At 47.2% G+C, this 72,089-nt stretch overlaps 2 protein-coding genes across 2 annotated transcripts; both read right to left on the bottom strand.

Annotated features, from left to right (window-relative positions):
• Positions 1 to 28,293: 28,293 nt before the first annotated feature.
• On the bottom strand, positions 28,294 to 53,153 carry LOC119178302 (survival motor neuron protein). Its single transcript, XM_037429495.2, has 8 exons — positions 52,950 to 53,153; positions 52,773 to 52,847; positions 52,578 to 52,694; positions 51,535 to 51,741; positions 46,347 to 46,439; positions 37,376 to 37,456; positions 35,331 to 35,450; positions 28,294 to 28,549 (listed from the first exon to the last, which is right to left on the bottom strand). The coding sequence occupies exons 1-8, from the start codon at positions 52,989 to 52,991 to the stop codon at positions 28,484 to 28,486; spliced, it is 801 nt and encodes a 266-aa protein (XP_037285392.2). The 5' UTR covers positions 52,992 to 53,153; the 3' UTR covers positions 28,294 to 28,483.
• A 10,194-nt stretch (positions 53,154 to 63,347) lies between these two features.
• Positions 63,348 to 65,516, bottom strand: LOC119178552 (neprilysin-1). The gene has a single exon (XM_037429759.2). The coding sequence runs from the start codon at positions 65,514 to 65,516 to the stop codon at positions 63,348 to 63,350; it is 2,169 nt and encodes a 722-aa protein (XP_037285656.2).
• Between the last annotated feature and the right edge of the window lie 6,573 nt (positions 65,517 to 72,089).

Genomic DNA, 72,089 nt, shown 5'->3' with positions numbered 1-72,089 from the left:
TGGCTGTTAAAGGGGATTGCAACGTGCGTGTCAACTAAAAGCCGAATGCTCCTGTCTCAATATCCTTAGCAGCCATTGGCATGTACATTGAGCATTATCTTTTATTGTTCAAAACGCACACAGAAATATTTCACCGGCACCATCTTGGAGGTCAAAATGTTATACTTGTTACACACTACAACGGCTACGAGAGACGAACGGGTGCCACTATAAGGAGCTGTCGAGATAAGCAGTCAGCATCGCTGTGAAGCTTGCCAGACTTGTACACCACAGAGAACGTGTAGTCCTGCAATCGCAATGCCCACCGCCCGAGTCTTCCTGAAGGATCCTTAAGGGTTGACAGCCAGCAGAGCGCATGATGGTCTGTGATGACTGCTAACGTGCGTCCATATAGGTACGGACGAAATTTTGCGATAGCCCAGATGCGAGCCAGGCACTCTCGCTCAGTAATTGAATAGTTCCTTTCCGACTGAGAAAGTAGGCGGCTATCGTACGCTATGACACGGTTTGTGCCGTTCTGCATTTGTGCGAGTATTGCCCCTATGCCATGGCCACTTGCGTCGGTGCAAAGCTCCGTTCGGGCAGCTGGGTCAAAATGGGCCAACACAGGTGGTGATGTGAGCGCAGAAATCAACGACGCAAAAGAATGTTCTTGGTCTTCACGCCAGGAAAAAGCCACGTTCTTTTTGAGGAGATTCGTGAGGGGCCGAGCAATTTCCGCGAAGTTGCTGACAAAACGGCAGAAATATGAACAGAGTCCCAAAAGGCTGTGGACTTCTTGCGTGGAACGTGGGACCAGAAACTCGTGCACCACGCGGACTTTATCAGGGTCGGGTCGTACACCAGTAGCGTCAACAAAGTGGCCAAGTAGCATTATCTGATGGCGCCCAAAGGTGCACTTAGACGCGTTAAGCTGGAGGCCAGCAGAGCGTAAAACGTCAAGAATGGCCGACAGACATGGAATATGGCTTTCAAAGGTTGGCGAGAAAACGATGACATCGTCTAGATATCAGAGGCACGTCGACCATTTCAAACCGCGAAGGAGGGAGTCCATCGTGCGTTCAAAAGTTGCTGGCGCATTGCACAACCCAAAAGACATGAATTTAAATTGATAAAGCCCGTCGGGTGTTATGAATGCCGTCTTCTCGTGGTCGCTATCATCGACTGAAATTTGCCAATATCCAGATCGTAGGTCCAGGGAAGAGAAATACTTGGCACCATGAAGGCAGTCAAGCACATCATCAATTCGAGGTAGAGGATAGACATCCTTCTTAGTTATTCGATTGAGATGGCGATAATCGACGCAGAACCACCAGGTGCTGTCCTTGTTTTTAACAAGCACAACTGGTGGTGCCCAAGGACTAGTTGAAGGCTCTATGACGTCTTTGTCGAGCATTTTCTCTACCTCCTTCTGGATTATTTGGTGCTCTAAATGAGACACACGGTAAGGACGCTTATGAATGGGACTGGCGTCGCCAGTGTCGATACGGTGGGCTACGACGCTCGTGCGGCCCAAGGAATGGTCGTCGATATCAAGAATGTCGAGGTAAAAAAAATATAAGACCACGGAGCGCTTCAACTTGGGACGGCGACACGTCATTTGATATCATTTTGCCTAGGAAAGCTCTATTCTGTGCGGCTGCGACAGGTTCGGCTACGGTCTTGATGTCAGGAGTGAGAGGTGAAATTGTACATTGCTCCAGAGCGGAGAGTTCTGCTAAGGCAATACCTTGAGGAATGACCTGGATTGACACGGAGAAGTTGGGGAAAGGGAGAAAGCGTCTTGTTATCGCTGATCCTCACTATAGTAAGAGGAAGTATGATGTTCCGGGAAAGGGTCAGGTCAATGAGTGGAGCTGCCAAGTAGTCACCATCAGGAACAGGTGGGAACGGCGACATAGAAAGGTACACAGCGGCCTGAGGCGGTAATCGTAGACACTCCACGGACCACAACCGTGTGCGAGCTGCAGAGGGACATCAGAGTACAAATGCAACTCTAGCTGTAAAGTGCCGGTTTAACAATCGATGAGGGCTGAATGCGCGGTTAAGAACTCAATGCCGAGAATCACGTCGTGTGGGCAAGCGTCTAGAACAGCGAAGAGAACTAAAGTGTGAAGGCCGGCAACAGTGACGCGGGCAGTGCACATACTAAGCACTGATGTTCCGCTGCCGTCGGCTACTCACACAGTCGAAGACATGGCAGGGATAAGAACTTTTTTCAGGTGGAATCGAAGACGTGAACTCATAACGGATATGTGGGCACCAGTGTCTATTAGAGCTGTAACGGTCAGGCCTTCGATAAGAACACCAAGTAAATTTCGTTTGGAATTAGTGGTCGGTAGAGGTTTTTCGGTCCAAGTTGTCAATTCAGTGCCACCTCCAGGAGCTGCATCTGTTAATTACCCGAGAACTGCCCAGCATACTGCCCAAAATACTGCCCACGATCCTGTCGGTGGTCGTCTAGAAAACGTTGTCGGAAAGGCCATCTGTTGCGGAAGTGGCGGGAAATATGGCCAACGCGATGGCACGAGAAGCATATCGGTCGATCATCTTCTGTGCGCCACTCGGGTGGATTTCGGTAGCGCGATGAGAACCACGGGACCGACTCGGCAGCAGCAACAAGTGCGGCGGCGTGGTAGTGAGCATTAGGATTTATGGGCTGCGGTGTGTGGCTGGAGTTTCGGGGAACTAAGACGCCCATGTTGGCAAACTCTTGTCGCACAACAGCCAGAATAAGAAATATTGTGGACAAGTTGTCAGGCACAGGTGGTTGTTAAGCGGAAAGAGCCATGGCTTCCAGCTCCTGGCGGAGTTTTCTTGTGATGTTTGGAGGATTCACGAATGGACGTAGAGCCACAGGATCCTCGCAGGAAGAAGTCGCAGCGGTGTTCGGGAGTCGGGAAAAACGTTGAGGGATTGATTCTCCTGCTTTTGGCTTGTTCGAACCACCAACATTCACTGACAATTGAGTCAATGGTGGTACAGTTCTTGCACATCAGAATGATGAAGGCATCGTCGGCTATACCCTTCAACACATTGCTGACCTTGTCTAGTTCGGTCATCACACAAGGCGAGCACGTCTTGGATATAGGTGACGTACGACTAGGTGGAAGATTGAACTCGTGATGCGAGTTCCTGCCTGGCTGCCATTTGTTGAGCAACTGACCGGCCGAACAAGTCATGGAGCTTCTGCTTGCACACGTCCCTACTCGTCAGGTCTTCCTCGTGCGTCTCGTACCAGGCGCGTGCAGTACCTCACAGGTAAAAGATAATGTTGGCCAGCATAAGCGTCTCATCCCGCCTGTATTGCTTGCTGACGCACTCGTATATGGCGAGCCACTCGTCAACGTCAGCTGTGTTGGTGCCGCAAAAATGTACCTGGATCGAGAAGATGGGAAGGGATCACAGGTGACGGAGCAGGCGTAGACTGAACGGACGGCGCACTGCCTTCAGACATCATGGCTAGACAAAGCTGACGTCCGCTACGGAGATCCAGAGTCGGAATGTTACCCAGCACCTCCACCAAAAATATGTAACTGAGAGTATTTAATAAGTTAACGCTGGTTGGGCAAACACTGCACACAGTGGGCAAGGATGCAGGACAACAGGGCAGTCCATAGACGGCCTCACAACAACATCGTCGTCTTCATCCCTTCTGCGCCATTTCTGCATCTGTGCCTGGGGTACCTTTCTATACCCGTGACAACATACTCAAGAGCAAGGTATATAACAGTTGCATCTTGCCGGTAATTAGCTAAGGAGCAGAAACCTGGAGACTTACAAAGAGGGTTCAGCTGAAATCGAGGACGACGCAGCAAGCAATGGAAAGAAAAATGGTAGGTGTAACCTTAAGAGACAAGAAGAGAATAGAGTGGATCAGGGAACAAACAGGGGTTAAGGATATCATAGTTGAAATCAAGAAGAAGAAATGGACATGGGCCGGGCATGTAGCGCGTAGGCAGGATGGATAACCGCTGGTCATTAGGGGTACCTAACTGGATTCCCAGGGAAGGCAGGCGGGTTAGGGGGAGGCAAAAGGTTAGGTGGGCAAATGAGATTAAGAAGTTTGCGGGTGTAAAATGGCAGCAGCAAGCACAGGACCGAGTTGACTGGAGGAACATGGGAGAGCCCTTGTCCTGCAGTGGACGTAGTCAGGTTGATGATGGTGATACATTTGGCTGATCTCCAAAGTTCAATCATTCTGATTGTGACGATACCGAGGTCATTCTACACTCGCGCGAGAGAAGACGTGGCCAAACTGAACGGGCAACCGCTTTCCAGAGAAATCGTAGGCCTGACGAACGTACACAACACCGCGTATTCTGCTGCAAACCAAATGAGGCGCGTAGTGTCGCCGAGGAATCATTGGTGCATGAAGCCACGGCTGACATCACAACAAACGCTGCTGTAGTCACATGATAACATCACAAATTTATTTCCAACAATTTATTACCGTATTGGGGGAGGGAGTTCGCAAAGCGAAAAGCTGTCAGAAGCAGCTTGGATGTACCTGACAGCCTTTTGTGGCATCGCAGCAGTCAGCGTATAGGGAAAAAAAGAATCGTACTGACACGTGCGGTTCTTTTGGTTTACGAAGGAAGACGCTATCACTTTCTGTTAAGCGCAACGCAGGCCGCGTTTATCTTGTATGCCACTCTGGAACGCGTTACGACGCGTGTATAAAAAACTGACACGTGCGGTTCTTTTCGTTTGCGAAGGAAGACGCTATCACTTTCTGTTAAGCGCAACGCAGGCCGCGTTTATCTTGTATGCCACTTTGGAACGCGTTACGACGCGTGTATAAAAAGCCGGCGCAGTGCGCCACTGGGGGTCTTTTTTTTTTCCGTCGGCCGACGACTGTTCACGCCGCTGTTGCTGTGAGTTGTGTTTGGCCCTGTTTTGCTGGGCACAAGTTCGCGCAATAAACAGTTCGCCTGACACCGCCCTGACTCCTGCGTGCTTCCTCTCAAGTGCTGCGTGTATCACAACCTCGTGACATCTGGTGGAGGTGCTTCTCGGTCCATGTATCGTACGCCCCCGTCCAGCCGTGAGCCAAGCCCAAGCCGCCAAGAGGACGACGCCGACCCGGTCGTTCGAGTGAGCCGAAGACAACAAGGACTACCGCCCGAATACCTGCCGCTCCCCGACAAGGACAAGAAAACAAAGGCTGCTACGAAGCCGGCATCCACGATGACGGAAGCAAGGTCTTCGGCAACCGTGGTCGTCAACCAGCCCAAAGAGCCGCCTACCTTCCGCGGATCGACCTACGAAGACCCGGAAAGCTGGCTTGACATTTACGACCGCGTCGCAGCCCTCAATAAGTGGGACCCGGACGACAAGCTGTGTCATGTGTATTTTTACCTGGAAGACGCCGCAAGGACTTGGTTCGAGAACCGCGAGTCAACGCTTCGAACCTGGGATGACTTCCGCGTTGCTTTCCTGCGCACCTTTGCAAGCGTCGTGCGGAAGGAAAGAGCCGCATCACTGCTTGAAACTCGGGTGCAGCTCCCCAACGAAAACGTAACGATCTTCACGGAGGAGATGACGCGACTTTTCCGCCACGCCGACGCCGACATGTCTGAGGACAAGAAGGTTCGCCTGCTTATGCGAGGAGTGAAGCAGGAGCTCTTCGCCGGACTGATCAGAACCCCGCCAAAGACGGTACAAGAGTTTTTCTCCGAGGCTACCACCATCGAGAAGACTCTTGAAATGCGGACCAGCCAATACGATTGGCGCATGTCGCCAGACGTCGCAGAAGTCCGAGGACTCTGCCCCGACGACCTGCGCGAGACCATACGCGCTATTGTTCGTGAAGAACTGCGCCGCATGTTGCCATCGTCTAAGCCCCAAGTCGCCTCTCTCGAAGACGTAGTCCGCGAGGAACTACAGCGCTCACTGAGCGTTCCTGAACGGCCACAGCCCCAACCGGAGGCAATGACCTACGCCGCTACTGCACGACGACCTGTCGCCGCTCCTCGCCAACACCAGGACCCAACGTCTCCGCAGTTTCGTCGCCAGCCACCGCCGCCACCCCCGACGCCTTCCCGCTCGCCAGTAATCCAGCGCTCGCCGAGGAAAACTGACGTTTGGCGCACCCCGAACCACCGCCCACTATGCTACCACTGCGGCGAAGCCGGGCACACCTACCGCTACTGCCAGTACCGTGAGATGGGACTGCGTGGCTTCGACGTGAACGCGCCGCGTCCGCGCCCAGGTGAGCGACCTCGCGACATCGCCGACTACATCGCCGGATCGCAGTGGCAACAACGACGACCATCCCGTTCACCTTCGCCTGGCCGCTACGTCTCCCCGGATCGCCGCCAGTACACCGGCCCTAACCGGGGCCGATCCCCAAGCCCCTACCCGGGAAACTAAAGGCAGCAACCGATGGAGGTGCGGTTGCTGCACGACGCAATGCCGAAGATCCTCCTCCGCCGCCGCCGCCGCTGCCGATGACGACGACCACGACGCACGAACTTTCCCGACGTAGTCGCAGTACGCCGCCTGAGCAGAGTCTTTACGACAAAGCCTCGCCGCCGACGCGACATAGCAGCACCGGACCAAGCCGACGCAGCCGTGATCCAACGCCCCGACCTAACCGGAACGCCAGACGACGAACCACCGACCTCGACGTGATCATCGACGGCCACAGCGTCACCGCCCTAGTCGATACCGGCGCCGACTACTCTATCATCAGTGGTCTCTTCGCCGCTAAGCTCAAGAAGGTAAAGACTGCATGGGAAGGACCGGATATCCGAACAGCAGGGGGCCACCTTATAACACCGACTGGAACCTGCACGGCAAGAGTCACGATTCACAGCCAGACGTATTCTGTGAATTTTGTGGTCCTGCAGCAATGCTCGCGAGACGTCATTTTAGGCATGGATTTCCTGGACCAGCAAGGCGCAGTAATCGACCTAAGATCCAGGTCAATCACGCTGTCCACGGATAATGCAACGGCGTCAGACTGCAACGTCGCTCACAATGCCTTGAATGTGACAGAAGAGCAGGTAACCATCCCGCCACTGTCGAGCGTCATCATTTCCGTCGGCACCAAAGCGTCTACCAACTTACAAGGTGTCATCGAAGGCGACCAGCACCTGCTCCTAAACCGTCAGATGTGCGTCGCAAGAGGCATAGCCAAGCTTCATAACGGCGAAGCCAAGGTAATGGTGACGAACTTCAGCAACGAATATAGGCACTTAAATAGGGGCACGACGGTAGCACATCTAAGCGAATTTGTGGAAGCGAGCAATGCCTTCGCCCTCACTGATTCTCAGGGAGCCGCAACGTCGACAGCAGTGTCCGCGCCCGCCTTCGACGTCAATCAAAGCCTTTCCAGGCAGCAACAAAAGGAGCTCAAAGCCTTACTCCACCAATACAAGGACTGCTTCTCGTCGTCGTCGAGGCTTCGTCAGACCCCTCTCGCGAAACATCGCGTCATAACCGACGAATATGCCCGTCCGCTCCGTCAGAGCCCCTACCGAGTTTCTGCACGGGAACGCGAGGCCATCAAGCAACAAGTCGACGAAATGCTGCGTGACGACATCATTCAGTTGTCTACGAGTCCGTGGGCATCACCCGTGGTGTTGGTGAAGAAGAAGGACGGAACCCTACGTTTTTGCGTCGATTATCGTCGCCTGAACAACATCACGAAGAAAGACGTGTATCCCCTCCCCCGGATAGACGATGCTCTGGACAGACTCTACAACGCCAAGTATTTTTCGTCGATGGATCTCAAAACCGGCTACTGGCAAATCGAAGTAGACGAGAGAGACCGAGAGAAGACTGCCTTCATAACACCAGACGGCCTATTCGAGTTTAAGGTCATGCCCTTTGGTCTTTGCTCGGCGCCTGCGACGTTCCAACGGGTTATGGACACAGTACTCGCAGGCTTGAAGTGGCAGACTTGCCTCGTCTACTTGGACGACGTAGTCGTATTTTCTTCCAACTTCGACGAGCACCTCCGGCGCCTTGAAGCTGTTCTTCGGGCAATCAAAGCCTCGGGACTTACCCTGAAGCCAGAAAAGTGCCGCTTCGCCTACGAGGAACTATTGTTCCTTGGCCACGTTATCAGCAAGTCGGAAGTGCTCCCTGATCCACAGAAAACAGCTGCGATCGCCGACTTTCCTGCACCCACCGACAAGAAAGCAGTACGCCGATTTCTTGGCGTCTGCGCTTATTACAGGCGCTTCGTGAAGAACTTTTCGCGGATCGCCGAGCCACTGACGTACCTCACGAAGGCCGACGTCGACTTCAAATGGGAAACGCCGCAAGTCGAGGCATTTCAAGAATTAAAGCGACGCCTGCAAACGCCGCCAATACTGGCGCACTTCGATGAAGAAGCTGACACCGAAATTCACACGGACGCAAGCAGCACAGGGCTCGGCGCCGTGATCGTGCAGAGGACCGACGGACTTGAAAGGGTCATCAGTTACGCTAGCCGGTCACTTTCGAAGGCAGAAGCCAATTATTCCACGACAGAAAAGGAATGCCTTGCCATCATCTGGGCTACATCAAAGTTCCGCCCCTACCTGTACGGCAAGCCTTTCAAAGTCGTGAGTGACCACCACGCCTTGTGTTGGCTAGCTAACTTGAAGGATCCATCAGGGCGCCTCGCACGGTGGAGTCTCAGACTACAAGAATTTGACATCACCGTCGTCTACAAGAGCGGACGAAAGCACTCCGACGCCGACTGCTTGTCTCGCGCCCCTGTCGATCCGCCGCCCCAGGATGACCAGGACGACGACTCATTCCTGGGACCCATAAGTACCGACGACTACGCGGAACGCCAACGAGCTGACCCGGAGCTCAAGATCCTCATGGACTACCTGCAAGGCAAGACCGCCGACGTGCCGAAAGTATTCCGCCGAGGACTGGCTTCGTTTTTCCTGCGAAACAACGTCCTCCTGAAGAAAAACTTCTCGCCGCTCCGCGCCGACCACCTCCTCGTGGTACCTTCAGCGTTACGTCCAGAGGTTCTGGAAGCATTACACGACGACCCGACAGCCGGACATCTTGGTGTTTCCCGCACACTGTCACGAATACAAGAGAAGTACTATTGGCCTCGCCTCGCTGCCGACGTCGCCCACTACGTAAAAACATGCAGAGACTGTCAGCGACGCAAGACGCCGACAACTAGGCCAGCCGGACTTCTGCAACCCGTCGAACCACCTCAACGGCCATTCCAACAAATCGGCATGGACTTACTGGGGCCGTTCCCGACGTCAACTTCTGGCAACAAATGGATTGTCGTAGCGACTGACTACCTCACCCGCTATGCCGAAACAAGGGCCTTGCCCAAGGGCACTGCCGCCGAGGTCGCCATGTTCTTCATTGAGAACATCGTCCTCCGCCACGGAGCCCCCGAGGTCCTCATCACCGACAGAGGTACGGCCTTTACGGCTGACCTAACGCAAGCGATCTTGAGGTACAGTCAGACAAGCCACCGCCGAACCACCGCGTACCACCCACAGACGAATGGCCTCACCGAGCGTCTAAATAAAACCATCGCCGACATGCTGGCCATGTACGTGGACGTCGAGCACAAGACGTGGGACGCCATACTCCCGTATGTAACCTTCGCGTACAACACGGCCGTGCAGGAAACGACGCAGTTTGCTCCATACAAGCTCGTCTACGGACGGAGCCCAACAACGACGCTTGACGCCATGCTACCGGTCGGCACCGACGAAGAAGACCTCGACGTCGCCAGCTACCTGGATCGCACTGAAGAAGCTCGACAGCTAGCCCGCCTGCGTATCAAGAGCCAACAGACGGTCGACAGGCGCCACTACAACCTTCGACGACACCACACCGAATACCAACCAGGTGACCTTGTCTGGGTCTGGACGCCGATACGACGACGGGGATTGTCTGAGAAGCTCCTGCGACGCTACTTTGGACCCTACAAGGTAGTCCGACGTCGTGGTGAACTGGACTATGAGGTCGTGCCCGATGGCTTAACGTCATCCCAACGACGCCATGCACGACCCGAAGTCGTACACGTGGTGCGACTTAAACCTTATTACGCGCGCTGATTAGCTGTGACGCATTGTTAATGTAATTTATTGCATGTACTCTCTCTTATGTTCTGTCTTTAGCATCGGGACGATGCTTTTTCAGAGGGGGGTAGTTACACGTGCGGTTCTTTTGGTTTACGAAGGAAGACGCTATCACTTTCTGTTAAGCGCAACGCAGGCCGCGTTTATCTTGTATGCCACTCTGGAACGCGTTACGACGCGTGTATAAAAAACTGACACGTGCGGTTCTTTTCGTTTGCGAAGGAAGACGCTATCACTTTCTGTTAAGCGCAACGCAGGCCGCGTTTATCTTGTATGCCACTTTGGAACGCGTTACGACGCGTGTATAAAAAGCCGGCGCAGTGCGCCACTGGGGGTCTTTTTTTTTTCCGTCGGCCGACGACTGTTCACGCCGCTGTTGCTGTGAGTTGTGTTTGGCCCTGTTTTGCTGGGCACAAGTTCGCCCAATAAACAGTTCACCTGACACCGCCCTGACTCCTGCGTGCTTCCTCTCAAGTGCTGCGTGTATCACAACCTCGTGACATCTCTTGTGCATTCACCTAGACACGCGCTGCCAAAGGTCACAGATCTCTGGAGCACTGGAAATCGCCCAGCTGTGCGTAACATCACCCTGTCTCCGGGAGTGGTCCACCTTGCTATGACCTCTATGCTATGCTAGCGACTATGCTAGCGACTATGCTAGCGACTATGCTAGCGACTGTGCTATGACCATAGGTCAGCAACTCACTCAGACTCAAATCGATGCGTGGGTCTGAGCCCAGCAGAGTAATATTTCAGTGAGTTTATGTCTCAGTGAGTGCCAAGCGCAACATGTATTTTTCTTCTGTGAGTCCGAGAAAGTTCCACTTTTTATTGCCGGCATATAGCTCTATCCACGTTACTATCAGCCTTATGATGGCTTACGTTAGTGCTGAATTCTATTCACAAATATCTCAACGCACCGGATTTCTTACATCACATATGTTTATTGATCAGAGGCGTGAGTCGGTGGGGAAGGGGGAGGGGGGGTTACAAGACTTGTATTCAGAAACTCTTACATAGTACGTTCTTAATAGACATATCCCGGATGAGTCGCATATTTCATACATACGGCATTACTGAATTTCCACCAATTGATAACTTGCATTTGAAGCTACAAGATAAGAAGGCGTATCGTAGGGCACCGACTATGTGAGATATTGTCGTTAAAGATCACTAGCACCATGATCGGAAAACTTTTCGGAAAAGTTAATTTTACGCCAGCGAGCTCATGAGTCACCTCACTCTGCAAGTTCTGTCAGACTCCGGTGGAACCGTGCGTTTTAATCTGAGTCCAACTGAGCAATATCTTGTTGAGTTTGAGTACGAGTGAGTGTGGCTGCGAAAAAGTTTTGTAAGTCTCAGTCCGAGTGAGCGCTGTTGAGAAAAATTTCGGTGAGTGTGAGGGAGATCTCCGAAGGCTACCGACCTATGACTACGACACTGTCTGCAAGAACAGCTCGCCGCACGTGAAGGCACACTCTAAATAGCGAGAACACATCAATTCACGCTGTCCGAACATTATTGAATCAGAATATGAACAACGCTACCGCATTTCAGATTTATATATTGTGTAAATTTTACAAATGCCATGAACGTGCGTTTGCTCTGCTTTTTATACACGTGATGCCTTTTCAGCAGCAGCTGCGAAGTCCCACTCGAAAGGTGCGTAAACTGTCGCAAGCAATATGGTTCATTGTCAAGATAAGTATACGACAATGAACGTCATTGGCACGCGTGATAACGTAGCCACGAGCGAATCGGGGCGAAAACGGGATGCCAAGTGAGGGCATTCGACCCACCGGTCAGGCAGACAGGAAACAGAAACTTACTAGTGAAACCATTGCGTACTCCATTTATCGTTAACAGCAGCAAGCATAAAATTTCCAACGCTTGGCGGCACTAATTTCAATCCAAGCGAGCCAAAGCCACACGTCAGAGAGTTCAATTTAAAGGTGCTGACGGCTGTACGGGCGACAATAGCTATTTCAAGATATCCTGCAACGCCTACTGCAACTCAAGTATGTTGCGAGGTGCCAAATGCGCTTTGATTCTTTCGTTTGCGAAACAGCGATGGAGCCACGCTTCCGTAAGGCAACCCGCGAATATACAAAGCCACTCACTTTTCTTGACATTTTTGCTGATGACTATTGATTACGGATCTCTGAGCGCTTTGTAATTAGTAAGCCTTTAAACACCCCTTCCCCCCCCCCTCGCTGTGCGATTCACATTTACTTCAGCACGCCGTGATTCCGCGATAGTTCTGCAACGCAACGTAACTATGCGTAAAGGAGGCTCCTCGCAATATTCCATTCTTTGTTTTTTTGCTGTATTTTTTCGCAAGCAGTTCCAAGAAATGACGTAGCCCTGTGGTAGCACACCCGCATGCTACGCAAAATACCTGGGTTCGATGCCGATTCGAAGCGAAATTTTCAACGGCGGATCTGTTTCACCCGGACGTAATATGTTTAACGTGAACAGAAAAACTCTGCGCTGCGATGACCTCTCGGCGCGTTGCCTAGCAACCGGTTGCAGATCTGCGTACCTGCGTCGATGGCACTAACACTGCCGCGCCACCAGCTCGCCTGCCTCGACACTGCGCGCTACCGCTGTGTCACGCCAGACGTGACTTCAAGGCCGACTGCGCATACGCTCCTACGTTCTTTATAAAGCTGGAAGACAGCGACAGCGCCAAAAGGACACGTGGAAAGACCGAAGAACGTTGGCACTGCTGATGAGGAAGCCGCTCACCGGAAATCGCGGTGCGCTGCCGAGCGTTACTTTTAGACTAAACTCGCAGAGCAGTCCACGGCGTAGTACGGCCGAAGCGGCTTGAGGCGACTGTGCTGTACTCTACTGAAACTTCGCATTAATTTGTATCTTTCGTTAGGCAAAATATTAATGACAGTAAGCAGACAATGATGTCAAGGAAAGTATATGGGATGTTATGACTAGTAATTCTAATGCAAATGTGAACAAAGAAAAGTAGACGAAAGGATAACTGTTCTTTTTGATCTTGTTATCGTTTCATCCACTTTTCTTTATTCACATTCACAGTATACAATTACTTCAAATAACACTCCATGCACTTTCCTTGACATCATTTTCTGTGAATTAGTTCTCATTATTGTCGTCTTTAACAAAGGAAAAATTCGGCATGTTCCACGTACCTTGGGAATCGATGTTATGCGAAGCATGCGCATGGAAGTTGACTGTGTTGCAATTTTTCATTAAATCAAGCATCACTAAGTGGCGCTAAAGGTATGTACAAGTGCACGCACAGGCATACGTTAAACAGCCGCATATGTTTTATATAATCAGTTGTTTACAGTTGAGTGGTGATGCCAACAAGACGATGAATATTATTAACACCAGAAGCGGTAAACTGTATGAAGCATTTGTATACTTGCGGGAATGGTAGCCGTGGACACTACTACACAAGTAAACTGCAGCGGATGACACCTAACTACTATTGACGTTAACAAGACGTGAAGGCTGTGTCATATGAGTGCATATGTAATTTTCATAAAATTAGATAGCCAGATTTGACGTTTCACGAACATTAGGGTGTACTTGAAAAGTAGTTCTAAGACCTGGCGTGGCCCTGTGGTATAATGTTTGATTGCCACGCAGAATGCTCGGATTCGATACCTGCTGGGACCCTAACATTTATTCTTTGCATTCATCGGGTCAACGGTGGCGATGTCAGCTTTTTCTTAACGCTCACGCGTTGAAATTACCCACGTGTATTCTCACCGTTTCCAATATGAATTGTCAATCACTCGTGGCACGTACCCACATACTTGTGGCACTGGCACATACCTGCGGACGGGTATGTGCCTCTATTTAGCGGAAAGTGTTTGATGACGCACGCGATGGGAATGTGACATTATTCATGTCATGAGAAGTGAAGATAGATAGATAGATAGATAGATAGATAGATAGATAGATAGATAGATAGATAGATAGATAGATAGATAGATAGATAGATAGATAGATAGATAGATAGATAGATAGATAGATAGATAGATAGATAGATAGATAGATAGATAGATAGATAGATAGATAGATAGATAGATAGATAGATAGATAGATAGATAGATAGATAGATAGATAGATAGATAGATAGATAGATAGATAGATAGATAGATAGATAGATAGATAGATAGATAGATAGATAGATAGATTGCGCTGCTTGGAGGATATCGACGCACTTCACTTAGTGCGTCGATATCCTCCAAGCGGCGGGCGAGGAGAGGACATCAAGCCAGCTTACCCCCGTATTCACAAACGCTACTCGACTCGACTTTCATCCTTCACTTGAAAGAGTTGAGCACTGCGCCGCTGAGAATAACGCTGCGCCACTCAAGAATCACAGCAGATTATCGCTGATATGCAGTGACTTGCAGTACCTACAGGCGGCGCTCCCATCGGCTTTCTAAAGTGAGGGTGAAGCGTTGAGTGAAGTGACGTTCTTGAATACGGGGGTCAGCCTCGATGTAGGGATTTCATAGTCTCGACTAAGGACGCAGTTACTGAACTGTCACTCCGCCACAAGAGCTGAAATGACAGTCCCATACACCATACACGTGTCAATATAGTTATCATATGTGCCTCGCCATATACGGCAACTCTAGGCAAGGCTGTTTAGGAGCCATTTACAGTTTAGGAATGAAGCTTTTGAGACGCCGGAGCACCTACCTCGCAAAACGCACTGCACATGTTGGCCCCTGGTGCAAATATCCAAGGTAACTGCTGCCCTTGCTGCATTTTGTGCGGCCGCTTTTGTTCGCATTTTATGCTATGGTCTAAAGCTATACATTCCCGATTCACTTTGGGTGCTACCGTTCTTTCGTTTAAGTGTCGTCACAATAAACTTATCAACGCACTGAGGGGCGGAATACAAACCTACGTGTGCATTTTGAAACATAAAAAAGATTGTACCACTGAACCGCTAAAGCACAAAGATTGCGTGGGACGTCGTATATTTAACTAAGTATGAATACCGACATAAAAAAGCAAAAAAAATCGTTCATTCGATTAACAGCAGCAGAGAGCAAGCACGCCAATGCTGCGCTTATCTGGCTAACGAAGCAATGCCCTTCTTCAAAGCCTGGCAGCTTGGTTTTGTAGCATCCACCGGTGAAGCAATCAATCTTCCAGAGACGCTACGGTGGCGCTGTCACTTATCGGAGACGTTGTGCAGCGTTGATTCACAAGTGCAATCATATCACGCCGGGATAGGTGACGACAAGGCGGAGCCAGCGCCGATATACGAGTTGAGCGTGTCGCCACAGTGGTATGAAGTTCGTTTGTTATGCAAGTGGTCTTGTCGTTGAGGCAAAACGGTTCCCGTCATTCCGCCATGTGGGCCGAATCTCGAGCCTTTACGCTTACTTCTACGCTGCGACCATTTTTGCGACGCATAAAGGCTGAATAATCTAATTAATCGGCTCGCTGAAAACTGTTTTGCGCGCGTCTTTTGTACGGGGAAGCGATCTGCCACAGCGTATCAATGGACGGAGGCGGAACACCCGCACGCATATCCAGTCGATCTATTATGTTACATAGGTACTCGTGTGGAGCTTCGCTGTAATAAAAAGTTGACGCACATTTAGTTTAACGCGATAGCTTCAAAAAGTTTGTTCCGCAGAAATTTCGATGTCGGCATCGGCGTCTTTGATTGCGAGCGGAAAATCAGCGCCGTCCGCGCGCGAAAATTCGAGATAGTTGCAAATAAACGAAATTTGGAATGCTTGTGCAGTTTTTTTTTTTATTATTGATGATTGCCCCTTTTATCATAGCCAAACCCACTATGGGAGCTTTGACGCACATGCGAGCGAGTTTTTTTTTTTTTTTTTCGACAAAGAACTCTGTCAAATAACTTTGATGTTAAATGTGTTGCAGAGCCCTCGACTCGACTTTCATCCTTCACTTGAAAGAGTTGAGCGCTGCGCCGCTCCTCCGCTGATAATAACGCTGCGCCACTCAAGAATCGCAGCAGATTATCGCTGATATGCAGTGACTTGCCGTGCCTACAGGCGGCGCTCCCATCGTGTTGTTGCTAAGAGGTCAATCGCGCCACCACCACCTTCCTTATAAACAGCATTAGGTGCGTGCAATGTAATAACTATGCAATGGAGTCCACGTGAGCTTGCCCAGGTTCTCACGCCGCCACTGCTCGCGCTGTTGGATATCCGCGATACTCACGTATTCTATCAATAGTTTATAAGTGCCACGTCTGAGCCAGATAGTACCTCCACAACGAAGCAATATCATACTCCCAAAGCCGGTTGTCCAGATGCCGTCTTCGATAATATATCCTGCGACTCCTTTTCAGGATCGGCATCGGATGCGTGTGTGCGTTTCCTCTTGCTGAATTTCCGCAAAACATTATCACCTAATCTACAAAAAAAAAGTAGCGGAGTGTGTGTTTCTTCAAGTAGATGAAAACGGAGATACCTGTTCAATGAACAATTTACAAAAAGAAACTTTTCCGTCAGTTAAGCACGCTACGAGTGGCTAATGAAGAGACGTCATTCACACGTTAAATATCTTTAAGCGCGGGGAAGTGAATATCTTTGAGCGCGGGGAAGGAAGTACGGAAGCGAATAACGAAGTTGGAATTTGCATGATCGAAAGAACCTGTAAATACAGTGTTGCATTCGTGAACGATTCAAGGGCACTTACATTAGCATATACTGTCTGCACTGAGTGTGCAAGTATACTTAGTTTCATTTGTGGCTTGAAGGAACACTAACTTGAAACAATGAACTGATTTAGGTTGACAAATTGTCCTCTGATAACCCTAATATCGTTGGCTTCCACATCACATGTTCATTAACAGACAACATCAAGATCAAATGCCGTTATTAGCGACCGTAGCGTGATCCCCCTCCCCAATTTCAATTTTTTTTTTTTCTTTTTGGCGGTAACACCTTTTCCAAAGAGGCTGCGCTGAAGATTTCTCGCGACATCGGGTTTTAACGTACAGCGTTAAAGGCGCCCAGAAACGCTTTTTCAAGTAACCACGGAATGAATTCGCTGGAAAAGCGGATTGCCTCACGAATTCAGCGCCGCAAAAATTTGAAGAATCCGTCCAGTGCGAGTGGAGTTACAAAGGTTAGTCGCATGCTGCAAATGCATTCTCTCTTCTCTCGTCCCGACGAAAGCACTGGAAGCTAAGGAGAGAGGAATGGCAGGGCAAGAGAAAAACGTCACGCGCGCTTCGGAACCTCAAGCACTTTTTTTTTTTTTCCTTCGAATGCGCGGCCTTTTAAGTGTGATCGCACGCGTGGACAAGTAGCGGCCTCCCGCGGCGATCTCTGTAACGATCGAGCGCGCCATGTTCAAACCAGCTAATGGCTGATAGATGGGTCGTTGACGTGTGATTTTTTGGGTATATAACGTGATTTGTCAAGAGAAGAGAAATCAATTTTTAGCTGACTTTGATAATTTATTGTGGATTGCAGGCCGCGTGATGTGCTATAATATTTGGCTCGCGTGTTGTCTGGAGCCTCTACTACCGATCAGCAGCGTGTTCTGACCATGCTCAAAAAGCGTTGCAGGGCCCCTTTAAAGAGCTCGTTCCGCCGAAATTTTGGCGTTTGTGACCGAAAATTGAAAAATATGCAAGTAAAAAGAATAACGAAACTTTTCGGGTCCGAGTGACGATCGAACATATGCAGTCTGCATGACATGCTAGTGTTCCACCACTCGGCCATGATATTTCTTGAAAATGCTTTAAAAATAATAAATAAACGCTATATTAATGTCATGTACAGGATGATGTCTCCTCTGCGCAAGCAACATCGCGTAGTAGAATCCTAGAATAACACCAGGCGTCACAACAAGCGAATCGACCAACCAGCAGTTAGTTCCCCACCCAAAGTGTGCAGCTGAGCGAGTGCACGTGGCCCCTTACGAGCTTTGGGTACTTTGCCAATTAACAACAAAGGGAATAGCTATGGTGCAGTGGGCACTTAGCAACTGTACGTATAAACTACACATTCCATCATACTTTGAAACTGTCAATGTTACGCGCAAGAACGTTCCTTACCTTGCCGCATGCTTGAAGGCAAAGCTCGCGGTTCTTGATCACGCTGTCGCGTTCTACTCTAGAAGGCGAAGCCGAAGCGTATGCCAGGTTTTATCGCACAAACGCTCCTTACCTTTATGTCCACACAGAAGCGAAGCAAGGCTGCCGATTGAGAAGGTGATGCGAACGAGGCCCGATTAAGCTATCGCGCTCTACTCTTGAGGCAAAACTCGAGGATACCCCATCTTTTTGCGAGCTCTTTAAAGGCTACAGCCAATGGCAGCGCCAAAATGTGTAGATACGAAGATTTCGCCTTCAATATGGGAGGCAAAAAAGAAATTTTATTGTTGAGCACCCCGTAACTATTGTGTGGTGCGTACAGCCGATCCTGTAATGGCCCTCAGCAGTGTGGGTGGAAGCAGAGATGAAAACGAATAAAACTGGCGCTTATAATAGAAGATAATAAGATAATCTAACATTCTAGACTGCAGGCGCCGATGTTATCAGCTTATTCCGCAGATAGATTGTTATAAGTACATGAAATAACGTTGTACATAGCACGCCTTGAAGGATCTTCCATAGCGGTCCTCAGCAGTTCTGGCATCATATTTGCTGCCGCACTGATCATTATTGCCCTTTGGGTGTTGGCGAACGCGGTGACTTTTTCTGCTCGCCCGACAGGACTTTCAGCGGGTCAGAAGCAAGTGAAGCTACAAGCTCTTCGGACAAAAAAAGAAGTTAACTTCTTTGGCGCAAACAATACGGAAAAAAGGAAAAAAGAAGGCGAGGAAAGAAACAGATTGACAGATCTCTGCGCCCAACAAACTCTTGAAGTTGTGCTCCCGCACCTGCGGTAGTAGCAAAACTGGGTGCAAAATAAAACACGGTGTCTGCTTTATTTCTTGCATCACCTGTGTGGTATATGGCATACCTCTGGTATGTGGCAGGATCTACATCGGGCAAACGGGACGTTGCATAAACGAGCGTCTTAGGGAACATGCGCAAAAGATAGTTAACAAGGTAGACAAAGGGGCACATCTTGTTGCTCACTTGCAATCCTGCATTGGATGTTCGCCACGGTTTCATGATACGATGATTCTGGGCAGGAGCAGGAATGAAGATGCAAGACTTGCTTTGGAGGCTTATCATATTAAGAAAAGCGGAGCTGACTGTATCAGTGATACTTCCGTTTCTTTGCATGCCATCGAATATGAATTTTTGCGTACACATCTTGGTTAAGATATCGTGTTCTACAAGTGTAATATGACAACACGCGTGTACATTCAGGTGTGTGGTGTGATGTGTTAAGGTTTAGGAATTTTTCGTTTTTACGTATACGATACGAAGCTGTGCGTGCGCATGCAATGTATGTGGTTTCGGCATATATATGCGTTGCTGTGTGAAGAATAAAGTAGTTGTTAGTTTGGCGTCAATCTGTTTCTTTCCTCGCCTTCTTTTTTCCTTTTTTCCGTATTGTTTGCGCCAAAGAAGTTAACTTCTTTTTTTGTGCTATGTACCAACTAGACCCAACGCAAGTTTTACTGAAGCTCTTCGGACACCACAGACGATGCCATGCTGGTCGAAAACTGCGTGACCTGGGCGGTCACCTCCGTACCGTTCTTCGCTCGATAGTCCTCACTTGTTCTTAGCTCTGGAACGAGGTCCACAACAGCGGGAACGTTCGGAGTGACGCCGTCCAGGAAAGGCCGGCCAACTTCCGCGGAAGCGTTGGTGTCGTGCTGCTTCACTTCCACTGTCGCGGCCCGCTGCTGCCCGGACACTTCCGACTCGGCACGCGTCCCGTTTGTACTACCCGGAAGTATAGCACTGGCCGTGGGAATGACGGCAGGCGACAGCGACCAAAGAAACGCTGGTATGGAAGCGCTATCAAAGTAGGTCCTTGAGGAGCGCCGCCTTCGAGTCACCCTCACGAGCTTCCAGCGCTCGTTCCGGTCGACGAGGTGCGGCGCATCTTGGGTTAAGCGCTCATCCTGCCCTCGTGAGCTCGACGTCCACACGGGCGGCGCGGGACGCGTGGGCTGCTCGAAGAGGCGCCGGAAGGCGGCGGGAAATACGATGGCGGTCCCGTCGCCCCCGCCAGCCGAAACCGAATAGCCCGTCTCCAACGACCTGTTCTTCTGGGCGAGCACGCAGATAGCCGCGGCCGATGCGAGTCCGCTGGCGAGCGCGCAGACACACAGGGCGGAGATCGGGTTGCTCCAGCCACCATGCAGCCGCAGGTCCGGGCTCCTGCGGGACAACAGGGTCGTCAGGGAATCGGTCGCCTTGGCGGCCATAGTCGTCTTGTCTTGTCGCCTAGATCTAGGCTCATACCCACAAGGGGGATTGGGCACACTGTACCTTATAATGGCAATTTTTATGCAACGCTTGGTGAAAAAAGAGAGAAATTAGATAAGAACAATAATAATGTTCCTTTGAAAAAAACGTGAAAAAGTGCAGAAGAATTCAATAAACGAGAATATATAAAACAAATTAGCAAAAATGAAGAAGGGGGACAAAGAATTGGATATATCTGGCAGTACCACTAGCAGCGTGTCCTTCCGGTTGCCTGAATGAATTTATGTAGCGCTGACAGAAAAGCACTGTGGCCCGCACCCAACTCACTGGCTCCAAGCGATAAAAGGGTGGATGTATTAACTGTCGATCCGAGCATACTAATCGGTCTCTCAAGAATTATTCGGCGCAGTGAGGCGAAGCAGCGACATGTGAGAAAAAAGTGATCTATTGTTTCCGGTTCATTGTAAACTGCACATAGGTTAGTTAATGATAATCCTGATTTGTGGAGATAAAATGTTAACCGATGAACTCTACAACGAGAGCTTCTGAGGGTTACCTCACATTGACGAGAAAGGCATTTTGCGGTGTTGCATGTAAATTGCAAGTGCCAAAACTTTTTAAGACTGTAGGAGCAATGTTTCATTGATTTTTAAGATTAACAGGCGTTTGAATCGCTCAGCAGTAATAAAAAAGAACTGTGGAGCTACTAGTACCACCGGGAAATTTAAAGATGCCGAAGCAAGCGAGTCAGCGATTTCATTTAGTGCAATTCCGTGCCCGGGGACCCAAGGAAACCGAACTTCTGATAGGCTACGCGGTACGAGAGACCAAAATATCCCGAGAAGAGGAGACTGCTTTGGGTATTTTAGATTTGTACAAACAGACAAAGCATCCGAAATAATAATAGCTTTTCATTCTTATTCTCTTTTGAGTCTTCTTTTCTGTGATGTTGTGCTCGTACCGCACTAGCATGTGACGCACGTGCATCCAATGATGGTGATGTTCTTTCAGATGTGGATCGAAACCATAAGACCGTGGGATACTGCTCCATCTTTTCAGTACCATATCAGTACCCCTAGGGATTACATTGATGGCGATGAAGAAGAGAAATAATCAGAAACATAAACAGACAGGGCACAAATAAAAAATGTTATCATGCTGTCTAGCACTCTAGCTGTCCCTTCACTTCCCAATATTTTATCTATACTAAGAGCCTCCACTTTAGAGTAATGTCCGGTTACCTACAGCTTTCATGATTCTGGCTTACGAAGAACAGGACCAAAGTTTATGACGAAATAGTGAACTTGGCATGTCAAGTGCTACTCGATCAGTACTTGTATATGGTAATGATGACTTAAATGACTGCTGTGGCACATACTAAAATTCGAAGTTAGGCCAAGAAAGAGAGCGAAAAAAATTTTTAATTAAGGCTGCTTGGTTTACAGTTACTGTGGGTTACTAGGGCTGTAATGGTTATTGCAGCTCATAGAGGCTAGTGAAAAATCACTATTTCGCATTGCGAGAGTGTCTGCAAGTAGCAGCAAGGTCTACTTGAGGCAGCATGCACTAGAATACTGTGTGTTTAGCGTCTAGATGGAGTTGCACAAGAAATTTGTTGCAGTGTTGCTTGAGAACAAGTTTCTGAAGACTAGGTATATAAATGTAGATAGGTGTCTGTATCTGATGTCGGTTCCTTACCTGTTACCTGTCAAGCCTGTGGTCAGGACCAGAAGCAACGTTATGCGTGCCGCTATCCTTGCCTTGTGGTCATGAGAGCAGAGCAACAGTGTCGCAGTTCATTTGCATTCCCTCATTGCCCAGAGCAAATGCTGCAGGGGTGTGCAAAAGCAACAAATTTTGAATAGTATGAATAGAGTAGGGTCATTACATGCCAAGTGTCTTAGACACTTGCACGTCTCAAATTTTGCTGATCAAACAGTGCTCATGCCACCACAAAGGTTCAGTTTAGTTGTGCTATTTAACCATGTTCAAATTTTTGTGTTCAACTGCCAGCTAAATATTTTAAAAACTATAAACTTTTTGAAATTTGTCATTTTTTCTTTAGCTCCCTAAGCAATCCTAATATTAATATGGTTTTTATGAGGTGAATTTACAAACAAAAATGTTTAGCATTGTTATAGGCTGAAAATCTTCCCAAAAAACTTTTGAAACCAGAGAAAATGTGCGAGTTATTGCATATTTGACGGCATTTTTCATACTGATGCAGTCCAAGTACAAATCATCATTATGCGGCGTTTCATAGGCGACTTCATTGCTAAGAAATGAAGATAGTCTAACTAAATAATTATTTTAGGAATGAAATTAAGTTTAGAAGTCGGCCCTCAAAACGTACATTTAATTCCTTTTGTTGCGATTTCACCGCAAAGCATGTGGTCGCCAGTACAGCTGACACGCTTCAAAGTAGGCAGCAAGATGCGAGATGTATAAGCCAGTGGCTCTTGGCACTCTAAAGTCTTGTCACCTTGATGTCAGGGTTGCGAGTAATCAATTTGCTTTACAATGGGAGCTTGCTTGATGGGCCCAATGGGAAGTATGGATGCTGGACAGCAGCCTAAGATATAGTTGGCACATTGTTCTACAGGGTAAGGCTGTCTGCACAACTAGTATACACAAAAAAAAGTGTATACAACGTGTGTTCTTTCTTTCAGTATACCAGTTGTGCAAAAAAATGCACCCAACGCTGGAGCACCGTACGTGTAATTCGAAGGTCGCAAGACTGCCAGCGGGAAGTCATCTTTTCATCCACTTCACTCTCTATTTACATTATAATTACAAGAAGTAATGTCCTCTATAATTTCTTTGGTTATCTTTTCTGTTAGTTCACATTAATGCAATGCTTAACCAAGAAACGAAGACGGGCTCTTAATGTTACCCTTTTTTCATTTGCATACTGACATTTATACAAGATCTTCACCTCACATACCACATGCAGGGTTCCCAATGACTTTTCAGTAAAATTCGCAAAAATACGAGTGAAAGGTCGCCATTTTTTTTCAAAGTTCGCTAAGAAAGTCGCCACTACACATATGTGTGGCGGGCTTAGTAATAAAGATTGCTAATTATTTATAGCTTCCTGAAGTACAGTACTATCCACGACTCCTATATTATACTGTTGTTTATCAATACTAGTCGAATCACACAATTCACCATGGGAGGGCTGAGTGGGCTTGGACAAATTAGAGCCCTATCATCTGCTTCTGCATGGATCAATGAGATAAGGCATGCATGCACCAGCAGCGTCCCTGAAGGCTAGCAGCGCCTTATAACAAAAGTTTGTGATGGTTTAAGTTGTACAGAATACAGGCCGAAACAGTCACTACAAGAGAGGGACGGTATGCGTAGCCTGCCAGCAGATTTTAGAGAATCTTATTGCAGCAAATAATGTGGCCGATAATTGAACAACCTAATTATAGAAGAATGGAAATCAATTCGAAAGAACTGCATAATTATACCGATGCCTGCACGCCGCTTTCTGTGCAGTCATGCTTATGCTACACATTGGCCTCAATGCAGTTTCTGAAGCCAGCCAAATGAAATCGACTCCTTGCCCTGCCTGAAAGGTATGGTAACGAATATACACTTCACATACCAAATTAGGGAGTACTACAGCAGTGAAGAAGTCGACAAGTAATTCAGGACAGTTGGAGCTGTGGTCGGATTTGATTGATTGATATGTGCGATTTAACGTCCCAAAACCATCATATGATTATGAAAAACGCTGTAGTGGAGGGCTCTGAAAATTTCGACCACCTGAGGTTCTTTAACGTGCACCAAATTTTAGCACACGGGCCTACAGCATTTTCGCCTCCATCGAAAAGGCAGCCGCCGCAGCCAGGATTCGATCCCGCGACCTGCGGGTCAGCAGCCGAGTACCTTGGCCACTGGACCACCGCGGCAGGGCTGAGCTCCTCAGAAGGCAAGTAGTATTATTGAAACATCTCTCAACTGTATTCACATTTGCATTTACGATAGGATATTAATTCAACAAGATTTCAGTAATTTAAAATTTGCATTTAGAACCATGAACCTTAACCACTAGACCCCCGTGGTGGGGCAGCTGTGGTTGGAACATGCGGCGTAAGCGTCATCTAGCCATTTGGGAAGCAAAACTTGACAAAACATGAAACTCTTAAAGCACGTAAAAAAACTCCTACCACCGCGCCTACCACGTAAATTTTGCTGGGAGGTTGCTGGCAGACGAACGAGTACGTCAATGCCTCAAGTATTAGGTGAATTGAGAAACAGGACAGATGTACTGAATTGTGCCTAAAGTGCGCCTTCTATTTGAGGGCCTAAACCCCAAAAAATTTAAAAGATGTTGTTAACCATTTGTTTTGAAGACACTGAGTATAGAATGCATAACTCAGTCCAGACCAAGCCAAAAACCGCCAAAAACTCACAATGCCGCCATTCATAATTTTAGGTCACCTTGGGCCTCTAGAATTCACCAATTTGGCGAAAAGTCACCTCCAGTGGCAACCCTGACCACATGTGCAAAAGTGTACACACATGATACAGTTCCAAGTAAAACCCTATGACTGTGAATTTATGCAACACATACAATGGCCACTGCAAAAGGTCACTAGAATTATCGCATTTCCTTCCTATGCTATGCAGCTGAGAATTTTGGCACCTATCAGTCCAGCTGGTTTCTTGCCTTTATCTCAACAGCAACACTCTGTTAACTATTTTGCACAAGGTCGCCAAGAGCGTCACCACCTGTACATGTAAATTTAAGGGTATTGGATTGTTAAATAAAAGTTAGCTAGGGCTTACAGTTGCCTCTGCTTTTCTGTGAAGACAACACTTATCTGTGTAGACATTCCTGTGTAGACAATGCTTTTCAAATGCTTTAGAAGAGCTTTAACATTTCATTTTTCCGCATGCCAAGTGCAGTGTTGTGCGAATGCAATGAAATGGCCGAAGCAAACATAAAGTATGCAGGGGCGGAAGTGGACTTAATTGTTTTGGAGCAGCTCAGGGAGCAGGACTAATGCTGTTCTGAAGCAGCTTTGGCGCAGTAAAATGGTTGTATTAGAACAGGTTCGGAGCACCAAACGGTGTGTTGGAGCAATGAAAGTTAGTATTGAAACAACTTTCTAGGGTCAAACTTCTGTGTCAATCAAAACTATTTCTGGTAAATAAAAATTCCAATGGTTTTCACTAAACATTCAGTTCTAATGAGCTGACCAGACTTACTACCTACAAATGTGCATGCATGCGTGCATGTGTCCTCCACGTTCCCATCATTCAACATCCCAGCTGGCAGAGAAATAACTCTGAGAAAACAAGGCTTCAGAGGATCTAATCTCTTGTCTTCATAACTGCTAGATGATTGCGATGCACTTCTCTTTGCAGAAGCATGTTATTTTCAAGCTAATTGAAGAAGCTATTCTGCACATCTGTGCTCGTTCTATAAACGAAGTGGTGGGGACAAGCAATTCATACGGCAAATCCACGGTACAACAAGCCGCGCGGCAGCGACGGCGTGGGCACCATGGGCGTCGCGCTGCACGCAACTAACCAGGAGATGATGGAGTCCACTCCATCGCTCCGTGTTTCCATGAAACTGTCAGTTGTCACTTAGCATCACATCGCCGTGGAGATTCGCACATATGTATAGCAGAAAGCCGATAGTGTCTGTTCTGTCGCTACATAACGCGGACCCCGTGATAGTTTCGAAATGCTCCTTGGCGCCGCCACTGCGTGCTATCAAACGATAATGCAAAAATGCTAGTCTAGTATCTTTCCTGCACTTTGGCAAAAAAATAAAAAAAGGAGGAAAAGACTTTGTGGTAAGTACTTTGTACTTTGGGCAACATCTGCTACGGTACAGTATTTGTTTACTTGCGGCGATGGCACACGTCAGGAGATGCACATTTGTAGTTGTAAACGCGCACTGCCATTTAGTGCATAATCATGCCGCGTTCTCAGCTGGTACAAATTTTCGAGGTTTTACTGCATTACCAGTTGATTCACAGTTACTCGTGTTGGTGTCACCACTTTTGCGAGAAAACCACGGCGATAACAGCAATGCGACGAGCACTAGCAAGCACCATGAATTAACCTAAATTACAAAATGACCACGATCAAACATGTGATAGAACTACACTTCATATGGATGTGGCCACATTCATTATGTTGCCAATGCTCAGCGTTGCTTGGTCGACGATAATAATCCGCTAGATTTGGCAGTTTACTCTTCCAATCAACGATTATCGCGAAAATTGCCGTTTATGCGCAGCCTGGCGCAGCTGGTCTGATTGGCGCAGAATGGCGCAATGGGCACAACACTTCCACCCCTAAGTATGTGCATACCCCCAAAACGTTTTGCATCATTGCATAGAATATTACACCAGATTGAATGCCACCAATCACATCACCTTGAAGTCAAAGCACACCATGTTTTAGGGGCGAAGCTCCTTATAGTGGCACCCGTTTGCCCCTCGCAGCCGTTGTAGTATATAACAAGTACAACATTTTGACCTCCATGAAGATGCCGGTGAGAGATTTCTTGTGTGCATTGTTGAACAATAAAAAATAGTGCTCAATGTACATGCCAATGGCTGCTAATGGGGAATGAGAGACAGGAGCATTCGGCTTTTAGTTAACGCGCACTCTGCGATCCCCATTAGCAGCCACTGGCATGTACATTGAGCACTATCTGACAAGAAAGGGTTGCTACGTTGTACTCGCTGGGTGTAACCTCTTTGGTTTTAGAAAGGTTTAGCGAGCGTTGGGCCGCACTGCCATGAATACAGTGAACTAGCATGTATCATGAACTCGAGGTGGTTAAAGGTGGGAAGTAGACCCAAAGCACAAGCCATAAGAAAGTGTGCGTGTGCCATCTCTCGTTTAGTCCTTGGAATGTCCGCTGGATGGCGGTGCTTCTATATGGGGAATATATAATGAAAAGATGCGAGATGGTGGTACTTGGAGTGTTGAATAGATGGACGAACGAACACACAGACAGATGCATGGATGGACGCATGAACGGACACAGGGGCGGGTGCACAAACAGATGCACGCACGGACGGGTGGATGGATGCATGGACGGTCACACAGACGAACGCATGGACGGACAAAAGCAAGAACAAATGGACGGACGAATGCGTCACCCCACTCTCCATCCTTCACTGCGTGGATATGCTGCCAATTTTTTTGTTTTAAAGCTTCAAGATGAACTTACTAGCCACATAGCAACTATACAGTAAAGTGACCATACAGTAATTCGGAGTTTACGGAATCGACAAAGGCATTTGAATTTGCTGAATTCTGAATTATTAAAGGTAATGATTGATTTTATATGTGGGGTTTAATGTCCCAAAACAAAAAGATTATCAAAAGTATGAAGAAAACAATTAAGAAATGACTATTTCATCAATGAAGTTTGATTTTCTTGAGGAATATGAGTAAAACCAGTACTAATTGTTTCGAGCAACAGTAGTGGAAAAGCTACAATCGTTGTTATTTGTAACCTCATTCACAATGTGACTGTGGCTCAACTTCTCGTGTCTTAAGTCAAAGCATGCTCTGAACACATACCTAATTACATACCAACAACATAATCGTGGATAGCGATCGTGGATTTCGGCTGTTTGCGAATGCCGCTTTGGATGCTTTACGTAGCATATTTGCAGAACTTTGTGCTTTGCACGCTCCGAGGATCATTCAATTTAATAGTATCGGATCAAATATGATTGAACTAATGAAGTTTTTTGCCACTGAAAAATTTGTATGCTTGCTGAGATCAGAGGGCACATCCCAATGATTTGATTTTTGAAGTAAGGAGCGTCGAATCAGCAGACTTTCACTAACAAAAATTGAGCGTAGCAAGATCAAGTACATGACAGAGTTCAGTTAATGACAGCAAAGTACGACTAGAGAAGCAGTGAATTTTAATGTCAATAGCATGTGTTCAACTGTATACAATAAAAAGGCAAAAAGGTTCACGGAAGACTGTGAAACTACCTTCTCCATATCTTTGCTTCTGGGAAAATGAATCACAAGAACAACCAAAAGTCAGCGTGCCGTGCTTATCAACTTTTACATACAGTTTGACTAATTACTTGTGGTTATTGCATCTGCAGCAGCAACATCCTTTTTTACTTGACTTCGATTCTTGCAAGCCCTGAAAAGAAAAAAACAAAACAAAGAGAATCATGTGAAAACCCTTTAAAGGCACTCAACATACTTGGGCTTCACAAACAAACACTTGGTATGCATGTCAACAAGATATTAGTTCACTTATGTGCACATCCTCTAATAATCAACTGGCTTTCGAGACAACTACCGTATTAACTCGCGTAATCCTCGCACTCTCATAATTCTGGCACCCTCCACATCGCCCTACTTAAATATGATTTGTTTTTTTTTTCCTCGAGTAATTATCGCACCCCCCAAAACTGCCGCAATATTGTCGTCTGCTCGTTCAAGCCACAGATGATAGCGCGTGGCGTCTAGCACCATCTCTTAAGCATCAAGTGTACTATTATTGCACAGCTATTAAATCCAATCCAAGCCAAGCCAAAGTGGCAAGTGCACGTTGCGGCGTGTTTTGTATGTTGTGTTGGTAATCTTATCACGTTATGGGGCGATACTGAAGCTACACGGCTGCTTTCAAGTTGAAAATGTTAGATCATGCACTAAACAACGGTAACAGGGCCGCCGGTAGGCCCTTTGGAGTCTACGAGTTTTGTGTTCGCTACAGGTGACGGCAGCTGAAAGCCACCAAGACGCGTTAGGCCTGCCGTGTGCCTAAAAATGGGATTGACGGTAAACTTTATTTCTTCAGAAGGAAACTGCGGACGATTATGTTAAATAGCCATCTGCCCAATACTGACGTCTTACGCTTACCTTTTGAGGGCTCCTGTTGAGTGATGAAAGCTACCGCTATGTCCACAACGCCAATAAGCTTTGCATATGGTATTCTAATTCTCGACTATTTGCTTGCACTTTTTGTGTCTCAAATAAATCATGCCTTGTGTTGAACCTGTGCTTTTATTGTAGAGATAAGTTTTAATTAGTACTTCTCAAAGCTTGCTGTTAGTTGCTGGTGTGAGAATTCCAATTTGTGGCCACTTCGTTTTATTTTTTGCTTTGCACGTTTTCGTGGAAAGTTTTCCCCGCGTAATTCTCGCATTATCCAACTTTGCATCAGTTTTCCACCAAAAAAAAAAGTGAGAGGATTATGTGAGTAAATACGGTATGTCGCATTGCAATGGCCAGTAGCCTCTCTAAAATTTTCAATATACATTCTCTTTGGTACTGCAATGTTCTGTGCCAAATATATGACTGCATGTGAGTTAGTTGTCCATGAACCTAAAGGATCCATAGCGAATTTGCCTTTGAATGCGGGTAAACCTGTGTTTGTGACGCTAAATTGTCCGTCGCCACCTCGGTCAAAAGCAATCGGCGACCTTTCAGCACATTCAGATTGCTGCTGAAATCACCGTTGTATAACTCAAAACAGTGGCACAGATCAATGCATTGTCGATGGACATGGCCTTGCTCTCGCTTCCGATGCCAGCACAATGTGTGGCGCGCTTACATTATGGTGGGGCAGGTTGCAACTAAACCATAGATGTTGCACAAAGAAGCTATTCATATCCGTATTGGTACATCCTTTTCTGCTTACTTAAAATTGTAGATGAGTTTCTAAGCAAATGGAACTACTACTATACCTGTCACGGGACTGTCAGAGCCATTCGAAAACGGCGATATCATAATGTGGTACAGTTGAGCCCCAGGCATGCACAGGGCAGCCATTCCTGTGTTTTATATGAGATGTTTTTTATAAGCAGGGTACCAAGTATGCATTTTATCATCAACCCATATTTTACTGTAGGTTAGAAGTGTGGCAGCTTGGGCTAGTTGGTATGGCATGACGATAGTTATAGCGCGAGAACAAAACGACGACACAGAGACAAGAAGAAGGTGTCTTTCGTGTCCTTCTTGTCTGTGTGTCGTTGTTTTGTTCTCGCACTATAACTATCGTCGTTTTACTGTGGGCACACTGGTGTCTCTTATAGCCATTTGTCTCTTATATCAGTGCCTCTTATAAAGAGGAAAATCGAACCAACGCGCACCTTTCTACCGATAAACAGAGTTCCAAAACTGCCTGCCCGTGAAAACAAAACCAAAACCACGTTGCCAACAGCCTCCCATCAGAAGAGTCAGACACAGTGCCTTCGCTATCACATAATGGCGACGGACCATGAGTTTGCCTTCGTGCGTGACTGAGCTGTGTGCGTTGTAGGTAATTTGTTGGCTTGTGAAGTGCAACTAGTGATGTTTTCCTGTTATTATGAACGATGACATGAAGTGAAAGTAATTTTGCTTGGTGAAAACAGCTGCGTCCCGCCCTTATGCGTGGGCAAGTCTGTGACAGCTACTGAAGTTGTGTCATATAACCAAGGTTTTGAATACATCTTTTACATAGGGTTTTTGAAGGGATCAAATCGATTCGCCATAATACGCGGGTCGTTGCAACACCAGTAGACATATAATCAAAGTTCCACAGTACATTTTTGGTTGCAAGGTCCTTGCATCTGTAGCATATGAAGAATTTCCGACATACTTAAAAGTGTGCTAAATTTGCATTTTAGAGAATTTAACTGCAGAATCATTCAGAAGTTGCTAGCTATTTGAAGCTGGAAAATGAAAACAATTTTCATTTTTTGAGCAGTTTCATAACACAGGCATTAAAGGGTTAGTTTTGACATTTGCAACCACTTTTGAATAGTAACGCTTGTTCTCTTGTGAAGTCCCTTACCATCTCGTGAGTGAGATGCTCTTTGTACTTCCCTTACTCGTTAGGAATAAGTTAGGAAGAAGCACGTTCTTGTATCGCAAAGTGTTACAAAAACAAACTGGTACACCCTTCTCATGGAAATAATTCTTAAGCCTTTGTGGGTCAAAGACATCCAGTATCCATGAATTTAAGCGACACATTACATTCTTTAGTACGACAACTGGTATACACAATCGCTTGCGATAACCACGTTATGTCACGACGAATCTGGTCTTTAAAGATAACGTTGGCTCTGATCTTTGCTTGGAACTGAAATTACGCCAATATGACTAGAACTGAAGATGGTGAAAATGAAAGTATAGAAATTTCATTCCTATCTTCACGGCCGCCATTTCACCATTGTGACCGACCACCACGCTTTATGTTGGCTTTCGACACTCAAGAACTTGTCGGGACGCCTGGGCCGCTGGATTCTACGCCTACAAGAGTATGATTTTGACATCGTATACAAGTGTGGCAGAAAGCATAGCGACGCCGATGCTCTTTCTCGCTGCCCACTACCAGCGGCTCCCCTCAGCGTTTCCGCAATCACTTTGCACAACACACCCTCGGAGTCCACGTCTACGGCGGTTTCCTCTCTCTCCTCTACGGACCAGCTGCCTTCGGACGACCCGCACGATTTTTCTTCTCGACGGCTGGCTGACCCATACTTTCGACGTAATATAGGCTACCTCACTGGCAGTTCCTGTCCACCTAATGCGAGGCTCCGTCGCCAACTCTTGCAGTTTAAGCTGGACAACTCGGTGCTGTACCGCAAAATTTACCATCCTGACGGTCAGCGCTGGGTTCCCGTTCTACCCCGATCGCTTCGGTCCGAAGTCCTCAGAGCACTTCCTGACCATCCAACGGCTGGTCACTTTGGTTACCACAAAACCTATGATCGCCTTCGAAGTTGGTTTTATTGGCCAGGTATTACCACTAGTGTAGCTCGGTACGTTGGGTCCTGCACTACCTGCCAATGTAGAAAACTACCCACGTCTGCTCCAGCCGGTACACTACAGCCTTTTCCGTGCCCAGCCACACCATTCGAAGTTGTAGGCATCGATTTTTATGGCCCCCTTCCAGTCAGTGCTACTGTAAACCGATGGATAGTAACAGCCGTTGAACATTTGACGCGCTACGCCGAGACAGCATCAGTCACTACCGGTTCAGCTTCTGAAATTGCCGATTTCATCCTCCGAGCCATTATACTGCGTCATGGTGCTCCACGTGTATTGCTCAGTGACCGTGGAAGGGCCTTCCTTTCACAACTAGTGAACAAACTTCTTTGCGCCTCTGGCACAACTCACAAGACTGCCTCTAGTTATCATCCCCAAACTAACGGCCTCACTGAGCGATTCCACCGCACTCTTGCTGACATGATCGTCGCCTACATTCAACCAGACCACAAGAACTGGGATGTAGTTCTACCATTCGTCACTTTCGCCTACAATACGGCTATTCAGCGGACAACCGGCTACTCACCATTTTACCTAGTTTATGGACGCTCCCCTACTTCTTTCCTGGACATCCCTTTCTTTACCTGCCACGCGGATTCATCTCCATCCTCTTCAGAGGAATACATTTTACGGCTCGCAGAGAGCCGCCAACGTGCTCGTATAAACACAGTGAAGCCCGACAGCAAGACAAAAAGCTGGTTTATGATGAATCGCATCGTGCTGTATCTTTTCGACCTGGAGACGAAGTGCTCCTTTTGACACCTATTCGCACACCTGGTTTGTGCGACAAATTCGAGCCACGGTTTATCGGGCCGTACACAGTTCTTGAAGAAACTTCACCAGTGAATTATCGCGTGACGCAACTTGTAGCCCCAGCAGATCGCCGTTATCGAACTACTGAGGTTGTCCATGTCTCCCGTATGAAGCCCTTCATGCGACGTTCTTTGTACCCTTGACTTGCCGCGGCCAGGCTGGCCGCTTTCACGTGGGGGGGGGAATAGGTGTGGGCATTTAGTATACGAATCCTCTTCATCTGTACATTATCATCATTATCATGTGTTGCTCATGCATCCTCATCGTTGTCACGTAGCACCATTATCTTGGTTCGTTCATCTCAGCTGTCGGCTGCCGGTTCCTCGGGCCTAATAAAGGTCTTCCAAACCAAGACATCATAGTATTTGCATCACTTGGCCTTAAATTGTCCAGTTTCAATCTGTGGCTGCTGTACATGTACATTGTTGCCTGTATATCTTAAACATGCAGCTTTTTCAGTCAGTTAATTTGCTTTGGCGTGAGCAGCTACACTATGGAAATATGTAGAACTTTTTCTTGGCACTGAGGTCTCTTTGTTACCTTTTTTCTGCTTTACTACAGCGCTGCACTAACTAGTTACAGCTTTGTTCTTTGGCCACTTCCTGCTTCTTGTGCTACAGAAATAATGGCTTTCCAGCATAGAATATTTCAAAAGGCGACTGGTTTCTTACTCTTCCGTTCCCTCTGCAATCACTGACTGACACAAATGATGCTGCTGGGGCTGTGTATCCCGTTTTAGGGATTCACAAAAAGAAAGGTTTCGAAGTTGTACTTTCTTTCCATACATGCTCGCAACTACTGGGTACTCCTCAGTGCACTCACCCGCGCAGTTTTCTTTAGCTATGGAAATGCACACCAGTTTTTCAGCTGCAAGTGAGTCCAGCGGCGATTCCTCCAGATCGCCGCTTGACTGCTGAATCAGAATTTGATTCAGCAAACGTCAGCCCATCGTACGAGGAGTCATTACATGTTTGAGACTTGTATTTTGATGATTGAGCGGCGTCTCAAAAGCATGTGCAGTGAGACGATGCTGACTGTATTGAAAGTGGCTTTTCTTCCCCCGTGTTTCCACTTAACGCCACTTTGTGAACTTAATTCTGTACATCTGTAACTAAGCAGCATGAATTATATTTAACAACACAAATGATTTTCTGTCACTTTACAGGCTTCCAAAAAGATCTTATACAGATTTTTTCTTAAATTCATCTGAAGAATTTCCTTAAGCAATTAAAGAAAAGCGCATTTTCGGGACGCATTTTGCAAAAAAAAAAAAAGAATAATAGACTTTCAGGGGGTTAAAGTACCTTAAATTGCCAATATTTCTTACAATTAACACATCATTGGTAGCACTAAGTTTCATGTGATATAATGATTATAGTTATCAAAGTACTTTTGAGTACGACGTGTGCCTGTGCAATGTTCTGTAAAGGAGCCAGTGATGAGCTGCCTGTGAAACTTTATTTCTAAAATTGAATGCTCAAGAATTCATCGCCTGTGATACTTTTCTTTTGTATCACAGTCGATTCCTGAAGACGGTAACTGAATCGCATTGAGTGTTACGATGCAACGAAAAAAAAAAGGGGGTAACTGCTTTGCTTCATGATGGACTACCTGAAACATAACAAGGAAAGCATGCCAAGCTGCAATGTTCAAATTCGATACGAGAGATAGAAGAGTGCACACAGCCCAGGAAAAGAACTGACACCTACCTTTATTGTATATACATAGCGAGTCGGCGATTTTTCTGTGCTGTGCATGTTCTCCTATGTCTTGTACCGAATTCGCACTCTGCAACTCAGCATTATGAACCAACTAGCCTAGCAGCAATTTCTAAGTTTTAATTTGGAACACGCAGAATTGAAAAAACCTCCATGCAGCGTTGTCGCAGATGCAAAGCATAATGAAGAGTGCTGGATGTGTGAAAAATTTGCCCCTGTAATGTAACTGCCGAGCTCCACACGCAAGATTATCCGAAAAAAAAAAAAAATTTGGAGAACCTAAATTGATCAGTCGTGCATGCCAAAAAATAGTTCAGAATGTACTCATGGCCATCCTTGTTCAGCCTTCATATCTACTAACGAGGAGCTGTGCAATACTGTGTTTTGGGCAGCAAAACATTCTTTTCATTGCATTTGATGGTAATACAAAAGGTTTAATTATGTAGTAGTATTATTTTACCAAGATTCTGCATTGCCGTCGTCCACTGTACTTGACTTAAAAATTATACAGTAACAAAAAAAATGTGAGAATATAAAACTCTGTAATACACAAACTTTGCAATATGGCTTCCAAGGTCGCAAACCAGACCATCAGCTAGTCTACCTTTTTACACCTGAAGCAACGCTTACCTGGTAGTAGCCAGTATGATACCCAGTCATATACCACGACATGAGCATAGAAGCCAATGCTTCTTCGTTGTTCGGGAGGTCACCGGGAGGAATGGGAGGTGGCGGTGGAATAGAGTGCTTCTAAGGCAAGAGAGAGATGAGTAGCAAAAAAATTAGCAAAGATATGACATGGCCAAGCACTGTTTCTTAATCATTGTATAAGATGTTTCAGTTACCTGGAAACACAGTTTTAAAATCATTGTAATTAAAAAAGAACTAGAACTGTAACACTGATGAACCCACCATGTACACCTTCCCACCACAGGGCATGCCAGCTTTCTTATGAAAACAAAACCGAGTCATGATGAGCTACTAATACACTTGGAATGTTGTGGCTTTGGTACACAGACTTGACAAAAAACATGGCTGATCGCTCTATCATCATCGGCCAGACTATGCCCACTGCAGGACAAAGACCAATCTCATATTCCACCAGTCAACTCGGCCCTGTGCTTGCTGCTGCCGCTTTATACTTGCAAACTTCCTAATCTCAACTGCCCACCTAACTTTCTGTATCCCCCTCACTCACTTCCCTTCACTTGAAATCCAGTCTGTGATCCTTACTAACCAGCGGTTATCTTGATTTGCGCGACGAGCCTTGCCCATGACCATTTCTTCTTGATTTCGACTACGACGTCTTTAACACCTGTTTATTCCTTGATACACTCTCCTCTCTTCTTGTCCCTTAGGGTTACACCTATCATTTTCCTTTCCACTGCTCGCTGCATCATCCTCAATCGAAGTTGGTACCTCCAGGTTTCTGCTCCGTAGGTAAGTACCGGTGAGATGCAGCAGTTATATACTTTCCTCTTGAGGGATAGTGGAAATCCACCACTCATAGTTTGACAATGCTTGCCAAATGTGCTCCACGCTATTCTTATTCTTCTAGTTACTTCAATCTCGTGGTTCGGTTACTAACTGTCCTAAGTAACGTACTTTTTTACAACTTCAAATGCACCATTTGAAGAAGAACAGTTCTCTACCAAGATTGTGGTACATTAATTTAGTTTTCTGCAGATTAACTTCAAGACCTACCTTTCTGCTCATCGTGTCTAATTCAGTCATCATGAATTGCAATTTGTCCTCTGGCTTACTCAGCAATGGCCCTTCTACCCATTGTAAGGTTTATGGACATTAAAAAAGCATCACAAGGACATCCTAATGACATTCATATGTAGGTGAAGTCACTCATTAGTCAATCACTTAGGCTGAGATCGAGCCACGAGTTTGAGTGAGTCTTGGTGACTCATATTTTGGAGAGTTTGAGTCGGAGTGAGTCCGCTTCAAGAAACTTTTAGAGAGTGCGAGTAAAAGTGAGCCTAGCTCAGGAAAATTTTGGTGAGACTGAGTCTGAGTGAGTCCAAAACTCGACATATTTTTTTAGTGAGTCAGTTCCAGTTTTTTTTTCTTTGTCAATCTATGGACTCCTCACCTTTAGCATTACTATCAGCTCTTACATAGATTACCGTTTATACTCACACTTCTTCACATGTATTTCAAAGCAGTATCATTCGTACACCACTTCAATAGTATTTATTGATCAGAGGCTTGAATAACATAGGCGGGTGCTTTGACCTCCCCCCTCCAACTCCTCCAGAAAAGTTCTTGGTAAATATATTTTATGCTATCTCTTTCAAGAAAATGTCTGCTTGTTTGCAACCACTTGTAACTGGTATTCCAAGTACACTCAAACCTCATTATGACAAAGCTTCATCTTACACGAAAATAAGTCTGTTATACCCAAAAATTCCTTATAAAGGTTTATTCCTAACACTATACCTATTGCAAGACTATTTTTCATTTACTTTGTTATAACGTAATCAATGGATGTCAGCTCACTTACTCTACCCTTCAAAAAAAGACACCTTATCTCAAGTTTTCTTTTGTTTTGTTAACAACAAGTTTGACTGCAAATAAAGAGCACATAAGTTACTTATGCTTTATAGTTGGAAGAGTATCCTACTATAAGCATTGGCAATGTGTGAATGTGTGATTAAATCACTCACCACAAATGGCGGGAGCCTGCCTAGAAGAGGCTCCATTGGAGGAGCTGGCGGTAGCGAGTGTGACGAATGAAACGATGTGTTCTGAAAGCAAAAACAAAGATCATAAGCATCGTGCAGCATTCTTCATTTATACAGTGACATGCATTCAACATTCTTCTTTAAACGACACAATAAACTTCACACCTAGAAGAAAGCTACTGCCTCATATTGTGCAGCCTGCATCGTGTTTGAAAACATAGAAAAATTAGTGCTGCTTGCACCAAGCCGCGCAAGGCCGGGTCCCAGCATAGCAGGTGACAAAGGACCAGATCAGGATTTTTTAGTCTCCCACCTCTCTCTTTCTTAACCCTTGCTATATATACTACTATATAAAGCATGGCTATGCTTTCTCCTTTTATTACTATGTTTTTTTTTTTGTCTATTCAGTAATGATACCGAGGTTTTCTGATTCGGAACAATTTTTGAAGCAGCAATATTTTCATTTTGGAGCACTTTCGAGCAGAATTTTTTTTTTATTTTGAAGCAATCTGGAGCAGCTAATTGATGTCAGGTTGTAAAAGAAAGCTGAGGCCTTTGTCGGGCACTCCAGCCTTTAGCCACGGCTTCCCCCTTTGTGTGACAAGAAAATGAATTCATTTTACTTCACTAACTTCACATCCTGGAGGAGAAGCAAGCTGCATTTAGATTCAAGGACATGAATAAATTTTGGAGCTCCTTGTGAAGAGCTATAAATATTTCAATTCATTGCAAATATCATGGAACCAATCATCTTAGGAGCACTCCCTATTTCAGCTGATGATGCAAAAATAATGGTGTCATGCTGTTGAACACTCTGAAAAAACTTGTTCAGTGATTAGTTTCATAGCAAATAAGCAGGATACTCGTTCAATAATATTGTACTTCATGAACTAACATTCTAACTACTACACCTATGTGCTTATCAGTAGATATGGTAGACAAACGCTGCAACATACAATGCTAGAGACTCACGCAGTCTTAACTGCATTTCTTTAAGATGACTTCAACGAGACAAGGAGGTTCTTTTTCTTCCCAAACGATTATGCTGCTGTGCATAACATGTCGTCATTTAGCTAGTGCCAAACTCCTCCAGAACTCATCTTTCTGTGCTCAAACTACACAATTTAACAAACTTCACTTTCTTTTTGCAACAATATCTTATGTGGCTAGGGCCTTCGTCTATGCTCCGAAAACCCCCTGTAGTGTCCTCTAGAAAGCAGTGCACAAAGAATAAAGAAACCGCTCAGGGTACCTTATGCATGTATTTATTCATTAGTGCCTCAAATGCCCAAAGAAGGGTATTACATGAGGTGTGGGTATAACTAGTATGTGATGGTTTCTACTGATTCCTTGAAATATGTATGGCTGGAGTGGTGCACCACATCGACAGGAAGAGAATTCCTGTCCTTTGCCGTCTGAACAAAAACAGTCACAGCTTTGCCACAAAGGCGAAGCAAAGAACGCGATAGCAACAAATTGGAAGGTCACGCATAGAATGGAAAGCAGATCGAAACGTGCCTCACGTTTCTCATTCACAAATGATGCACGAAACGTACTCACAGGTACAAATGCACGCGAATAAACATCTCAGTTGTTACTTCGCTGAGTTTGAAAAGCGTGCTCTTTTCGCGAACGGAGACTGCAATGCTTCCAGTGACCTTTGTGCGCCCTGTAATTACAACAGAATCGTTCCAGGTAAAGCCCGAGCCCAGCCAAGATGTACGATCCTCCCCACCGCGAGATAAGGGCATGCGAGGGAGCGTCACTCCCCTCCTCTAAGCGGGACAAAGTTTGTGTGGGAGATTATAGCGCGCGCTGCCGCGTGATGTGGCGACAGACGCTCATTGCGCCATCTTGCTGATAATGCTAAAAACACGATAATTCTCCCAGAGATGCCGTTAGCAGCGGTGAGTGGTAGATATAAATAGCTCCCCGTTTGAAATGTGAAAAACTTGCTCCTCCGTGGATCTGTGGTTAATGCCTCGCACTCACTATTCAGAGGACCCAAGTTTGATTCTGTGCACCGGAGTCTGTTTCTGGGTATTTTTCCTTCTTGTATTTTAATATATATACAGTCGACGTCTGATTTTCCGGACCCCCGAAATTCCGGACATGCCCGATTTCCCGGACTCATATGTGGCATTGTCAAGGTCCTTGTTAATTCAATGTATTAAAGAGTCTGAAATTCCGGGTGCTTATAGCCTTTTGCTTTCTCGGACTTTTTACTGTTAACCGCCGACCCAAAGTCACCACCCACGCTGCCATTTCGGTTGTTTTCATATAAATTTATATGGATGAATGAATGATTTGTTATGGCTGTACCATTTAGATTGGGCGGCGGCCAGCTGTAATACTGAGTGAACCAAAAACTATATTTCTCTTTTTTTTTCTTTTAAATAGTGAAGTTGAAAACTGGTACTTTGCAGTAAAGGGTTTCCTCATATCCTCGCACCGCCAACCGCCGCGGCTGCCATAACCTCTTTAAGCGGGTAGAATTAACTAGAAGGAGGTTATCTGATTGGCGGCTAAAATTAAGGCACAAGTGAAAATGAAACCCTTCACTGCAAAGTACCAGCCCTCAACTTCACTCTTTAAAGTAAAAAAAAAAGGAAATCTAGTTTTTGATTCACTCAGTACGCCTAGGTGGCGTTAGCTGCCACTCAATCTAAAGGGTAGAGCCATATCAATCCATCCATCGAAGCCGCACGTGTCAATCCATTGCCAGCCGTAGATTAGCAGCTTAGCCAAGCCAAACCTCACTGTGTTCGTTCACATGTTGTTTTGTCACCTCTGCGGTCGTGTCTGCGGTTGATTGTTTGCTGCTGCGCCCTGTCTTCAGTGATCATGTTTCTTGACCTTGAGCATCCACCAAGTTCCTAGCTGTTTCTTGCTGCGCTTTTCGTCGAGTGGATTCGCCGTTTACAGCGACGGCATCAACTGCTTCTTCATCTCCGTCCGCCCCTTCGAAGCGCACAAAGCCCCCTCGTAGGCTCACGATGGGAAAAGCTATGCTGTTGACCTCAGGTCTGCCGTTTGCATGTAAGCGGAATTCTGGAAGGCAGTTACGCAAGAAACTCTTCGGAACTGTTTCGGAACACTCGACGCCAAGACGGCCGTCTGGCCTTAAGTGGACAGCATGTGTGACGAACTGCCATCCGCAGATGTTGCCTTCGACGATCTGCGCGCTGCCAGCGTGTCGATTCCAGCCGGGATAACCTTTTAGGGCTTTGCCGACACTGGCAAAGACCCCGAGCTATGCGCAGACTTGACTGATGACGAAATCATTCGTCAAGTTACGGAGGATTCTGACGACTCCAACACTGAGAATAAAGAGCTACGTCCTACACAGCCAATGCGAGCACTGATGACAGTGTCATTGGTGTACAGCGGCAACATGACGTTAACTAAAATTGAGGTGGGCATGATGGCGGGCAAACCGAACGCCGTGCAAAAGAAATTAGGTGACTTCTTTGCGCCCAAGTGCTGACCTATGAGGTAGCGCCGGCAACGTCGGAATTTCTTTTATAAACGGCTCTCTTCAGAGCCACCTAAACGATGCATTCGCTGAATTGCAATGGGAATCTCGTACTCTGGCCGTTACCCTCACTGTCAGCGAAAAATACCTCGCGGTACATCTTTGTCAGCCACGGTCTCATCTCTCTGCACTACAACCTTATTCTGCAGCTGTGTCACCATGAAGCACCAGGTACTTGAAGCACCAGGAAGCACCATGAAGCACCAGGCACCAGGCACCTGACACTGTATGGTAGTGTCATGTCCAACACGTGAGAAGGTCTGCGCCCATACAAAAGAAAGAACAAGGAAATACCGATTGGTGCTTGCGTAGCGGTGTTGTCAGGAAATGTAACAAAAAATAGTACAGTGTCCCAGTTGCTGTGGTCGGAGGAGGCATACATCCTCAGCATGTCGCTGAGTGTGCTATTGAACCACTCGTTTAGACCATTGCCTGTTGATGGTAGACGGTGGATTTCCAGTGAATGATGTTGCATTCAGTGAGGAGGCCTTGGATGACCTCCGACAGGAACAAGTGACCCTTATGCCTGAGCAGTTTCCGTGGAGCACCATGGCGTAGAATGAAGCTGCAATGAATTAAGAGTGCAACTTCGCGGGAGGTCGCTGTCAATAGAGCTGCAGTCTCAGCGTAGTGTCAGATAATTGACGCCAACACTAATCCACTGGTTTCCAGATCCACTGTACCAGACGCGGTCGTAGAGGTCGATACTATTAAGATCGGCACTTGAGCCAAACAGAAAGTGGTGCTGTTCGCAGTTCTGCGAACAATTTGCCCAAAGGATGTGGGCCTGCTCAGAGCTGTCCAAATATTGATACTGCCCTCCCAACCTGAAAGTGAGGTGCATGCAGTCCCGACGCTGCAAAGTGCACAATGAGATGACTGAAATGATTTCAGTCGAGACAGCCTCCTTGAAGAGATGGCGGTGACAGCATGAATGACGATCAGCCCCACAAAATGAACATGACCAGCGGGGTTCTTTTTCGTGTTCCTTGTAGTACGAGCATGGGACCCAGCACCCTGCGACATTCTCACCCGAAGGAAGAGACAACTTGGTGCCAGAGGAGGAGTCTGGTGGCCACGTCCCTGTCAAAGATGTTGACCAAGGCGGGTGTGGGCAGCACCGTCGAAAGTGATGCGTGTCCGGTGGTTGGACAGCGAAGTTTAAAGCCATTCCGCCCTCTAAGTGTAAAGGGAAAAAAGACCCTTGATGAGCAGACGCAGTAGGCTCCTGAGGGAGCCTTCGATGAGATCGTCACCATGAAAGACGACATTTTCGTCTAGATGTTCGTCATGTGGCAAAATGCTCGCCTGTATCGTATAAACCGGACTATAGGTTGAGAGGGAATATAGGTCGACCCCCCAAGTTCAGATTACCGAAAAAAAAAAAAGAAAAACAACCCGAAATTGCCGAACGACATTTATTTGCAAATAGGGCGCACCGTACCCCGATCGCCGTAGCTCCCCTCAACCACCATCGCAACTGTTCCTATTGGTCAGACGAAGCACCACTGTCTTCTGAAGATGAGAGTTTGTCGCTGGCCGCCTCCCACAGTGCGTTGTCTTCCGTGCCATACAGCGAGTTGCTGATAGAACATTTTTTAAAAGCATTTTACACCATAGAATCTGGCAAGGAATGCCAGGCGGAAAGCACCCAGCCACAAACAGTCGCAAGCGGAAGCCTCTGTAGGCGGCCCATCGGTGTATTCGGCTGTCGCCGGACATCCACTTTTTATACTCCAGCCGCACTCGGTCCTTGAACGGCTTGTTTAGCACAACGTTGATCGGTTGGAGGGTGGACGTCATACCACCTGGTATCACGGCGAGGTCCGTTTTTCCATCGCACAGTGCGCGCTTCACAGCATCGGTCAAGTGACCACAGAATGCATCTAACACCAGCATGCTGTGAAGACGCAGCAGTGCACCTGGCCGACGGTTCCACACTACTCTTATCCATTGGAGCATCATGGATGAGGCCATGTATCCCTTTTTGTTGATGCGAACGACAACACCGGGCCGGAACACTTCCCTCGGCATTGTCTTGCGTTTGAAAATGATGAAGAATGGAAGCTTTCTACCATTTGCCGTGCATGCCAGCATGACGGTGAAGCGCGAGTGCTCGTTGCCAGTGGACAACAGCTTCACATCCTTGTTTGACATGCCTTCGTCGACCATGATCACGCGCTGCGTGATCATGGTCGACGAAGGCATGTCAAACAACACGGGGGTTTCATCGGCGTTGCGAATTTGCGCCATCATGTAGTCGTTCTGCTCCCGAAGCCGGTTCACGGAGCGCTGAAAGTTTATGAGCTTGTTTTCGAACTCCTCCGGCAATGTTTCACAAATGAATGTGCGCCGCCGGAGAGAAAATTCTTTGCGTCGCATAAATCGACGCACCCAAGAGTTTGGTGCACGAAACTCTTCTCTCATGAGCCCAGCTTCTCGAGTGAGTTCCACGGCTTTCTTGCGAATGGTATCCATGGTATCCACAAAGTCCACGGAATGGTATCCACAAAGTTCGCTAGCTTATCCTCCAGCTGCGGATGAACGGCACTTCGTCCACAAAACGACATTTTTCGAGGATTGCACATCTGCAGCTTCCCTTTCTGCGCTCTCCAATAGTGCACACTTTTTTCCGATACACCAAAGTGGCGCTGAGCAGCCATATTCCTGTTCGCTTCTGCAAACTCAACAACATCTAGTTTAAACGCAGCTGAGCACTGCCTCCTCGCACGGCTACTCATATTAAGTGAAGGAAAAAAAAAAGACCGCTAAAGATGCAGCGCAACGTCAAGCGGAGCGAAAACTCAGAACAGATCGGAAGCAAATCACAAACACAAATAAAACAGATGGAGAGGAAAAAAAACAGCCTGCAATTGAATTTGGATGCGGATATGGCAACGTCTGGCTTCTCAAGCACATGCAAGCCACATGTTGCCAGACAGCAGCGCACTTTCGGCTAGACACCACTATATAAGACGAGGGGCGACTTTAGCTTATTATTTTATTGAAAATATCTCGACTTATATTCGGGTTTATACGGTACATAATGTAAAAAAAACCTCTGTACTGTTTTCCTTATCAGTCTCTGCATGCTCGCGTCTTCGTCTTGAGAACTTGATGCCGGTAACGGCAAAGTCCCCACAACTCAACAACAGATAGCAGCAGTGGAACCCTGGTCAAGCCCCATTTCCAATAACCGGTAGCAGTGGTGGGATCCCGCGAACGTCGGACCAAAAACTAGTGGAAACGATGGGATCCCATCAAACCCCAAGTTTCAACAATACCCATGCAGTCTAATGGGCGAGCCGGGCACAAGAGCGGCTGTAATGTGCCAGTAAGGTGTCTGGAGGTGTCTTGTTTTGTTGGCATGTAGTTAGAGACTGAACCTATTTCTGCAAAAAGCGATACATTTCTCGCCAGCAATATCGCTGACGCAACCTTTCGTAGGTTTTTCAGCACGCTAGCGTGAGCACTTTAAGGACCTGCATGGAAATTCACGCAGATGTCAGAGTGCATATGACCAGAGACAGCAAGGAGCCACTTCCGACCACCTGGCATGTAGTTACGGCGGCACAGAATATTGTCTCGCACGAAAAAGTGAGCTGCTTGGCGGCGTAGCGCTCTTGTTCAAAGGGCAGCAGACGGATCCGTAAGGTAGTCGAGTAACAAGGCAAGGCATGGGTCTTTACGCTGCTCCGAAAGCATGCAAGCTGTGCCGAGCGGTGACAAGGTGGTAAAGAGCGGGCATGGAGAAGCTGCATCTGGTGATATTAGTGAGCGGGAGAGTGCATCAGCGTCTGCATGCTTGCGACTTCAACGATACACGAAACGAATATCCCATTCCCGTAATCGAAGTGCCCAGCCGATACTACCGGCTACCCCATCCTTCTGCCCCAGCGCTATCTGACAACAGGACCCGCCACTCTTATGTGGCAGTGGTGAGCAAGATGTTGAAGACTAGCTGTCTTTATACGAACATGTAAGCGCCAGAAACAAGTAGTACGACTACTCTAAGCTCAGCTACGTTCTTTTACTTGGCTGACATCGCTAAACTTTGGTTGACCAACACGAATCCACCATCGCCAGCTGGTCAGCCTTCAAGGCTCTCGTGACCAATGCCTTCGGCACACCAGAGGTGCACAAGCTCCACGCTGACCAGCGTCCATGCCACCTAGAACAGCATCCTGGCGAGAGATTTCCCAGTTATATTTATGATGTGCTTGACCTCTGCAGTCAGGTTAACCCATCTATGCTGGAAGAAGAGGAGATCAGACACATTCTCGAGGGTATCGAGGATAGTGCATTCCAGATGCTGCTGGCAAAAAGCCCTACCACAGAGGCAGTCCTCATAAGCCTGTGCCAGAGTTTTGACGAGTTGCACCATCAGTGTTCCATCACCCGGCTTTTTTTAAAAAGTCCCACTACAAGATTCGATCTCAGCCATTGTAGTTGCAAACATGTTCGCCAGGGACCACTTTCTGACCAGATCAAAGACTTCATGAGAGAGGAAGTGGCCTGACAACTCTCCCTGCTGCCTCATAGCGCAAGCTCATGGCATGCCTGCCCCCGACACTGCAGCAGGCCATACGAACCGAAATGTTTCGAGAAGAACACTGAATAAGAGGTTAGCAAGGCATCTTAGTAAGTTTTTTGCCAACTACCTTCACAATGGGCTTAGTTCACATATTATACGAGCTGGAAAGAAATGCATGACCAATGATGGGTGCAAACTATCAACTTTAAGTTCAGGAGCCAAATACTCCAAGGTGCCAACCACTGATGCAAGTAAAGTATGTGCAGAAACTGATTCTCATGTGTTTGCTGTATCCAATGGCTTGAATGCAGGTATAAGAACTTCACATGACCATCAAGACTTGCGGGTACACTAAAGCTGTCACGTGACAGTATGTGTGCCTAAAACAGCATCAACTGTTCGCATAGAGCAACGAATGTGCCACACTATTTCAACGCATAAGAGAATGCATCTTTTTACATTAATGCTTTCATAATGCAGTGAAATTTCAGCTACCATGAGGTGAAAATGCCATAAAAAGTTTGGGAAGTTTTCGAGCAGCAGTGCAGTGTTTACTACTTAGCAGTAGACTCTCATTAAGCGAATATTGAAAGGACCACCAAAATATGTTCTATTGAACAGAAGTTTCGTTTAGTAAGAAATAAACAGGGGTGAAAAATTCAAGCACAAAACCTAGTGTATTAGAGCCAATTGTTCTATTCGAGCAGCAATTCCATTTACAGATTTTCATTTACTGAGTTTACTGTACTTGGTAATTGTACTAAGTTGTTGTACTGTACTTGGTTGTCTGGACTTGTTGGTTGTTGTACTACTGTACTGAGTCGACTACTGTAATTGGTTGGTCAGACCTACTACATGAGTAGTAGGCCTGACTAACTACTCACATGGTACTGGGAATAACCATCATTTGTGCGAGGACCATGGGCTGCAGCTGCACTGTGGTCATCCTCACTTGGTGGTGTTGGACACCCGTGTGCCTGCATGCAATTTCAAAAATATGTCAGCGATGAATTGTAAATTACTTCGTTGGCACGCGAAATTCCAAGCACACTGAACAATCACACAGTGTGGGTTGCGTTCAACAGAGGACCGATTATTTGGCCCGCATGTGCTGTGATGAGCTGTGATCTAGTAAATACCAAGAATTTACAGGAGGCAACAAAAGCTGTCGGGCTTTGATAGTAAGATATTGAGTTTAACGTCCCAAAACCACCCTATGATTATGAGAGACGCCATAGTGGGTGACTCCGAAAATTTCGACCACCTCAGGTTCTTTAACGTGCATTCAAATCTGACCACACAAGCCTACAGAATTCTCGCCTCCATCAAAAATGCAGCCGCCGCAGATGGAATTCGATCCCGCGACCTACGGTTCAGCAGCCAAATACCTTAGCCACTATACCACCACGGCGGGGCTGTTCTTTACTATTAGCCCCGAGAACGAACACTGGCGTCTCTGCAGTCAGGGTGAAGTGACGTCACGGCATGGACTCCCCTGCTCCAATGCATGCCGACCGTCGCTTCTTTCCCAGCATGCCGTATACCCGCTCTTCAGCGATACGGTGGCTATTTCTTCTCAATTTCAAGTAGTACATTACTAAACGTACAAAGTAAAGGTACTTATTGATGTTAAAAGTTAGCTAACCTGCAGAAAGTGAGGATCCACTTTGAAAATGAAGGTGCAAGACAGCAAGGCATTAGTTGTTTTCCCAATGCGCATACTCGATGAAATCAATGCAAAGAAAATAATCATGCTATATGGGTCTGACTTCATTACAACTTGGCATAGACTATGCGATTAAAAATTTGTCTCAAAGTATTACAAATGAAATTAGAATGTTTTCAGTTTACTCACAGCGTTGTGATTTACTGTGCAAGTTATGTCTGCCTCTCCAAATAATGTACGACGTCATTTGACAAATTGCCAATTTGGGATGCAGAAGACTTTATATCAATCTGTCAGTCATACACAATTACTTATAATAGTGAGAAAAAAAAAGTAACGCTGCGACCCACACAATGGTTTCTGGCATTCTGAGACGTTGGTATACTTGAATCTCATGCACAGATCTCTTCTCAACAGTTCTCAGGATTATGTAGTCGCATACCATGGTTTACGCGAACAGCTGACTCCATCTACCACCACGTCATAAATGGAAATGTTCAATTGATGTAGGAGCAGTGCTGATAGCAATCGTTTGCAAAACAAACAACAGAAAGTATAAGTGAATTGTTTCGATGCTGCACTCCGCTTCGTACGTGGCCCACGTAATTATGAAAGATCGTTTGCCTTAATGAAGCAACCATTGGTCTCGCACGTCATGTTTATAAACAAATTGAGGCTGCTCTGGGGTAATCGACCGTAGAAAAAGTTTATTTATCAGGTGGCTGTCGAGACTGGTAATTACAAGCGTGACAGCTCAGTTGCTAGGATGTTGCACATAGACACTATCCGAAACCAGTAGCAGTTCTGCAACTAACCTCAACTTGTTTTTCTAGACAAACGGGGAGCCGAAATCATTCCCAAAAACATGAAGCTAAATAAGGTGATGAAATGTGAGCAACTACACACAAGAAAATTAACTCAACAGCTGTGGCAGTATTCTCAGGCGAGTGCATTCGAGATATTTTGCAACACTCGATACTAACTTGAGCACACGCTCACAGGAAAAAAAAAAACGCTGCCAGCAGTTACTCTAATTCGTCCGATACAAATACCAATTCTGGATGCAAAACAATCACATCTTTTTAAAGGAATCACCCGTGAAGAACACAACCTGAAATGCAAGTACGCTGTCATATACATTTTGAAAGCGCGACATGATTGTGAGGCACGCTACAGAGTAATTGTGGTCACCTCGCATTTTTTACCCTGCTGCACATGCATTGTCTTGCTGTTCAACCCGTTCATAGTGCAGTTACCGCGGCCGAAACTAGAACACATCTTTGAAGTAAGCAGCGCGACACCATAACAAATCTCATCAAAGCGTGTACGCTGGAGCGCAGGCACTGTTGGCGATTTCACTGAAAAAAGAATGTTTAGTTTTTCATTGTTTTACCATGAACATCAACGATGCTGTTTTCATCAGTTATTTTAAGCGTGATAGAAGCAAAAAGTGAACGCTGGCCGCACAACGGTGTTCGAAGCGAGTGCGTGTTACGTTTACGCGCACAACAGCAAGATTCAATGAGTCTGTGCCGTGACGCAAGCCTCCCACCAGGCGACTTCACTGCAACTTCTCGGGGCTAATCCCTTTACAAGGAGTTATAACGCAGTTCAGGCTGAGAGAGACATTATTGAAAGCAAGCATGTCCCGCACTCTCAACCCTTCATTTAACGTATATAGAGGGCAACCCTACGAAGAATTCGGACAAGCAGAAATTACTTCTACTACATGCCCACTTGACGTTTTTCTTTGTTTTGTTTTCATACAAAAATAAAAAAAACCGCCTTACGGCCCTATAGCATTTGTGGCTTCAGGTAAACGGTAGTGTAAGCATGAGCAGAAACTAAATCTAACAGGCCACTTCCATCTTATCGTCACATAAATTAGTGACATTGCATTGTGAACCAATGCTACATGTTTGTTTTTCTTCACTCCAAAGCCAAGTGTCATAACCACTGGGCTAAACATCAACGCTTGCAGAATGTGAATACTTTTGAACCATATGATTGCACTGTTATAGTAGTAGAACACAAACTTAGAAAAAGCACTTTTTTCTAAAGCTTTGCTCAAATATTTTGCTGAAGAGGAATACAGGCACCTTAAGGACAACATGCAAACCCAACATGGATCATCAAACACACAAGGAATGCCAATTGCATATGAGGGCTTACAGAGAAGAACCACTGCACCATTCCACAGTGGATGCAACTTTCCAGGGTAGTGGCTAAGATCATGTCAGTGCGAGCCACTTATGAGTGTGTGCTCACACACTCTGCAAAGTTGTTTTCATCTCATAGTGCGAGCACGTCTTGCGGCAGAGATAGCACACCCGCAGCCATCCCGCGGCACTGTCCTGGCGGCGAGAGATTATACAGGCACACGAGAAAGAGAACTCGCTCGCTTTTTGGAGCTTAGCGCAGCCATGTTTGGTCGTATTTCGTGAAAAATATACAAGGACGATTCTGTGGTTCGTTACTGCAAGCTTTTTTGGGGAGTTGAATATTGGCAATGCAATATGTTTTCGTGCTTTGTCTTATGTCAATATTCTCTACTGTGTCATTTGCCATTTTACTGCAGTTATTTGTAAGCTTTGGCTGGCATGATCACTGTTACGTAAAAGCTAATAATGAATATTCACGTTCTTGTTGCACTACAGTGTGCATAGAGTCCATTTCTTCTATGAGCAGCTCTTGAGATCCCACAATAACAAAGCACAGCTACTGTCATGCTTGTGATTGAAAACACCTTAACCATATAAATTCGTGTACAAGAACGTGACACGCAGGTAGCAAATACTTCTCGCGAGCTATGGTTGTGATTAAATCGCTCGTGTGAGCGCGATACCTTGAACAGCACTTCCATCAGCAAGGAGTCATGAATACCCACATCAACATTATCGAAAGGAAAAATTTCCATAAACTCATTGGTAGCACGAAGCTAAAGGAAACGCATTTAGATTTCTCAAAAGAAAAAAAATTCATCCTGGTCCAAAGTAACGCTGCACGCTTCTAGAGAACAAATTTGCTACTTGAAGCATTGGGTTTAATCCAACCTCAGATGAACATGACCCGAGCTGCGGCATGTGATTTTTATGCTAACATGATGCACAGTGAGCAACATTTGTGGCTTTGAAAGGCCTCCCACCAGGTTCAAGCGTTGCAGGAGCGATTGTGAATCACGGGCCATACAGTCCCAATCACGTCTGCGAAATACGAAATGTCTACGTGTAGTGAAAATGTGAGAAATGTGGACATACTAAACAGAAGGATGTCCGCCCTTTTTTTTTTTTTTGTTGGAAGCTGTGCTTTGAGTAAGACTCAGAACACACTGCTTACAATGGCACTGGCCACGGCGCATAAGTTTAGTTTATCATCCGACATGTAATTTTCAGTGCCATCACTTGTGGGCGCGCTGAGTGTCTGTGAGTGCTTGTAGAAGACGACGACGATCGCGGGCGGCTCATGTCACGTGAGCAGCGGCCTCAGGAAGTTGCAATCGGGTGTCAGCAGAGTAAGTAAAGATGGCTATAGTCTGTCTCAGTAGTTCCCTGAGGGGTTTTGGGCTAGCTGCAGCTCAAAACCTCTTTTTTATCGCTCAAATTTTGCTTAATTTAGGTAAATGCATTTGTTTAAAAACACAGATTGGTATGCCTCGAGACAAGAATATTGCAGAATAAAGAGTCTCACTGTATCCACTATACCTAGATTTCACAATTAAACACTTCCTGTAAAAGCAAATTATGAGAATTTTTTTTATTGTGAATGTGCACAGCCAGAGAGCCCCCCAACCCCCCAAGTCCTCGCATCTACTGCCAGCCATGCATAAAATAGATCATGACGACACTTCACAAATTTTCATTGTTATGACATCTGACAGTACGATAAGATACATAATAATCTTATGGCTTTCTTTGAGGTATCCACTCCTGGTTTTCAGGTCTTTTGTATAGACGAAAGACTGAAACTTATTACACAAGGCTAATCTAAATTACTTCACAAATTCCCACAAGTGTTTTTACAAAGAGAAGCACTGCAGTGCAGAGTGCCAGTTCAAAAAGCATAGGCTACAGGATACAGTGTTATTCAGAAACTACCAAAATATATTGCAACTCATTATCTAATGTCAAGGGCCCATGCAAAGTGGGTAGCAAGATCAAAAGGCTCACAACTCTGTCCTTAGCAGCCCCAGAGTACTGTAAACTCACTCTAGTGGATAGCCATATAGTTAAATTCTGCTTCAGACCACAAAAAGAAAGCCACCACACATGGCGATGCAAAACTGAGAAGAAAAAAAAGAAAACTATGGGCAGCCGAGGCTATTACGTGAGGATCCTGCGAAGAAAAGTTTTTTCTGTTGTTTTAACGTCGCACGATTTCAGCTTAACAATACTGGGCATTTTACTCACATTTTCTCGCTTGGCCATTTCAGTCTGTCGCTGCCGTGCAATTCTTCCTTCTGACGGGAGCAATTCCGAGAGGTACACCTCTTCTTCGTTGCCATATCCAAAATAACGGATAACACACGTGTCATGGTCCACTGACTTCACTCTAGCCTCGTAGCACACTCCGTCAACCGAGTATGTACACCGGCAGAAGTCTCCAACTTTCCATTCCTACAATGTAAACGGCAAGAAGAACATCCATAAATACTCTAACAAAACAGAAGCTGTTCTCAGTACACCAGAAGAGTGGCTGTATTTTAAGCGCAGAGAGATAGCAAGGTAACATGAGGTCAAGCCACAAGTCAGTGCTGGAAGCAAGCCTCAGGATATACACATATATGCCTTGATCAAGTGATACTGCCATTATCAAGTGATACTGCCACAAGGATCCACAGCAGCAAATACCCACAACGTGTAAGGAACATGTGTTATACAAGAATGCATATTTGACTTCCATGAAGCAATGAATCATCTAATCACATTGTGACAAGAGTAATTCAAGCAATGTATGAGTAATGTAGTCCGCACAAGATTCAGGTATACGAATAACTATCCTTATTTGTATTCTCATATGCCTACTGTCACATGTGTTTAATGGATACTACAGATGAGACAGTAAATAGACAACTAATGGTTTCCGAGTGTTAACTGCTGATACCTTCGACAACCTCGAAACATTGCAAGGCAATGTATAAGTTGAAAAACCTGGTCATCCTTTCAAAACGGCACTTGTAGCAAGGCCACAGTGCTAATACATGACTTAAAGACACAAAAAGTGTCTTGTAAAATGTGAAGAATAGAAGTTTTTCGGGTATCCAACGAGACATGAAAGAACGTTTCCCTTTTAATATACTTTAGAAGTTGCGCGTAAACCAGCAAAGCGATGAAAGCGATAACTAAAGTAACGGCGTGTGCCCCAGCGAAAAAGAATTCGGCTGTCTGTGCCCACTTCAGCAATGTTACGCATCAACAGTGCATGCAGTCGAGTGCTCATAAAACGATCGTACCCGTGCTTTCTGCTGAGTATGGTGACCGTCGGTTCTCTTGTTTCCTTTTTTCTTCTGTTGTTTGTGGGGGCCCGATCCCGAAGATGACGACGGCTGTTTGCCTGCTCCTATACCATTCTGAAACGAAATTCACTCATGGAGAAGTGCGCTCGCATAACGTACTTCTTTCGTCGACAGACAAAGAACTGGAAATACCTCATTTGTTGAGACTGCGCGGTTGTACGCCTTGATCAGCGCTTCGTCGTCAAACACATCATCGCTTTTATCATCCTGCAATGAACAACCATGCCATCGTTAGAGCACGCACAGTACGCGGCGGGCACCGCACGCTCTGCAAAGACCTTGCACAACTCTCCCTTCGCGGACACGTACTTCGGACACCTTGTACACTACGTCGTTGTCTCCCGCAGCCATTGCTCGTAAACAAAGTTCAGAAATCGAAATCAGAAAGATGAAAACAAGCAGGAAGCAAGCAGGTGACACATACGCCTGGCAGTACAGCGCGACCGTAACCACAACTTAAGCTTACGCACAAACACCGCACGGACGACAGTGTGCACGACGCGTGATGCGCTTGTCGATAGCGATGGCTAGAAGCTCACGGCAAGGCCCACAGCCAACGCCTTCTAGATTTCCCGTGCCAGCCGAATGAGCGCGAAACGCCGGTCATCTATAGCGGCGCTGCCTACATAGGAGTAAAAGTCTTTGTACTTGGCCTTTGAGATCAGCAAATGTGGCATTTGCTACTAATTTCAAAGGATGCCTTGTATTAAAAAAGTTACTTGCTGAATGACGGCGTCACTTACGTAGGGTTAATTATAAATTTGTTTACGCTTTTGTCAAACTTTTTACGCTCCTTTTGTTGCATATAAGCTCCAAAAACGTAAAAACCTATTTGAAGACACCCCCTAATTGAGTGGCGCCACTACCGTAGTTCAGAACACCGCCGCTTCCTAAGTGACCACCGAAAATCCGGCAGGCACAGGAAATCTAGGAGGCGTTGCCACAGCAGTGAACATTAGGTCCGTTCCATTCACCTGCACCGGTCGAAACCGGTTCACGGCTGTGCACGCGAAGTTCAGAAATTGTGCAGCGTGAGTTCAGCGGTGCAGGCACAGCACGACACCCGAAACAAATGACGATGTGCCGACAAGGTGTTGGCCTTATTTCTTTTCGATTAATTTACACCATTCAGCAAACACCAACCTATGGCGAAACGCACATGCGGACAGTTTATGAGGCGCAAACATCTTGGCAAAACACACCGCATTTGTAGAGGCGGGTACGGCGCCTAAGCCACCTACGTCTAAGTGCTGCGTCGTCTGCTCAGCAGCACGCGCGCCTACACCAAGCCGGCACCGTCAGCAAAGAAGGTGCAGGAAAATTGTGAACCGGTGCTGCACCTCTTCTGCACCTTTTGAAACGAATGGCAGGGTTCAGCGGTCGTCACTGCTGCACCAATGAAACGAATGGTAAGGTGCAGCACCTCGTGAACTGGTTCACGTGGTGAAGGCGAATCGAACAGACCTATTGTCACGGGCCACATGGTCGCAGCACTCGCGCATGTACCTTGTAGCTGGGCGTTAATTAATCTTGTTTTCCGACAATGCCCGTTTTAAAATCGAAGCATTTCTTAGCGAACTTGGGCGAATTTGAGCGTATCTATCAATCTAGCCGCCAACGACTTTTAACTTTCCTGGCCGTTTCGATAGTGGTATCGATACCAAACTTGGTATGGTAAAACATGACTGTATGAAGAACATATTTCACTAGTCATAACATGGAAATCATGACATGTATGCATGGATGTCATGATTCACAATTCTTTGTCCTGCTGCTCTTGCGGTGGTTTCGTTCACATGACATGTTGCGAAACTTGTATGGTATGATATGATTGCATGGCGAACACAAGCGACAGACCCTAACATGAAAATCTCGATATGCGTGTTATATAACAACATGACTACATGCCACGCTCTTGACGCGCTGGCAGCCGTTTCGCTAGGTTCACTTATATAACAAATTTGATACTACGGAATGTGAATGGATGACGAAGGTATGATACTGGTGCAAACGTAATAAACATGAGATGCGTGTCATGTAACAACATGACAGCGTGCTACGCTCATGATGCGCTCGCGGCCATTTCGCTAGCTTCAAATGTACCAAACACGGTATTACACGACGCGAACGGACGACAAAAGTAAGTGACACATCCAAACATGATAATGACGACATCGTGTCATGTAACAACATGATTACATGCCACACTCATGATGATGCGTTCGCGGCCGTTTCGCTAGCTTCACATATGCCGAATTTGGTATTACGTGACGTCAACGGATGAAGAAGTTATGTGACTGGGGCAAACATGATAATCATGATATGCTTGTCATGTGAGAACATGGCTACATGTCACAGTCAAGGCGCCAATACATTTCGACGTGACGCGGTGCGCGTGCTCACCGGCGTTCATTTCGTCGCGTCACGCCGGCGTTGCCTCGCCAGGCGCCGGTCCTGCCATATACTCGCAAGCGCGCGTTGCGTTGCTTCGACGCATGCGCGTTTCGACGCACCCGGCTTCCCTCCGTCACGAAAAGAGGGAGACGCCGTGTTCGGGTAACGCATCGGCGCGAAATGCGGCATGTCGCATTTTATGTGACGAAATCTTATGCATAAGTAGATTTCGACCACTTTCTTTGCGTGGAGTATAAAAGTGTGTGTCCATAGCTTCACATGTACAAAAGAATGTGCTCATCGAAAAAAAGAGGTATGTATGTATGTGGAAAAGCTGCCGTGAGCCTTCCACCCCCCCACCCTACTCTCAGAGAAGAGCTTTTAATTCTTCATCCATTTTCTTTTAGCTTGATGACAAAGCCTCGCTCTTTTGGTTCACTACAATTTCCCTATGGTAGAATTTTCTTCTGGCACTGTTTTAGCTAGCCTTAGGAAACGTGAACTTTTTTTTTTGTAAGAGCTGTCGTGTAGTCGATGCAACTCACATCATCAAGTTGAATACAAATAGCGGCACGAGCATCCCTCGGTTATGATCGCTTTCTTGCACCCCAAACAGTGCACAGTTCAGACACTGGTTTTTGCTCGCTGCACTTCAAATCACAAAATAAGAGGCACGAATGTAAAAAAAAAAGACAGGTTTCTATGTGTTGCCTCGTGGTAGCGAGTTAAGCTTATAATTAACACAACTAAGAAGCAGGGGCGTAGCCTGCGGGAATCGGCACACCCGGCACATACCCCCCCCCCCCCCCCCCATTTTTTTTCGCCATGGCATAGAAAGCGAAAAATTGTGACTTCAAGGGGGTGCCCCTCCAGAAAACGACAAAATGTATCCCCCGCCCAAGCAAAAAAACAAAAAATGTCTACGCTAGGTTTATGACCAGACTAGCTGGTGAAGATTCATGATAGCCTCACTTCTTCCGTGTCGTGCACTGTGAGCTATTCTGGCTACGCCGCTGCCAGTAATCAAAAACGAAATGACGGAACCGCCTATTTAATTTTAGTTAACGGTGTGTTATTTTCCCACTCGTTTACCACTCTCGTAGCATCAACAAGCACAAGTATGTGCACAGTGAACATTGCAACTATGCTTTAGAAACGCATCTAGCCCAGTCGGTCGCCCCGCCGTGGTGGTCTAGTGGCTAAGGTACTCGGCTGCTGACCCGCAGGTCACGGGATCAGATCTCGGCTGCGGCGGCTGCATTTCCGATGGAGGCGTAAATGTTGTAGGCCCGTGTGCTCAGATATGGGTGCACGTAAAAGAACCCCCCCAGGTGGTCGAAATTTCCGGAGCCCCCCTCTATGGCGTCTCTCATAATCATATCGTAGTTTTGGCACGTTAAACCCCGCAAATCAATCAATCAGCCCAGTCGGTCAGCTTGCGAGTCACAGTCTAGTCCGGTTGTAACAATTCGACAAGTGCCTCTAACATGTGAGATCGCTGTGTTTTCGCTACCAGTCATCCCGTCATCTAATGACACAAGCGTTAAACAGCACACTCCGAAGTGGTATATGACCATGAGATATGTGAATACAGGTTGAGAGCTATCAAAAAGCATGTGTTCCGGCATACAGTAGTTTTGATCAAGCTCGGAATATGATACAACTAAAACATTGTCCCAGAAAACCTTTTCGCTTGACCTATGTAGCCTTAATAAAGGCACCATGTATCCATTACAACATTCGGACGCTTAGAACACCGGTCAACATCTGTGCGGCCGCAGCCGCTTGAATTGCGGAGGGCGCGCTTTCTGCTTCTGGCAAGATGGCGGAGCGCGACTTCACCTGGGGGCCGTCTCCTCCACTCCAGCAAATATTCCAGCGAAATCTGTTATGATATCACAACTCTGGTTACGCGCAGCTGCGCTCCGCCACTGGTGTCCGTAACCACATCGCGCGAAATTAGAAAAAAAAAATAATAATCTACCACCAATGACACAGGCTCGCTATTGGGTCCGCTGAATGCCAACCCAGTTTTCTACCACTAAGCCGCAAAGGGGCTCGTGACTTGGTGGCAAAGTTGCCTTAGGCAGGCTTGATGTCGGGAAAGCAATCGCATTAATACGACTTATAAAGCGTTTCAAGGTAGGTCACCACCTTCGATTAAAATTTTCACAGTTATGGTCTGAAAGTTACAACTGCACTTTTGCTGTGTAAAGCTTAGTTATTTTGAATGTTTAAAATCATGAATTTGAAGAAAATGAAAACTTTTATTTTACATAAAAATTAAAATGTGTCGAAATATGTGTGTTGCGCCAACAGTCATAAGTTAAAAATGGTCGGCCCCGCCGCGGTGGTCTAGTGGCTAAGGTACTCGGCTGCTGACCCGCAGGTCGCGGGTTCAAATCCCGGCTGCGGCGGCTGCATTTCCGATGGAGGTGGAAATGTCGAGGCCCGTGTGCTCAGATTTGGGTGCACGTTAAAGAACCCCCGGTGGTCAAAATTTCCGGAGCCCTCCACTATGGCGTCTCTCATAATCATGTGGTGGTTTTGGGACGTTAAACCCCACAAATCATTAAAAATGGTCGATGCGATTAAAATGTGACTTGGCAGGTGTGTAGTGAGGACAACAGCCTGTGTATCTAAGCACCATCATCACGTCATCTCAAAGCCGGGGTGCGCTATCACAAAAAAAGAACTAATAAAAACGATATCTGGCAGGGTTTTTTTTTTATGCACTTTGACATAGCATAAAATGTTACTGCTCGTTTTCGTTAATTCTGTTTTAATGCATAGCTCTATATATATATATATCAAAACAGCATACAGAGTTCTACGCAAAAATATTTATTATACGTTTGTAGAGTAGCAGGCCAGAGCAAACTATAGCTCAGGCCGACCTCTCTACCTTTCTGTAAATAAATTCTCTGTCTCTCTCTCTCTCTATTATACTTTGAGTTATCACTGTTCGCGCAACTGCACAAAGCAAAAAAAAACATGTTTTGAGAAAAAATTATTTAAAGATTTGAAATGAATGTCTGTGTAATAAAATAAAACCATCAGAAATGCCTACAATCCACCAGGCTCATAGCTTGGGTCCTCCTTAGAAGCGGCACGGTCTCCTTTTGAACGAGCTGATGCACGGATTTTTTTTTCTTTTTTCTTGCCTGATTTGTGTCTCCACCTGAGTTGCACGCGGCGTGCCTCACACGGCAGCAGTCACTGGTCTGTCACGCCATCGTCGTGTAGTGGCCGGGTTCAAAGCCTGTCTCTTTCAAAATGTCCACTAAGCTCCTATTTTCGTCATTGAACTGTGCTACAGCACCATACATGCAATCCAAACAAAACAATCGGCAGGCTTACATATAAGCAAACTAAACAGTGTGCTGTGTAGTGGCCGGGTTCAAGGCCTGTCTCTTTCAAAATGTCCACTATGCTCCTATTTTCGTCGTTGAACTGTGCTACAGCACCATACATGCAATCCAAACAAAACAATGGGCAGGCTTACATATACGCAAACTAAACAGTGTGCTGTATCGCCCCGTAGCCCCCTGGTGGAATTTTTCAATGAACTCGGAAAACCTTATCTCAAAAGGCCTACGAAATCTTGAGAATAAACTAAAGCATACTAAAATGACATAATATGCATTCCGAGAGACATTCAGGACGAGGTATCAGACGCCGTGGTATCGGAAGCCTTCGGTTTCGGACGCATCTAGGATTGAGTTGGAGAAACCGCGACAACTTTTTCAGCTATCAATATAATTATTTGTGCTAAATATTCTAGAATGGACAGGAAATCTAACAATATTATTTTAAAAAATTACTTTTTTTTCAAGAACGTTGGTTTTCGAAAATGACCTACCTTAAAACAGCGGAAGACCAACCAGTCGTCGCACAATGCGAATAGCGTAACGAGTGGGTCATCCGATGCTCCAACCCATTACAAAAGCTTGTTCTTGTCCCCCTATTAAATGTGGCACATACCCACTTCAGCCATAATTCCTCATCGTCGTCAGCCACTGCATGAACAATCGGCACAAAATTCCTTGCTAAGTATTTAGATACCACACGTCTCAGAAGAATATGACGCCGACGTTCAATTCTTGCGTTCGGTGCCACTCAGCGCGAGCTCCAATCGCCTCCATGACAAAACCATGCGGGTGTCAGGAGGTGGTCAGGGGTCTGAGCCATGATCTTCGGGTCAGCAGCCGAGCACCATATACCATTACTTTATTAACGTTTCCGTAGCCGCTACGCCACCACGGCGGAGAGAGTAGAATAGAGCAGGTCCTTGAAAATGCAGCACCCGCACCCACGCTCGGAGACTGGACAAGAACGTTAGTTTTAAAAGAAAATTCTTAAAAATTGAGGGCCAAATACTGAGCCCCGCCTTGACACGTTCGCCTTCTTTTCGCGCCAAAACAACACCAGCCATTATCGCGACTAACCTTAGTGCTCGATCATCCGTGGGAATCCCAATCGCTGGTGGCATATCAAAATGACGTCGCCCTAGCAAAATTTTTGTGCCATGGGCGGCCTGTCCAGGCCGCCCGGAGCACTCCTGTGATTCGGCATGTCGACGCAAGATTCAAGGAAGCAGTCGTTTGCGGCACCCAACTACTCAGGCGGCGTAAACCACGATGCCACCGGTGGAAGCGGCGCAGTATCGCCGCACATCATGCTACCACATGCAACGTTGCCCCAAGTCCTGCTTTCCAGTCCCGCAGCGACTTCTTCCCCGGCGATGAAGTTTCACCAGCAAGGAGGCTCAAGTATGGCCACCGATCTGCCCTGCGAAGACTACCCGCGTCTCTCCAGCGTCAAGGGACACAATCATGATGGCAAGAAGGGCAAACGAATGTTTTCTAAGGATCACCATAAACACAAGAGCAGTGCTGCTCACTACGAGCACGGAAGCGGCAATCCGTCGCCGAGCCATAAACATTTACAAGGGACAGCAGTAGCAACTGTTTCCGCAATCCAGGAACCAAGCGTCGCAGCCGAGTTCAATGCGTTTGCGATACGCACCTGTTGGAGGGATGACGTCGATACCGTGGATCCCTCTTACACTCCGGAAACCAATAATCCCCTTTTACTGCCGGTGATCGACGGCGGAAAAGAAATGGCTGGCATCGTCAGCTACGCAGGTGGAATATCCCGAAAGCGGCCAAGAAAAAAACACAAGCACGAGTTGAGGCACAAGCACGGCGCGAAGCACAAGCACAAGCACAGACATCAAGAACCGTACGAAACCTCTCAATTTCTGGGTGCGGAGCAGGGTTCGGTACATTTCCCCGCTTACGAACTCGAGCGGGACCAGCGAGTTCACACTGGAAATTCTCAAAAGTTTGCCGCGGTAGACAAGCAAGCGAAAAAACACAAGCACCACCACCACAGGGAATCAAAAAGAGATTTTCAACTGACGACGGCGGATGCAATACTGAAGCAAAGCGAGGCCTTGTTTCCTGACGCGTCTGACGGAAGTGCACTGAGGAAAGAAGAAACCGAGCTGGAGAACCAAATGTTGATTCGGCGGGCGAGCATGATCTCCAGGGACTTCTTCTTGTCGCGCCCTGACGGGGCCATAGATGATGTCCTGCAGAGACACACCGAGCACGTAGATCAGCTAGCTGAAATTTCGCCGGATTTCTCTCATTTAGTTTTGTCGAGAAAGCACTACATGCGTTCCTCTCGCGACGTCTCCGGCATGCCGCCTCCCGACTCCACGTCGCTTTCCAGCCCTAGCGACCGTCGCACAACACCAGACTTTGCTCACCGACTGTCCACTACAGGAAGCTTTAACGAGTCTATGGCACCCAGAAGTCGAGACGCTGTTGAACGGGATGAGCTTCCGACCACCTTTAGCCACCAGCCGATCAATTGCACTCTGTTGGCGGACGTTACTACGTTAGGTCCTTTGAATTCTGTCACTTTACAGGAGCTAAGAGTGAATGACACGGGGAAAGGCGTAGCGAATTCTGGTCGTACAGAAATTGTTGTGAAAGACCACAGGGGATGTGGCGTAGATGTGTACAAAGCAGCTGATACAGCTGACATAGCAGGCCCTACGTCCCGGAGTAAAGGTTTTGGCGCTGAACAGAATTTCGATAGTTCGCCAACACTCGCTGTACGAACGGCCGTTTCAGGACTTCAACGAACACAATTAGATGAAACGTTTTCCTTTGTACCAGATTGCTCTAATCGCAAAGTGAACGAACAGTGCGATGCATTCCGCCCGCTACCGCAATCCCAGCTTGATTCAAACGTGGGTGAACTGGTTCCCTCTTCGTCCTGTCTCAGTGTAGCACCAGTGGTTTGCGAAGCGTCTGATAACACAGAGAAAGTCGCTCATCAAACCTTGTCAGCAGTGGAACAAACAATCCCTTCTAAAAGTACGGAGCCTACCCTGCCGTGCACGACTGAAAACACGTTTCACGACGAAAGCGCAATCTCACACACTACAGTCGACGCTTTTGATAAAGTTGGGCGGGATAGCGAACAAGTGAGCTCGAAAAGTGCGAAGAAAACAGACACGAGACAGCAAGCGCGTGACCACCAAAGTGGCGGTCCTCCGGCATCGCTGTCGGGACATGCTCACGAGCCTGACAATAACGCGGTCACCACCTACGAAGCTGCGCCCATGGAACAACTTCGCGATCCCCGGGGCCATCTAGTGAGCCACGTAAAGTATAACCTTGTTGTACAGGAGTTGTCCGAGCAAAGTGTCGGATATGGAATTTTAGAGGAAAGCGGCAAGAATCTTCACCCTGCCTTAGCAGCCTCGCAGGAACGCGCGAACGGTGCTATTGACGCACTCGAAACGGAGATCAAATTAATGATAGGTCTGCCGACGAGCGAAGCAGGTCTCAAGGCACACGTTTCACTGGAAGACTTTGAGACCATCTTTGAAGGTCAGGAACACAAGCCGGTGGATCAGGAGGCGTCGTCTCCCAAGGAACTTCAACTTCGTCAAGAAGAAAAAATAGTCGAACTCCAGTCTCGTGCGCCCCTTGGAATGGTGTCTTCGGAACAAATTGTCGGCACACTAGAGGAAACTAAAGCTACACACGAAGCTCCCGCATCGCTGCCTCCAGATAAGGAATCCGAACCTCCTGTTCGCTCACCTGGTTCTACAAAAGTTGTGTCTGGCGTCGTGCTGGATGCCCCCATCGAAACCAAAGCCGTAATGCCTACGGAATCGGTGAAACGTGAATCTCTCACGATTCGTATGGTGCCGGTAGTAGAAAGTCAGCACCATACCACTGAAGCAGCACCGAAAATTGGCCCTGAACACTCAGGAAACGAGAACGCCAAAGCATCGCATAGACCGAGTTCGGCGTGGCACAAGAAGAAATCGCGTTCTTTTCTCCGGCGATCATTGGATCTATCGCGAGACCACACTACATCATCGTCTCCTCCTTCGACGTCCATGTCACCAGCTGCCGTCGCGATGCTTCCAGGGAAATGCAGGGGCAGCCTGGATACCGCGACTCTGTACGCTGTGAAACCTCGGCGCTCAACGTCTAAGCCCCAACTTTGGCACGAACTCTCGGCGGTCATGTCACGCCCCGTGTTAGTAGGAATATCAACGCCTGGGACAGCTGGAGTCGTAATGTTGATGGACGAAGACGAGATTGAAGCACAGCTGAACCACGTATTACCAGCCGGCTCCCAAGTGCACCTCCGTGAGCTTGAAATTTACGCGGGAAAAGCTCGAGTCAACGGGAAGTAATGAAAAACACGGCTAGCGAAAAGTGTTATATCGACTGATAAGTCAGTGCGTCCGGTGGATACGTTATATCTACGTGGATGAAATCTAGCCGATTGCTCGTACTTAGTTTCATTCACGTGTTTTAACAAACTACTCGGCATATTCGACGGACAACGTTATCGACACGATAAAAGTATAATACGACGAGATATGCATTGATACGACTTTAAATGTTCGGGCATTATGATGGACAACGTATTAACATGATTATTCGTGCGACACAAACCATTATGGTCGATGTGTTTATTCGCTACATTATTACATAAAAGGTCGCTTCATGTACGACACATGCATTTTGCGAATTCTTTTCTTGTTCGCATTTTAAATCATTCGTTCGCAGTGCTTATTCTCTGCGTCATGATGTCCACTTATAATTCAGCATTTCATATCATTCTTCAGGCACAATAAATGTGAAAATTAGTGAAAAGTTCTTCGCCTATTAGTTACAGGCGGGTTGCGAACATATGCTGGCTTCAGCTACATAAGAAGCGAAACGCAGCGATTCGCGGCGAACGAATTGTCCCAACATGTGTTCGCAGCAGCTACCAGACTGCGCACCTACGCGCAGGATTCATGGCTGCTCCAGGCTCGCATTCAAAGGCGGCCGCAAACTCGGGCATGTTGAGCAGTGGCACGTTGCAGCGCAGCTTGTCGGCGGGGTGCGTGGCAAGGCGCTGCGTCGTCGCCGAGGAAGGCCGCTCGATACCGCAGAACTTGTAGCAGTAAGCGACGAAGAAGAGCTGCTCGTCTTCGAGCGCTTCCAGACCGCGCAGCTGAACGACGACGGGGACTCGCTCTGAGGCGAGCACGTACGCTTCGTACGCGCAGCGCGCGCCACCGTTGTCGGCTGTGTTCTCCTCGAGCGTCACCGAGCCGGCTTTCGCTGACGAGGCGAGGCTTCGCATCTGCTCGACGAAGCAAGCGCTCGCCTCGCGATACGCGGCATTGGTTGCGTTGCTCCACCAGTCCTCGAAGCTGCCGACTTCGTCGTACAGCCGGCCGCTCACGTCGAAGCCGTGGATAATTTCGTGCGCCACAATAGCGCCCAGGCTGCCGTACGAGACTGACAGGGGTGCACCCTGAGTGAAGAAAGGCATCGCCAGTAACGCCGCGTTCACGTTGACCACGTTGAGGCTGTACACGTACATGGCATTGACCCTGGAGTGCACCGTGGCGGAATCGCTGCGGCCGATAACGCCGTACACAGACAGCTTGTTGCTCTCGTGGTTGACCTCCACCAGCCGCGCGACCAAGTCTAGGAAGCTGCCGCTACCGCCCCGCGAGTTCAACAGGAGCGATTCGTACGCCTTGTCGAGGGCTGCGTCCGTCTCTATGTTCGGTATATTGAAGGCGATATTCTGGGCCTTCTGGACAGATATGTTCTTGGTGGCCGCGTCCATCCATTCGGCTCGGCGAACGCGGCGGTAAAAGACGTTCTTGATGTCCGACACGAGCTGCGTGAGTCGCTCGATGTCGGCGCGTTTGGCGAGCGACTGGGAGACAAACGAGTTCCACGTGTCAAGCATCAGGTCGGCGAGCCACTGCTGGCACGTCCGCATCACCTCATCGGCGGGAATCTCCTTCTCGGCGTGCAGAACGATTTCTTGGACGTGGCGGATGTCGTAGATCGCCTGGCCGTACCTGAGCAGCACACGAAGGGCCAAATACGCCTTGATGTCTTCCGGGTATTCGTGGCCGAGAAAGTACGTCAGCAGCCGTCCTATGTACGCCGGGTGCTGCACGATGACCGACTTTTGAGGCGTTAGCGCCGCCTGAGCTGGGAGGTTCTTGTTCAACGCAGACATCCACTTTTTCCATGGAAAGTCTGCACAAAGGTTTCCCAGGTCCTTCACCATGTACGTGAGGAGGACGTGGTCTTGGTCCCGCAGACGCGCGATGTCCTCTTCCACGGCCACAAGGCGCCGTGCGAAGTCGCTGTACTCGCTTTTTCTGCCGAACAGGAATGCGATGCTCACAATAAGCTTCTCGTACAGCAACTTCTTCGCGTCCGTCAGTGGGCCTGGTATAAGTGGCGCCGGAAGTCCCAGCACGACGGCTCCTTTCTCTTTGCTCATTGACCTGACTGAGTACGAGAACAGTACGCTAACGTCCCATCTCATGGACAATGTGACCAACAGCTCCAGGAGGTCGGTAGCATTGCCGCCTTGCGGGACTTCCTCGTCGGGCCAGGCCAAGTTCATGTTCTTGAGGAACTTGCGCATCGAGACGACTCCGTTCCCTTCGGGCGTCAGAGACTTGGCGCAGGCGACGTACACGATGGCTAGCTTGACGAACGAGCCACCAGTGCGGTTACCGAAGCTCTTGCGAAACGTTTTCCAGAGTGCGTCGTGGAGGCGAGCGCGCACGCTCTGCTCGACCTCGTCGAAGACGCTTCGGCGCGACTCCAAGGGTCGGAGCGAGTGCGAGCGGCGCCAGCCGTCGCACACGTAGGCGTAGAAGTCGTCACACGGGTCCAGGTCTCCGTTGACGGAGGCGTTGATGAGCCTCGAGAGTGCCCGGCAGCTGCTCGATGCACACACGACCTCGTCCATGACGTAGATGCGTCGCGAGAACACTCCTGGCAGGTAGGCAGCCGCGCAGAACGAGGCCGACAAGAAGAGCACTAGCGCGGCGCCGTACAAAAAGGGCTTCGCGTCCCGCTGTCGTCGGTGCTCGTGTTCCACTATGGAGACTTCAGCCTCTTCCTCCATGAAACGATATGCTCCGGGAAGCCGGGACGACGACCCTGGGGACGCGCTCGGCGCTGTAACGTCCTGTTGTGCGCGAGTTCCAGCTGGGGCTTCTACCGCTGCTTGAGGTAGGTCCAGTCTTGGCAGCCAGATATCCAGCTCCTCCAGAAGAGGTACGGGCTGCCGTGTAAGAATGCGTGGTGCCTTCTCGTCGTCTTTCACTTCTCAATGAATTGGTGTCACGCGCGAGAAGCTGGTGCGCGGTGCATGCCAGATACTATCATGTTGTCAATAGTATTACTCGACGATGATTTAGTTGAGTATCAGAATAATAAACAAGTGTTCTGTGGCCGAGACAGATTTTTTTTTTTTTGGTATGAACAGAGTCGCACCTTAACTGTATATCAAGGAAGCTTTTTGTAAGAAAAATCAGACAGGTGGCAAAGAATAAAAAGAAGCTGATGGTACGCAGAAAATTCGTAACATTAGTGATAAACAACAACGGATTTTGCAATGCGGAGTGTCTGCACAAATAATATATTATACCTTCTGGTTGTGCTTGGTAAGCAGATGTAACCTGCATGTTATAATTTTTTGCTCTTTTAACCGATTATATATTCCTTTCAATATTAGCAAAAGTTGGGCTAGTTGGTGGTTTATACTTGGGAAGTAAAAACAGTGCAAAAAATATAGACAAGGACAGAGGAAGACGACAAGGTCGTCTCTTCCTCTGTCCTTGTCTATATTTTTGCACTGTTTTTGCTTCCCAAGTATATATTCCTTATTTCAACCTTAATGAAAAATGCGATTAGCAGTGACAAGAAATACACAATTTCATTCCAGGCAGTTTCAGAAGCTATAATGAAAAATTCTATGAGGGTTCTATAAAAAATTACCAGCGGTTATCCTCAAGAAAAAAAAATCGAGTTAAACTGGGGGCACCATACATAGGAAATGTAAATTTGTAAACTACGAGAAATATCCACAACTGTAGTTTATGTTCTCAAGACTACAGCTTGGTTCAGTGGAGTCTGCACCAAAAAAAAAATTGCAAATCCCACGTACAGTGGGAATCGATGATATGCGAAGCACGATTGAGAAATGTTGATATGTCACTTTAAAATCAGCACAACGTTACAATGTGGAGGTAAATGACGCCGCACATGACTTCCGTGTCATGATTATCATGTGTAGATGTGTCGTTTACCTTCGTCCTTTATTCACGTCACGTGATACCAAATTTAGAATATGTGGAGCTAGCGAAACAGCCGCGAGCACGCTATGAGCGCGGTATGTTGTCATGTTCTTACATGACATGCGTGTCAGGATTATAAGGTTAAATGTGTCGTTTACCTTCGTCATGTATTCACGTCACCTGATACCAAATTTGGTACATGTGGAGCTAGCAAAATGGCCGCGAACACATCATGGAGGGCCCAATATACTCCAATGTAGCGTTGACGCACGCGCACGCTGGACAAAGCGACGCTACGTTAGCAAAACGCGAGCACTCTATAGTCAGACGCCAGGCGCGACCAGCGTCCGTCGGCGCGGCCCAACGGTAACCGGTGCGAAATGCGACATGCTGCGTTTCGCGCTGATGCGTTACGCAAACAACACTGCGTCTCCCTCTTTTCGGGACGGAGGGACACCGGACGCGCTGAAACGCGCATGCGTCAATGCAACACAGTGCTGCGCGCGCCTGCGAGTATATGGCAGGACCAGCGCCTGGCGTCGCTAAGCCGGCGAGCACGCGCACCACGTCAAGTCGAAATGTAGTGGCGCCTTTACTCTGGCATATAGTCATGTTTTCACATGACACTCATATCATGATTATCATGTTCGCACCAGTCACATTCCTTCGTCATCATGCATTGGCGTCACGTAATACCAAATTAGGCATATGTGAACCTGGTGAAACGGCCGCGAGCGCATCATCAATGTGGCATGTAGACATGTTGTTACATGACACGCATATCATGATTATCATGTTTGGATGTGTCAATTACTTGTGTAGTCCGTTCGCGTCGCATAATACCGAGTTTGGTACATGCGAAGCTAGCGAAACGGTCGCGAGCGCGTCCTCAGCGTAGCATGTAGTCATGTTGTTACAAGACATGCATCTCATGTTTATCATGTTTGTACCAGTCACATACCTTCGTCATTCATTCACGTAATGTAATACCAAATTTGGAATATGTGACGCTAGCGAAACGGCCGCGAGCGCAACATGAGCGTGGGATGTACCCATGTTGTTACATGACACGCATGTCATGGCATGATGTCATGATTTTCATGTTAGGTTCTGTCGCGTGTGTTCGCTATGCAATCATGCCATACCATACCAGTTTTGCAACATGTCATGTGAACGAAACCACCGCAAGATCTGCAGGATAATGAAATGTAAATCATGACATTCATGAAATATGTGTGCCACACCGGTCCCGTTAATTCAGGGAAGCAATCGCCGGGCTAATTCCAAGGGTCGAAGTATCGGCCCCCCGAGCCGCACCACGAAAGCGTGGACAATTTAGAAGTGGTCCTTTTTGGCGCGCCAGCGGACGCCGGCTGTGGTCCAAAGAACAAGTCAGAGCCGAGAGATGATAACCAAACAAAATTATATTCTCATTAACGGCAGATCAAAAACAATACACACGTATGCACACTCCACAATAGTTACATACAATACGTCACCAATCAAACAACGTACTACACAGTACAATCAGCCACACTCAAAACAACGGACATAGACAACGAACGATACGCTCTACAATGCAGTCGCATGCATTGAACAACCAAGACACTTAAAGACTAAAGAGATATAAAACCTATTCAGTCCAAAGTCCTTGGAACAAAAGTCTGAATGATACTCTTCCGAGAATCACTCACTCAAAGTCCAGCGTTGTTGTCGTTCCGCGCCCTCGAAGTTTCTCTTTCAGGAAACCTCCCGTCTTCAATAGGCCACTCTCCAAGCTTCAAACTTCTTCGCCCGAACACGTCGGCTTCACACACGCAGCTGTTGCCACGCGTCCTCGCTCGATAGCGGTAGACACACGCTCTTGCCTGTAGCTCGAGCTTTCACCCCTCAGGTGGAAATCCTCTTCATCTCCGGCTTCGTTCCTACGGACCAAAACCTTCGCCGACTACACGGCGGAATCCCTACGCGCTTTGGCGTTAACTTCCGTCTCCTCCTGATCTCTCATCTCGGCTGCTCGGTTAAATACCTTGCGCGCGGCATTCCAGACGGTTCTCGTCCTTTCGTCGGCGCGATACGCAGCGAAAGCTGGGAAGAGGGCGAGACGGTTGGAATGCCCTCCCCGGCCGATGAGTCAACTCGGTATGACCACGCCCCTTTCGTTCTGGAAAAATCGAGTGCTTGCTCGGCCGCCGTTGTGGGATGAGGAGGTTCGTCGATGAAGCCACGCTTCTGCGGGGAGAGCGCGCGCCCGGGGAGCCTTGGCCGTTTGTTTTCTTTTTCTTTCCCTTTTTTTTCTTTTGACTTCGCGGCGTTTCTCCCGCCCGTTATCGCAAGAATTTGGTGGCGCGCCCATTTTTAGCGCTCGTTCTGTGACACTGCCCCCCACTTTAAGAATATTATCTCATAATATTCAAAACCACACAAACGAGCGCGAACAGTCACTACACACTCTCACAGACTGTAACATAGTCCGTCGCTCATGACACGTCACATTCACAATAGATCACTTAATACAATTGTACATTGTAATTCGATTACACAACACGTGAAAACACAACCACAAGCACATGAGTACAACACTCCACCACACATTCCCAATAATACAAATGTACAAAGTTCTCTCACTACCACAATGGTACAATACTATACTTCACATCACAGCACAACACTTCGACACTTGTGACACGGAATACCACAACATTAACACTACATATGGCACTCAACACTGCCAAACACATTCTGCTTTGACCTCAGCACTTATCCTGCGTACTTCGAGCAGCGCTTGCGCCCCTTTTTGCGGTGCTCGCTCGATCTCTTCTTGTGCTTCCACGTTCTTTTTCGGCGAGCCCTTTCCAACGACGATATCTGAGGCGTTGTCTCAGCCATCGTTGTCTCTTCCGACACCGTTAACGCGTCATTACATTCGACGGGTCCTGTCTGTTTATTTACCCGCTTGATCATGCCTCTACATTTTGCCCGGCTGGCCAACTCCGTCTCCTTTACACTGTCGGTCGGTTGAGGTCGTGCCGACGTAAGTCCGGTTGCTCGGCCCGCGAACTTATTCGACACGATCGTCTTCTCCTTCGCTGTCTCTTGCGCCGCAGCTTCACCTTGGGCTCTAGTGAGATCCGTCACGGGATGTTCCTCCACTGTATCTCGCGGCCGCTGTGTTGGCGAGGGCTCTATCTTCGGGTCTTCTCCCAAACATTCTGGATCACTTGGCCCTCGCGCCCCGTCGATGTTTCCGATGACAAGGTCATACAGAGGGGTCGTCATGCATAAAGCCGTAACCTTCCCGCTGAAGTAGGGGTTTCAACCTCAATTTCTGCTTCGGGAAGCAGCCGAACTGTACGGTCAATTAGGCAAACCGGTTTCGTTCTGCCGGTCAACTCACTTTCCCGTACCAAATTTCTCCGCACGATAACAGTGGAACTGCCGGTATCTCTTAACACCGTAATCTTTTTGCCCGCAACTTTTCCAGGCAGCGTTGGCATTCCTATCGTAACACCGGTTGGCTGTTTTGACATTACAGCACCCACAATAGGAATTTTCTCCCCATTCTTCAACTCTACGAATCCATCAGTGACGGCATTCTTATCAGTGGCGCAATTATGTAAAAGTTCCAAATCCGGACAAAGGCGGTCTTTTCCATTGAGTCGCACGCGATTGGCCCATACAAGCTGTGACGAATGCTGTGACGTTATGAGTGACGTGGACTGGAGTGTCACGTGACTTTTTTTTTTCGGTTTTCGGAGAAAGGCGATGGAACGGTCGGAGAGACTGTCCGAAAGCAACCGGATGGATTGAAATGGCTGCAAGGTGGCCTGGATTGGATTGAAATGGAAAAAATGCGCGACTTTTCGGCACCGGGGCACTTAGACAACATGGCGTTTCCCACTGACACGGTACTTCGCCTTGCCTGTGCGGTAGCTTTAACCGAGCAGAGGTGACGACGCGAGGTAAAAGATGCATTTGAAGAGTTCAGCGAAGAAGAGTTCCGGCAATGTTTTCGTCTGTCCAAACGAACAGTGCGTAGCTTGTGCCACGAACTTGATCCTATCATCGGATGCCAGCGAGCCAGTGGCCTTTCCACAGAGAGAAAGGTGTTGTGCGCGCTGCGATTTTTCGCCACCGGTAGCTTCCAGAAGAGCATTGGTCGCGAGGAACACATCGGCATGTCTCAGTCGGCGGTGAGCAACACCATCCACGAGGTGACGGAGGCGATCATTACCGTGGCTGCTAGAAAAAGGGTGGCGGACTTCCTACTGACAACAGCTGCTAAGGATGAGGCAAAGGTGGAGTTTGTGCTTCGCGGTTGCACCCCAGGGGTGCTGGCGTGTGCCGATGGCACGTTGGTCACCATTCGCAAGCCAGAGGGATTCAGACTGGCCGACACGGCGAGCTTCATGTCCAGAAGGGGCTAATATGTCCTAACGTCATGATCGTAAGTACTGTTAGGATCGTTTATTACTCGCCCTTCGGAGCAATTGTTCAGTTGTGACGCCAAAGCTGGAAAAAGTAATAATGCAACGAATGAAAAAGAACCTGCAGGGAAGTGGGTGCGAGCTAGATGGTGGCTCGCAAGGCCTCGGTAATAATAAGTGGCAAGTGTTTTGTGCGTGAGCCAGTTGCCGTTTTTGCACTGGCATGCATACGCAATTGAATTGTGCATTTTAGAGGTAATCGGTAATATGGGCAGCAGACGTAGCAGAAGTATATACACGACAAAGGGTATTTCCAATACGAAAGTGCTTACAATCACAATTGGACGAGCTGGCTTTGGTATTTACGAGTGTTTTTTCCCAAGAGCAACGCGTAGCTTTTCACTTATCGATCATTCAGTGGAAGTCGTAGTTATGTGTACAGCAGAGGTGGGGTCGTTGCCCCCACACTCCCCCCTCCTCAGTGTGCTACACCCTGTGTTTCCCTCTAAGTGAAGCTCCTTGTACCAATGACTGTACTAGTACGCATTGTTTCCTGCATATGCGTAGAAAAAAGGGATTTATTCTGAGTATAAATGCAGTACTATTTTATATCGCTCCTCATCGCAGATGTGCAAAGCATGGCTGCGCATAATTGTCATAGACCCATGATTCCCAGATTCGTGCCACGACTCCTGGGTGTGGGAACACAACCCACTGCGTGCACGCCTAGCTGCACATCTGCAGCCTGGCGAATATCTGCTTGGTAAGTATTAATGTGTACTATCTGGGCAGAGCACTCAGCTTTTATGCTTACATTGCAGGAGACGCAGGCTATCCCCTCAAGCCATGGCTCCTAATTCCAGTCCTTGGCAGTCAACCGTGCAACACTTCCGAAGGCCGATACAACAAGGAGCACGCATCCATGCACAATGTTGTGTAAAGGTGTATCGCCGTGTTGAAAAGCAAGTTCCG

The sequence above is a fragment of the Rhipicephalus microplus genome, chromosome 1 (genome assembly GCF_043290135.1).
Source record: "Rhipicephalus microplus isolate Deutch F79 chromosome 1, USDA_Rmic, whole genome shotgun sequence".
Classification (NCBI taxonomy): domain Eukaryota; kingdom Metazoa; phylum Arthropoda; class Arachnida; order Ixodida; family Ixodidae; genus Rhipicephalus; species Rhipicephalus microplus.
This window is presented reverse-complemented; position numbering and strand designations above follow the sequence as displayed.

Excerpts from the sequence above, each read along its gene's own strand:
- LOC119178552 (XM_037429759.2), bottom strand. The coding sequence starts at position 65,516 with ATGGAGGAAGAGGCTGAAGTCTCCATAGTGGAACACGAGCACCGACGA.
- LOC119178302 (XM_037429495.2), bottom strand. The coding sequence starts at position 52,991 with ATGGCTGCGGGAGACAACGACGTAGTGTACAAGGTGTCCGAA. Across the intron at positions 52,695-52,772 it reads GCGCAGTCTCAACAAATGAG|AATGGTATAGGAGCAGGCAA; the intron begins GTATTTCCAGTT and ends ATTTCGTTTCAG. Across the intron at positions 51,742-52,577 it reads ATACTCAGCAGAAAGCACGG|GAATGGAAAGTTGGAGACTT; the intron begins GTACGATCGTTT and ends TTTACATTGTAG.